General features: G+C 34.9%; 4 protein-coding genes across 11 annotated transcripts; 3 read left to right on the top strand and 1 right to left on the bottom strand.

Moving 5' to 3' along the window:
* Window positions 1-648: 648 nt before the first annotated feature.
* LOC125664158 (atrial natriuretic peptide receptor 2-like) lies at window positions 649-35,470 on the bottom strand. 8 transcript variants are annotated; one of them, XM_048896722.2, is made up of 19 exons: window positions 34,987-35,470; window positions 32,940-33,107; window positions 25,577-25,787; window positions 21,512-21,649; window positions 21,061-21,332; window positions 20,187-20,708; window positions 19,436-19,600; window positions 19,188-19,341; window positions 18,746-18,926; window positions 17,507-17,602; window positions 8,062-8,316; window positions 7,175-7,302; window positions 6,833-7,068; window positions 6,195-6,333; window positions 5,220-5,463; window positions 4,790-4,910; window positions 4,274-4,424; window positions 2,744-2,856; window positions 649-2,577 (listed from the first exon to the last, which is right to left on the bottom strand). In XM_048896722.2, exons 2-19 carry the CDS (start codon window positions 33,025-33,027, stop codon window positions 1,757-1,759), a joined length of 4,035 nt encoding a protein of 1,344 aa, XP_048752679.2. In that variant the 5' UTR covers window positions 33,028-33,107; window positions 34,987-35,470; the 3' UTR covers window positions 649-1,756. The 8 variants fall into 8 exon arrangements, with proteins under 8 accessions (XP_048752679.2, XP_048752681.2, XP_048752682.2 ...); XM_048896724.2 differs by having other exon boundaries at window positions 34,983-35,373; XM_048896725.2 differs by lacking the exon at window positions 34,987-35,470 and adding an exon at window positions 34,002-34,153.
* An 11,452-nt stretch (window positions 35,471-46,922) lies between these two features.
* On the top strand, window positions 46,923-48,336 carry LOC130047376 (uncharacterized). The gene is made up of 3 exons (XM_056142180.1): window positions 46,923-47,064; window positions 47,213-47,328; window positions 47,659-48,336. The coding sequence occupies exons 1-3, from the start codon at window positions 46,923-46,925 to the stop codon at window positions 48,334-48,336; spliced, it is 936 nt and encodes a 311-aa protein (XP_055998155.1).
* A 3,181-nt stretch (window positions 48,337-51,517) lies between these two features.
* Window positions 51,518-52,261, top strand: LOC125664163 (tripartite motif-containing protein 45-like). Its single transcript, XM_056142173.1, has one exon. It carries the CDS (start codon window positions 51,518-51,520, stop codon window positions 52,259-52,261), a length of 744 nt encoding a protein of 247 aa, XP_055998148.1.
* On the top strand, window positions 52,031-56,070 carry LOC130051195 (uncharacterized). Its single transcript, XM_056152605.1, has one exon. The coding sequence runs from the start codon at window positions 52,261-52,263 to the stop codon at window positions 53,224-53,226; it is 966 nt and encodes a 321-aa protein (XP_056008580.1). The 5' UTR covers window positions 52,031-52,260; the 3' UTR covers window positions 53,227-56,070.
* The last annotated feature ends 3,011 nt before the right edge of the window (window positions 56,071-59,081 follow it).

Genomic DNA, 59,081 nt, shown 5'->3' with positions numbered 1-59,081 from the left:
AAATAAATCCCTTGTCATGTATCATTATAAAGAAATAAATCCCTTGTCATGTATCATTATAAAGAAAGAAATCCCTTGTCATGTATCCAAATAAGAAATAAATCCCTTGTCATGTATCATTATAAAGAAATAAATCCCTTGTCATGTATCCAAATAAGAAATAAATCCCTTGTAACCTATCATTATAAAGAAATAAATCCCTTGTAACCTATCATTATAAAGAAATAAATCCCTTGTAACCAATCATTATAAAGAAATAAATCCCCAAGCTTGTAACTTATCTTGACAAGAAATGAATCCCTTGTCATCTATCATAAGAAATGAATTGGAGGTTTAGGTGCATGCAAAAATTGATCAGAAGCCATAACTAGTTGCAAAATTTTATTTAACACATTTTCAAATTTTTGGGAAAATAACATGATGTCACGACACACAAGTTCATAACGAGGGACGGGTAGTAGACATCTTTTTCATGATTTGTGGGAAATTCTAGAAAATTTACACAGCTGATTGATACCTAAGGAATGTGCCTCCACTTTGCTTATAACTTTAACATGCACCACTGTTAATTACTGGCAGTGTTAATTAAGAGTCTGTAAAAATTACCAACAAAATTATCTGATGGAGAAAATATTTCCAAAGACAAAACACACAAAAACAGTTTATTGTAGGTATTAATAGGATGATAAATGTACACACAGTGACAATGATGGAATAAATCAGACTTATTGCTTGTCATGATGAGAAATTGTGAAGTTAACTGGTCCATGTACATCAGAACAAAGAATCAAAACAACAAAAGTCCCTGACACATTAAGTATCTTTAGTAAAGCTTACTGTATAAAACTTACAATAAATCAGGAAATCACCTAGGGGACTGCAATACTCGGAGATTCTGAAACCAAACATACATTTGTATACTGTCATTCTCATCATTACATGAAAGCATTGTCTTTTCACGACATCATCATTGCAATCATTTTGATGTAAATGAATTCATGCCATATGAGTATGAGAAATGTTTGTACATTTACATAAGTCATCCCTGCATATTACTAAATGTATAGTTTAAGGCTTGGATAATTTATCTTTTGATTCTTCAGCTAAAATTTTAATGTGAAGTTTATTTTTATTCATTTTCACCCCCCTGAAGCATTTTGGACTTCCATCAACTGTCAAAATTCTAAAAAAAAAAAAAAAAAAAAAAAAAAAAATCGGTAGAAATATTCTATATCATTCATTATATTCTAATATTATTTATGATCAATGTTTTCTTTCCATTTATTAAAGAGTATGCATACATACATTATTTTAGCAACTTTTAACATCCTTAAACTTTGTGTCTAAAATTGAATTTCAAGTTACCTCCCTTATCAGAATATCTGGAACTGATATGATAGAGCTTAAGAATCAAAGATTTTTTTTCTTAGCCTTAGTATGTACACGTAAGATTTCATCAAATGTTGTATCCCTGACAAATACAATCAATTCAAATGACATGACGTAAAACTGGTCATGAACGTCCCGCTGTCGAGACGACGGAATTATCACAGGTTTTGGAGACAATGTCCTCTGAGGGAGGAGATTAAGCACCATTTATTTCTTCAGTCTAAGGCTGATAGGCACATGATAAATTAATGTGGGCAAGCTGCTATGTTATGTAGGAACACTGAATGCTATGTACAAAATGGAATATCGGGGGAAAGGGGGGGGGGACTTGAATGCAGTTCTTTTTGAGACAAATTTTGATTGACAATCATAGTGACGTAATTGTTTGACAAAACTCGAATGTCAGGTTTTGAACAATCTCTTTGGAATTGTCACTGAAATAATCACTTGTGGTGTCTGTTCGTTCCCCGGCGGTGGGATATGTATCCCCCAGTGAAATGCTAGGCTCCATTTGAATGAGTTCCCTCTGGAGTTCCAGAGAATGACGATGAGATTTCACCAAGGTATTAGAGGGACTTTCGTCATGGATTTCAAAATATTCATGATTTTTCTGACTAGGTTGAGGGGAGCTAATGCTGTTGCTTCTGGGGCGACCCAGAATGGCGGGCACAAACGTCTTGATGGTGTACTTGGAGGGGGTCTTGCCCCCTTGGCTGGCTCCACTGAGTCTCTTGCCATCATTGGAGGCAGTAGATAAGCGATTTAACAGAGTTGTGAGGTTCAAGGAATGGGATTTGGTGATAGTATTATGCTGTGATGATGTCAGAAGCTCTGTGTCTTCCGTGTCCTCCACACTTGTTGTGGGGGCATCTAAGCAGGGGAGGAGGAAGTCGGGGTGCTTCAGCAGCTGGTCAATGACCTCACAGGTGTTAGGTCTGTCGCAGGGCTCGTAGGCTAGACAACTGTAAATAAATGTACACAGGTCCTCTGAACACTGTCGAGGTAGCATCAGACGGGATCCAGAGCGGACAAACTCCACTACTTGGCTGTTGGACAGACCTTGATAAGGAAAACTTCCAAATGTCACAATCTCATACAGTAACACTCCATAACTCCACATATCTGATTTAGCCGTGAAGAGGCCGTCCGATAAACTCTCTGGGGACATCCATCTGACTGGGAGCATGCCTACAGCGAAGGACAGAGAAAGTCAGGTTCACATATACAAACAAAACACCACACAATGTTTTCTTCCCTTTATAATAATGTAAAAAAAATAAAACAATTTTGAATTCCCAATAGGGAATACATCATTCTGTGGGTCATTCTAAATCTAGGATAAGTGTAGGGGTACCTTTCTTTGTAAATCTGTAGTAATCGGATTCGATGATTGGACGAGTCATTCCAAAGTCTCCAATCTTCACTCGACCGCTGGAGTGAATCAAACAATTCCTACAGGCCAGATCTCTACGAAACAGATCAAAACCATAAAAAAATCTGTACAGCCATAGCAACAACATTATACAACATATAGAAATCTGTACAGCCATAGCAACAACATAAAGAAATCTGTACAGCCATAGCAACAACATTATACAACAAAGAAATCTGTACAGCCATAGCAACAGCATTATACAACATATAGAAATCTGTACAGCCATAGCAACAACATTATACAACATAAAGAAATCTGTACAGCCATAGCAACAGCATTATACAACAAAGAAATCTGTACAGCCATAGCAACAACATTATACAACATACAGAAATCTGTACAGCCATAGCAACAACATTATACAACAAAAAGAAATCTGTACAGCCATAGCAACAACATTATACAACATATAGAAATCTGTACAGCCATAGCAACAACATAAAGAAATCTGTACAGCCATAGCAACAACATTATACAACAAAGAAATCTGTACAGCCATAGCAACAGCATTATACAACATATAGAAATCTGTACAGCCATAGCAACAACATTATACAACATAAAGAAATCTGTACAGCCATAGCAACAGCATTATACAACAAAGAAATCTGTACAGCCATAGCAACAACATTATACAACATACAGAAATCTGTACAGCCATAGCAACAACATTATACAACAAAAAGAAATCTGTACAGCCATAGCAACAACATTATACAACAAAAAGAAATCTGTACAGCCATAGCAACAACATTATACAACAGAGAGAAATCTGTACAGCCATAGCAACAGCATTATACAACAAAAAGAAATCTGTACAGCCATAGCAACAACATTATACAACAAAAAGAAATCTGTACAGCCATAGCAACAACATTATACAACAAAAAGAAATCTGTACAGCCATAGCAACAACATCATACAACATATAGAAATCTGTACAGCCATAGCAACAACATTATACAACAAAAAGAAATCTGTACAGCCATAGCAACAACATTATACAACATATAGAAATCTGTACAGCCATAGCAACAACATTATATAACACAAAGAAATCTGTACAGCCATAGCAACAACATTATACAGCACAAAGAAATATGTGAGGAAAAAAATATTACACCTTTAAAATATGAAGTACGTTTTTTTTCTGTATAATTTCAGTATTCTTGCATAATAAAACCATGGCGATACATATATAATCATATGTTTGTAATTATTTTACACCATGGCGTCTCAGAAATACATGGAAAGCATTCTATTGAAATATGCCCCTTTATCTTTTTATGTGTGTGTGTGTTGATTTTTTTTTTTTACCCATTTTTGAAAGTTTTAATTCGACCTTACATTCTCTTTACATATAACTTACAAAGTATGCAAATAAGACCCCCACCCCTGCGAAGTATAAGTATGTGGAAGAGTTGTAAAGAGTTCAGAAGATTGCTTTACCTGTGCACGTATTTTAAGTCATGGATATAGCGGAGGCCACAGGAGATATCTAAAGCCATCATGGTCAGTCTCTCCGGCCGGATTTCGTCCGCTTCCTTACACTCCAGGCCCACTAGGTTTCGACGGGACAGCAGGTAAGTCTTCAAATCACCTGTAAAAACATAGCCGAGTTCATCACACTCACTACATCAGAAAAGTTCATATACAAAACATAGCCGAGTTCATCACACTCACTACATCAGAAAAGTTCATATACAAAACATAGCCGAGTTCATCACACTCACTACATCAGAAAAGTTCATATACAAAACATAGCCGAGTTCATCACACTCGCTACATCAGAAAAGTTCATATACAAAACATAGCCGAGTTCATCACACTCACTACATCAGAAAAGTTCATATACAATTGTGAAAAGACTGCAATTGTTAATTACTCTAATACATGTAAAAATAATATAGAAAACACCTGTACATTCATGTATTTACCGAAATCTCTAGACAGAGCCGACCTTACCGTACAGGTGAAATTCCATGATGGCCATGAACGGCTCCCCTCGAGTGCACACTCCCAGTAGTTGTACGATGTTTGGATGGTGAAATCTCTTCATAATCTCTGCTTCACTCAGGAAGTCAATCTGTTATTGAGGTCAAACGTCCAGTTAATATCAATCTGTTATTTTGGTCATACGTCCAGTTAAAATCAATCTGTTATTTTGGTCACAAGTCCAGTTAATATCAATCTATTATTGAGGTCATACTTCCAGTTTAAATTATATCTTTCTTAAAACTGTTGGATATATACTGTATTTTCAAATTTACTTAAATTCATTGTCACATAATTCAAAAATATTCATTAAAACATATCTCTTTTAAAATAGGACAAATTAACTGTCAATAGGTTACTTAACCAGTCTGAGAGTATTTTATAAGTTTTGCTAGCTGACCTTTTCCTCCACCCTTGATCCAATCTTCAGTGTTTTCACCGCGACAGCTACCCACAATTCGTTGTCCTGATAGGCTTCCCCACCATACACGGTACCAAACGCCCCCTCCCCAAGCTTCCTGTTCAGAACCACTTTGTCCCTGGGCATCTCCCACTCATCTAGAGTAAAACATTTGGCAAAGTCATTGGGCAGCAGACCTAGCTCCTTCATACGGTCATGTGTGCTGCGCATCTTTACATCATACCTAAAAATAAACATAGGGAGGGGTCCGTTACTTGTAATCAATTTCTAAAATCAGGGTCATTCATAGTCAATTGATAAAATCGGGGTCATTCATAATCAATTGATAAATCGGGGTCACTTGTAATCAATTGATAAAATCAGGGTCATTCGTAATTAATTGATAAAATCAGGGTCACTCGTAATCAATTGATAAAATCGGGGTCATAATCAATTGATAAAATTGGGGTAATTTGTAATCAATTGATAAAATCAGGGTCACTCGTAATCAATTGATAAAATTGGGGTCACTTGCCTGTGTGTTGACTCTATGACTATAAACTGAGCAAATAGATTTCTAATCCACAGAATGCTGATATTTGAAAGTCAATAAAATTCATGATGAAATTAGATTTTAAATATGATTCCAAATATTGATAATTAGTTTTAGAAGTCAGGAATATATATATATATCTAATTTTTATATTTATTTGAGTCTATATCATAGAGACGGACGTTGATGTAATACAATATACACTGAAAAGGCCATGGCACTGCTGGTTATTTAAAACTCAGATTTTCGACACAGCATGCGACTTTATCAAAAGACATATATTACATAACAAATTACTTGCATAAATTTCTTATTGGTTTTGTATCTTTTCAGATCCGACACTTTCAGAAAGTAGGGTTGGATTTTGTGCTTTCATATAGATAAATCTACAGTCTACAGGTACAAATAGGAACAAGTCTGACCTGTATTTAATGAAGACGATGACAACCAGCACCAGGACAATGAGGAAAGCGAACCCGATGATATTAGCGATGATGATAGCCATCTCACAGGTCACTCCAAAAAACTGCCGCAGGTTCTCAATCACACAATGCTCACTCCCTGGAATAGAAAACAAGTCCCACCTTACAGATCAATCAAATTAGGAAGAGAAAACAAGCCCCGCCTTTACAGATCAATCAAATATTAGCTCCGCCTTACAGATCAATCAAACACTAGATATACCTTAATCCATGGTAATGTTGAAGTCTGTGGATTTTTTTCTCTGTTTACAAAACTTGAGCAGTTTTATTACAAATATTTAATTTACTTTTATTTAGATGAGAAAAAAAAGTCTGATTCATTGATCACCATGATTAAACAAAAATACTGTAGTATTCTTTTGTATTGCAGAGTATTTTGAGTGACCAATATAAACTTCATTTTATCAAGTGAAAAAAATTTCAGATTGCAGGCCTTGCAAATGTTGGGGTACCTTAGACAGGTACTGGTATATTAGATGCAGATTGTAAATTATTAAGGGTACGCAGACATTCGGAGGGTACATTTAACTTCTCAATGGCTATAAATGCATGTGTCTCTTGGACTTTATTTTACAAACCTCTCTGCCCATCAGTGGGAGCTTCTCCAGTAGAAGTCAGCCATTTAATTTTGGACACGTCAAGGTGGAGTTTTCCCCCTTTGAGTGCAGTTCCTGGTTTGTAAGAACCAATCACACAGGTTCCATTGTGGAAGAACTGCATCAAATTAATGTCACTGGGACGATCACTCCCCTCAAAACGCATCTCCCCTGAGGCTCCCCGGAAGTTTGTCCTTGCAATATTGGCCACTAGACGCCTGTAAGTACAGATAGATAGGGTATGTAGACTCACTCAGTGATTCTCCGGTTTACAGGAACGTAAAGCAATGTTGCATGCGATCGAAATTTTTCTGATACACAAACCTTGTGTTTCTTTCTGAATGAAAATGTTTGACGGCACTCGGATCAGACTCCAGCAAGGAATGCAATGCCAGGGCATAAACCCACACCGCGTCGTACACAAAGCTTGCAAACGAACTCGATGTTACACCCTGAAAAAGATACAACCATTCTGTAAGTTATCAGATCTATATTCCAACATTATTTGGTTTTGAAATACATGTAACTTGATAGATATGCTTTGGTTCATTTGATAATAATTTAATTCACAATGACATCAAATCACACTAAACCACTATAGTTAATGTGTGACAATGAAGCCTCCACAGTTATTCTACTTTGTTAATTGTTGGGAAAACCAAAGAGAGTTCTAGGAAATGGGACATTACTGATTACAGTCCACTCCACTTATATTGAAGTCGGTGATATTGAACTATCTGTTATATTGAAGTTAAAATAAATCCCCCAGTAGCAATATTTGTGTAGTTCAGCATTGGTTATATTGGACTTTGGATATAATGAACACTTCAGGTCGATCCCCTGAATTTCATTATATCCGGAGTAGACTGTACATGGAACCCATAAAGAATTCACATCTAAATATAACATGAAAATAAAGATTAGGTGTTTATTTTTTGACATTTATTGTACAGCTGTTTGTGCCAGTTCTGACCGGTGTATACCTGTTTACTGATCTGTTCTGTACACAGCTGTTTGTACCAGTTCTGACCGGTGTATACCTGTTTACTGATCTGTTCTGTACACAGCTGTTTGTACCAGTTCTGACCGGTGTATACCTGTTTACTGATCTGTTCTGTGTACAGCTGTTTGTACCAGTTCTGACCGGTGTATACCTGTTTACTGATCTGTTCTGTGTACAGCTGTTTGTACCAGTTCTGACCGGTGTATACCTGTTTACTGATCTGTTCGGTGTACAGCTGTTTGTACCGTCCCACTGTCAGGTTTCCAATCACTAATGATTTAATGGAGCCAGAAAACACTTTGGACAGCATGAAATGTCCGTCCACAGCGTATCTCATCATTCCCGTGTCGCAGGGCACGGCGTCCTGGGGGTGGACTTGTTTGTTGTGGTAATCCACGTCCCACCAGTCATGTTCATACCAACCAGGGAGAAACCAAACATACCCCTCATGCCCAGTCATTCTCTGAAATAACATTCATTTCTGTAATTTTTAAAATATGTCATGAGATTTAACATAAAACAAAGACCAAATTCCAAATGGTGAAGAAAATTCCAGTTTCTTTCTTTTATGTTTTGACTGGAATAAGTAACTTGTGCATTAGGCTGGCAACCAAAGGCTCAATAGTGTCACTGTGATCCCACCTTTGTTTCCAGTTTGGCTTAAGTACCTATGTATAGTAACTGTCACATGTACCTATGTATAGTAACTATCACATGTACCTATGTATAGTAACTGTCACACATATCTATGTATAGTAACTATCACATGTATCTATGTATAGTAACTGTCACATGTACCTATGTATAGTAACTGTCACATGTATCTATGTATAGTAACTATCACATGTATCTATGTATAGTAACTGTCACATGTATATATGTATAGTAACTGTCACACATACCTATGTATAGTAACTGTCACATGTATCTATGTATAGTAACTATCACATGTATCTATGTATAGTAACTGTCACATGTATCTATGTATAGTAACTGTCACATGTATCTATGTATAGTAACTATCATATGTACCTATGTATAGTAACTGTCACATGTATCTATGTATAGTAACTGTCACATGTATCTATGTATAGTAACTGTCACATGTATCTATGTATAGTAACTGTCACATGTATCTATGTATAGTAACTATCACATGTATATATGTATAGTAACTGTCACATGTATCTATGTATAGTAACTATCACATGTACCTATGTATAGTAACTGTCACATGTATCTATATATAGTAACTATCACATGTATATATGTATAGTAACTGTCACATATATCTATGTATAGTAACTATCACACATATCTATGTATAGTAACTGTCACATGTATCTATGTATAGTAACTGTCACATGTACCTATGTATAGTAACTATCACACATATCTATGTATAGTAACTGTCACATGTATCTATGTATAGTAACTGTCACATGTATATATGTATAGTAACTGTCATGTGTATATATGTATAGTAACTGTCATGTGTATCTATGTATAGTAACTGTCACATGTATCTATGTATAGTAACTATCACATGTATCTATGTATAGTAACTGTCACATGTATATATGTATAGTAACTATCACATGTATCTATGTATAGTAACTATCACATGTATATATGTATAGTAACTATCACATGTATCTATGTATAGTAACTATCACATGTATCTATGTATAGTAACTGTCACATGTATCTATGTATAGTAACTATCACATGTATATATGTATAGTAACTGTCACATGTATCTATGTATAGTAACTATCACATGTACCTATGTATAGTAACTGTCACATGTATCTATATATAGTAACTATCACACATACCTATGTATAGTAACTGTCACATGTATCTATGTATAGTAACTGTCACATGTATCTATGTATAGTAACTATCACATGTACCTATGTATAGTAACTGTCACATGTATATATGTATAGAAACTGTCACATGTACCTATGTATAGTAACTATCACATGTATCTATGTATAGTAACTGTCACATGTATCTATGTATAGTAACTGTCACATGTATCTATGTATAGTAACTGTCACATGTATCTATGTATAGTAACTATCACATGTACCTATGTATAGTAACTATCACATGTGTCTATGTATAGTAACTGTCACATGTATCTATGTATAGTAACTATCACATGTATCTATGTATAGTAACTGTCACATGTATCTATGTATAGTAACTATCACATGTATCTATGTATAGTAACTATCACATGTATCTATGTATAGTAACTATCACATGTACCTATGTATAGTAACTGTCACATGTATCTATATATAGTAACTATCACATGTATCTATGTATAGTAACTATCACATGTACCTATGTATAGTAACTGTCACATGTATCTATATATAGTAACTATCACATGTATCTATGTATAGTAACTATCACATGTATCTATGTATAGTAACTGTCACATGTATCTATGTATAGTAACTATCACATGTATATATGTATAGTAACTATCACATGTATATATGTATAGTAACTATCACATGTATCTATGTATAGTAACTATCACATGTATCTATGTATAGTAACTGTCACATGTATCTATGTATAGTAACTATCACATGTATCTATGTATAGTAACTATCACATGTATCTATGTATAGTAACTATCACATGTACCTATGTATAGTAACTGTCACATGTATCTATGTATAGTAACTGTCACATGTATCTATGTATAGTAACTATCACATGTATATATGTATAGTAACTGTCACATGTATCTATGTATAGTAACTATCACATGTATCTATGTATAGTAACTATCACACATACCTATGTATAGTAACTATCACATGTATCTATGTATAGTAACTATCACATGTATCTATGTATAGTAACTGTCACATGTATCTATATATAGTAACTGTCACATGTATCTATGTATAGTAACTATCACATGTATATATGTATAGTAACTATCACATGTATATATGTATAGTAACTATCACACATATCTATGTATAGTAACTATCACATGTATCTATGTATAGTAACTGTCACATGTATATATGTATAGTAACTATCACACATATCTATGTATAGTAACTATCACACATATCTATGTATAGTAACTGTCATATGTATCTATGTATAGTAACTGTCACATGTATATATGTATAGTAACTGTCACATGTATCTATGTATAGTAACTATCACATGTATATATGTATAGTAACTATCACATGTATCTATGTATAGTAACTGTCACATGTATCTATGTATAGTAACTATCACACATATCTATGTATAGTAACTATCACATGTACCTATGTATAGTAACTATCACATGTGTCTATGTATAGTAACTGTCACATGTATCTATGTATAGTAACTGTCACATGTATCTATGTATAGTAACTGTCACATGTATCTATGTATAGTAACTATCACATGTATCTATGTATAGTAACTGTCATGTGTATCTATGTATAGTAACTGTCACATGTACCTATGTATAGTAACTGTCACATGTATCTATGTATAGTAACTGTCACATGTATATATGTATAGTAACTATCACATGTATCTATGTATAGTAACTATCACATGTATCTATGTATAGTAACTGTCACATGTGTCTATGTATAGTAACTATCACATGTATCTATGTATAGTAACTGTCACATGTATCTATGTATAGTAACTGTCACATGTATCTATGTATAGTAACTGTCACATGTATCTATATATAGTAACTGTCACATGTACCTATGTATAGTAACTGTCACATGTACCTATGTATAGTAACTGTCACATGTATCTATGTATAGTAACTGTCACATGTATATATGTATAGTAACTATCACATGTATCTATGTATAGTAACTGTCACATGTATCTATGTATAGTAACTGTCACATGTATCTATGTATAGTAACTGTCACATGTATCTATATATAGAAACTGTCACATGTATCTATGTATAGTAACTATCACATGTATCTATGTATAGTAACTGTCACATGTATCTATATATAGTAACTGTCACATGTACCTATGTATAGTAACTGTCACATGTACCTATGTATAGTAACTGTCACATGTATCTATGTATAGTAACTGTCACATGTATATATGTATAGTAACTATCACATGTATCTATGTATAGTAACTGTCACATGTATCTATGTATAGTAACTGTCACATGTATCTATGTATAGTAACTATCACATGTATCTATGTATAGTAACTATCACACATACCTATGTATAGTAACTATCACATGTATCTATGTATAGTAACTATCACATGTATCTATGTATAGTAACTATCACATGTATATATGTATAGTAACTGTCATATGTATCTATGTATAGTAACTGTCACATGTATCTATGTATAGTAACTATCACATGTATATATGTATAGTAACTGTCATATGTACCTATGTATAGTAACTGTCATATGTATCTATGTATAGTAACTGTCACATGTGTCTATGTATAGTAACTGTCACATGTATCTATGTATAGTAACTGTCATATGTACCTATGTATAGTAACTGTCACAGGTGTATATGTATAGTAACTATCACATGTATCTATGTATAGTAACTATCACATGTATCTATGTATAGTAACTGTCACATGTATCTATGTATAGTAACTGTCACATGTATCTATGTATAGTAACTGTCACATGTACCTATGTATAGTAACTATCACATGTATCTATGTATAGTAACTGTCACATGTATCTATGTATAGTAACTGTCACATGTATCTATGTATAGTAACTATCACATGTATATATGTATAGTAACTGTCACATGTATCTATGTATAGTAACTATCACATGTATCTATGTATAGTAACTATCACACATATCTATGTATAGTAACTGTCACATGTATATATGTATAGTAACTGTCACATGTGTCTATGTATAGTAACTATCACATGTATATATGTATAGTAACTATCACATGTATCTATGTATAGTAACTATCACATGTATCTATGTATAGTAACTGTCACATGTATCTATGTATAGTAACTGTCACATGTATCTATGTATAGTAACTGTCATGTGTATCTATGTATAGTAACTGTCACATGTATCTATGTATAGTAACTGTCACATGTATCTATGTATAGTAACTGTCACATGTATCTATGTATAGTAACTGTCACATGTATCTATGTATAGTAACTGTCACATGTATCTATGTATAGTAACTGTCACATGTATCTATGTATAGTAACTGTCATGTGTATCTATGTATAGTAACTGTCACATGTATCTATGTATAGTAACTGTCACACATATCTATGTATAGTAACTATCACATGTGTCTATGTATAGTAACTGTCACATGTATCTATGTATAGTAACTGTCACATGTACCTATGTATAGTAACTGTCACATGTATCTATGTATAGTAACTGTCACATGTACCTATGTATAGTAACTATCACACATATCTATGTATAGTAACTGTCACATGTATCTATGTATAGTAACTATCACATGTATCTATGTATAGTAACTGTCACATGTATCTATGTATAGTAACTGTCACATGTATCTATGTATAGTAACTGTCACATGTATATATGTATAGTAACTGTCATGTGTATCTATGTATAGTAACTGTCACATGTATCTATGTATAGTAACTATCACATGTATCTATGTATAGTAACTATCACATGTATATATGTATAGTAACTGTCACATGTATCTATGTATAGTAACTGTCACATGTACCTATGTATAGTAACTATCACACATATCTATGTATAGTAACTGTCACACATATCTATGTATAGTAACTGTCACATGTATCTATGTATAGTAACTGTCACACATATCTATGTATAGTAACTGTCACACATATCTATGTATAGTAACTGTCACACATATCTATATATAGTAACTGTCACATGTACCTATATATAGTAACTGTCACATGTATCTATGTATAGTAACTGTCACATGTATCTATATATAGTAACTGTCACATGTATCTATGTATAGTAACTGTCACATGTATCATGTATCTATATATAGTAACTGTCACATGTACCTATGTATAGTAACTATCACATGTATCTATGTATAGTAACTGTCACATGTATCTATGTATAGTAACTATCACATGTATATATGTATAGTAACTGTCATATGTATCTATGTATAGTAACTGTCACATGTATCTATGTATAGTAACTATCACATGTATATATGTATAGTAACTGTCATATGTATATATGTATAGTAACTGTCATGTGTATCTATGTATAGTAACTGTCACATGTATCTATGTATAGTAACTGTCACATGTATCTATGTATAGTAACTATCACATGTATCTATGTATAGTAACTATCACACATACCTATGTATAGTAACTATCACATGTATCTATGTATAGTAACTATCACATGTATATATGTATAGTAACTATCACATGTATATATGTATAGTAACTGTCATATGTATCTATGTATAGTAACTATCACATGTATATATGTATAGTAACTGTCATGTGTATCTATGTATAGTAACTATCACATGTATATATGTATAGTAACTATCACATGTATCTATGTATAGTAACTATCACATGTATATATGTATAGTAACTATCACATGTATATATGTATAGTAACTGTCATGTGTATCTATGTATAGTAACTATCACATGTATATATGTATAGTAACTATCACATGTATCTATGTATAGTAACTATCACATGTATCTATGTATAGTAACTATCACATGTATATATGTATAGTAACTATCACATGTATATATGTATAGTAACTGTCATGTGTATATATGTATAGTAACTATCACATGTATATATGTATAGTAACTATCACATGTATCTATGTATAGTAACTATCACATGTATATATGTATAGTAACTATCACATGTATATATGTATAGTAACTGTCATATGTATCTATGTATAGTAACTATCACATGTATATATGTATAGTAACTGTCACATGTATCTATGTATAGTAACTGTCACATGTACCTATGTATAGTAACTATCACACATATCTATGTATAGTAACTGTCACACATATCTATGTATAGTAACTGTCACATGTATCTATGTATAGTAACTGTCACACATATCTATGTATAGTAACTGTCACACATATCTATGTATAGTAACTGTCACACATATCTATATATAGTAACTGTCACATGTACCTATATATAGTAACTGTCACATGTATCTATGTATAGTAACTGTCACATGTATCTATATATAGTAACTGTCACATGTATCTATGTATAGTAACTGTCACATGTATCATGTATCTATATATAGTAACTGTCACATGTACCTATGTATAGTAACTATCACATGTATCTATGTATAGTAACTGTCACATGTGTCTATGTATAGTAACTGTCACATGTACCTATGTATAGTAACTGTCACATGTATATATGTATAGTAACTGTCACATGTATCTATGTATAGTAACTGTCACACATATCTATGTATAGTAACTATCACACATATCTATGTATAGTAACTGTCACATGTATCTATGTATAGTAACTATCACATGTATCTATGTATAGTAACTATCACATGTACCTATGTATAGTAACTGTCATATGTATCTATATATAGTAACTGTCACATGTATCTATGTATAGTAACTGTCACATGTACCTATGTATAGTAACTGTCACATGTATCTATGTATAGTAACTGTCACATGTACCTATGTATAGTAACTGTCACATGTATATATGTATAGTAACTGTCACATGTATCTATGTATAGTAACTGTCACACATATCTATGTATAGTAACTATCACACATATCTATGTATAGTAACTGTCACATGTATCTATGTATAGTAACTATCACATGTATCTATGTATAGTAACTATCACATGTATATATGTATAGTAACTGTCACATGTATCTATGTATAGTAACTATCACATGTATATATGTATAGTAACTATCACATGTATATATGTATAGTAACTATCACATGTATATATGTATAGTAACTGTCATATGTATCTATATATAGTAACTGTCACATGTATCTATGTATAGTAACTGTCACATGTACCTATGTATAGTAACTGTCACATGTACCTATGTATAGTAACTGTCACATGTATCTATGTATAGTAACTGTCACATGTATCTATGTATAGTAACTATCACATGTACCTATGTATAGTAACTGTCACATGTATCTATGTATAGTAACTGTCACATGTATCTATGTATAGTAACTATCACATGTACCTATGTATAGTAACTGTCATATGTATCTATATATAGTAACTGTCACATGTATCTATATATAGTAACTGTCACATGTATCTATGTATAGTAACTATCACATGTATCTATGTATAGTAACTGTCACATGTATCTATGTATAGTAACTGTCACATGTATCTATGTATAGTAACTGTCACATGTGTCTATGTATAATAACTGTCACATGTATCTATGTATAGTAACTATCACATGTATCTATGTATAGTAACTATCACATGTATCTATGTATAGTAACTATCACATGTATATATGTATAGTAACTGTCACATGTATCTATGTATAGTAACTATCACATGTATATATGTATAGTAACTGTCATGTGTATCTATGTATAGTAACTATCACATGTATCTATGTATAGTAACTATCACATGTATCTATATATAGTAACTGTCACATGTATCTATGTATAGTAACTATCACATGTATCTATGTATAGTAACTATCACATGTATATATGTATAGTAACTGTCATATGTATCTATGTATAGTAACTGTCATATGTATCTATATATAGTAACTGTCACATGTATCTATGTATAGTAACTGTCACATGTATCTATGTATAGTAACTGTCACATGTATCTATGTATAGTAACTATCACATGTATCTATGTATAGTAACTATCACATGTATCTATGTATAGTAACTGTCACATGTATCTATGTATAGTAACTGTCACATGTATCTATGTATAGTAACTATCACATGTATATATGTATAGTAACTGTCACATGTATCTATGTATAGTAACTGTCACATGTATCTATGTATAGTAACTATCACATGTATCTATGTATAGTAACTGTCACATGTATCTATGTATAGTAACTATCACATGTATCTATGTATAGTAACTGTCACATGTATATATGTATAGTAACTGTCACATGTATATATGTATAGTAACTGTCACATGTATCTATGTATAGTAACTGTCACATGTATCTATGTATAGTAACTGTCACATGTATATATGTATAGTAACTGTCACATGTATCTATGTATAGTAACTATCACATGTATCTATGTATAGTAACTATCACATGTACCTATGTATAGTAACTATCACACATATCTATGTATAGTAACTGTCACATGTATCTATGTATAGTAACTATCACATGTATATATGTATAGTAACTGTCACATGGGCGAGAACTTGTGGGGGCCATTAAAATCAAACCTTCATTAATTTCGGTTGTACTACTCCATGGAGATTGAAAGTCACACCTTATTCTATCATGAGAGAGAGAGAGAGAGAGAGAGAGAGAGAGAGAGAGAGAGAGAGAGAGAGAGAGAGAGATTGTTACCTGTTTGTAAGCTTCACACATGACAAGTCTGGCTGTGGATGGGAAGAAGTCAGCGATGATAATTCTGGCATTGGCTGATCTTAAGTCAGCAAACACCTGAGAAAGTAAACTCGTACAAAAAACTGCTCTTGGTTAGGTTACAAAATGCCATTAACAGAGTACAGCGTATACCTGGCAAATCAATGTTTATTCTTCTCTATATAGTGAAGAAGTATGTAAACATAAGATAGATGCTTGTCTGACATTAAAAAAATTCTAACAACCTGGGAGAAGACAGTGTTGTAACAACCTGAGAGAAGACAGTGTTGTAACAACCTGAGAGAAGACAGTGTTGTAACAACCTGAGAGAAGACAGTGTTGTAACAACCTGAGAGAAGTCAGTGTTGTAACAACCTGAGAGAAGTCAGTGTTGTAACAACCTGAGAGAAGACAGTGTTGTAACAACCTGAGAGAAGACAGTGTCGTAACAACCTGAGAGAAGACAGTGTCGTAACAACCTGAGAGAAGACAGTGTTGTAACAACCTGAGAGAAGACAGTGTTAGAGTTGATGCACCTCTAACATTGGTGGAGTTCGATTGCAAATAGTCACAAAAGTGAAACTATAGTTCACCCGAATGTGCTTCAGTTTGCCGGAAGTGAACGAGTCTAGTCGAAAATTACTAATTATTCTATCACGTACTAGCGGTCTAGTTCAAAGATGGCGGACAAAGTGTGAAAAGTAGTTTGAGCACGTTAGCAGAGATTAAATTTTGAGGAATATATGACAGAAACCACAAAGAGGTGCATGTTTTTAGTTATTTTAGTCAATTTTACTCATTTAGGCCCATGTTTTACATTTTATGCTTGCCCAAAGCATGGTAAAATGAAACAATTGATATCGAAGTCAGTCGTTCTCCATTTGGAAAGCGAGCTTAATAAATGCAATTAAAAAACTATTCTAAATTCAATGATTCATAATAATGGGAAAATTTTCGATCCCGAAAAACATGGTTATCGAGAAACAAGCTGTAGCTAGTAGATTTATGCTGGTACATCTATGATTCTTCAATACCATTACTGAAAACTACTTTGCAAAATTGACAATTCCACAATTGATTTGTTGCAGACAGCCATATTTTTATTTCTGAACTAAACCAAACTTCGTTCGTGTGCACTAGTTGACTAGACATGCATAAACTAAACTTCCGCGCTAGACTATAGTTAACACGCGAACTCCACCATTATAAAGTTGTAACAACCTGAGTGAAGTCAGTGTTGGGGTTGATGGCTCTGATGTTCCGTTTGACCACCATGTTGATTCCATGCTGCTTCAGGAAGTCCTGTAGAGCTACATGGTATTCTGGGAAATCCTGGGTCCTCTCCGCCAGGGCACCCACTTGCCCCCAGCCCATCTGGGAGAACATTTGCTGGTAGATGTATCTGTGACACAAACAAAACAAACCTTCAACTGCAGGTGTTCACAATCGTGGCTTTTATTAATTTCAGCAAATTGTTGCAAATAAGGATTTTAACTTGAATTAGTTTTTGCTTGATTGAACTAGATTGAAATGAGCTCTGTAATACAGGTAGGTATAAGCTACACGCATTTGATGAGATTTAAAATAGATAATTATATATGTTAGAAATAATATAACTTGTTGGAATGATTTCACAATCTGTCCTTAATTCAGCACTCCTTACTTGTGGTGACCGGCGTGAGGAATTGTCCTGTAGAAATAAGGGTAAGTAACTCTGTCAGACAGGGAGGAAGACTCAGCACCGTAGCTGACCGTCAGCATGTGGAAATGTTTAGAAAGGGAAGCGATGGGTTCTGCTTCATCCGAACAGGCAGGACCTAAAACACATATAGTATACACATAGTAATGAACAGTTCAAATGGCATTTCTAATACGAAACATAGAGTTTTAACAACAGTTTCTAATTCCTACCTAAAACTCCAGCGATGGGACCGAAGTGGTTGTTCTGGACGTACTTGATGAACTCTTTCATGGCTACGTCAGCCTTACATTGACTGTCGATGTAGAGAACCTGGAGGTCGTACTTAGGAAGAACTGCCTTATCTAGATTTACTCGACGGACAGCCAGCTCCGCGGCTACAAACATCAGAAACATTACATTGTATAAATATCAGTATACTTCTTGTTAGGACCACTCTGGAAATCATTGCTCTATTATAAACAACTTTTTCTTTTGATTACATTTTTGCACAGGATTTATTAATGTGTAACAGTGCCCGTTTTGGCCATCATAACACAAAGAATACCAGTGTCAAACATTAAATTTTGTCAGTATTGTGGGTGTCAAGCCCAATACTTTTGATGTGTATAAACTCACAACTCGGAGTGTTGATTTACTGTAACACATATATCTTAAGTACAATATACAGTACAAAAGACAATTTGTGGATTTTTTTTTCTAAGACTGGGACTTTTCACTAAAACAGCAATTTTTCACTTACTACACTAAATTTCCAATTTCAAAATATCATTGTGTTTATCTTTTAACAGACTGTTCATCAATTAAATTTTTCTGGAGTGCTATACCTCCTTAAAAGTTTGTCACAAGAATTATTGCCTTAAAATATCCATGTCATGCACAGTCATAACAAACAACACATAGACTGACTGATTTACTGTACCTCCCTCAGACTAGACACAGAATCTGAAGAAATAGACTTGCCTGCTTTTAGACCCGGTTGTTGCCACAGGCTACCACTTAGAGGAAACATTCCCAAGAGGAAAATGCGGGGCTTATGGGATAGATCAGGTGGTATCCACGACCTCCAGGTCACTTCATTGTCCTTCAACCAATCACAAGCCACTTTTTCTGTAGACAACGTTTTAGAATAAGCCTGTAGGAGTGCCTGATACTGTTGCGGAGGAAACTTTAATTTTGAGATCACATGAGCTGCCTCAGGAATGTTTACTTGAATTTTATTCCACACAAACTTCTCTAGATTATTCCACCGGAATTCACAGGCCGCCATTAACTGGTTTTCTGTCGGAACACATGAAGGAAGGTGAACACTTGTAACATTGTATGTTGCTGTCAATGGATTGGGCTCAAAATCAAAGAACAGAACCGGGAGCTGCTTCTGTAGACGCTCAGAAATAAAGGGGATAAAATTGTCCCCTATCCAGGCCACAATAAGTGGGAGGTCCAGCTTCGTAATCAGGGACTTCAGAATGTCTGCATCATATTCTGAAAGGAAACCAAGTCAGGCATGAGAGATCAAATCGAGAATTTGTTATAATACACACGATTACTAAAGATGTTCTATTTACTATTTTGAAAGTCTCTGATTTCAATATATTGCATAAGTGGAATTTTAGCAGGACACAAATTTAGTGATTTTCCCATAAAAATTGGTATTTATAAATATTTTGTGAGAGCTAATTTTATTATCATTTCAAGAAAGATAACCATTTAACCTCCAGAACAGAATGAATTGTTAATTAGCTATATTCAGTTTTAGCGATCTCAACACCCTCGCTAATAATGCCAAAATTAAATCCTCATTAAAAGTTCTGCTTATTTGATATATGTTTTTTACCAGGGTAGGTTGAAAACAGCACTGAACAGTTCTGGTGTTGGTTGTTACAGGACGGGCCGTAGTACAATCCTCCGTCACAGCCGGACTCACAGAAATGTTTGGTATTATCGCTACTGTCACTCGACATTGTCAGGTTTATAAGAGAGGAGAACTTTGACCTGTACGAGAATTTGTCCTTGACCTCTGGCAGGAATAGGGACCTCCAGTGATTAGCAATCACCCCCTGTCTCCACAGCTCCTCCGACGAGTATCCAGGAAGGAACATTCCAAGTCTAGCAGATTATCAGATTTTATTAGAAGAACATTTCAAATGTAAATCAAGAGTTATCTCCCTTATGTAATACTCCTTGTTGTAAACTCTCGTGAAATCAGGATTTTACATCTCAAATTGAAAAGCTGTAAATGCTTGTTATTTTTATTATAAAGAAAAGTTGAATTAAGGAATGACAACCTAGCATATGGTCCCAGCTGTCCCAAATCCACTACATGACCAGAAGACGTCCATTTTTCTGTGTTTAGCTCTGGGGTGACTGGTATCTCGATGTTCACCATTGACTTGGGTACCATTTGATTCCTACTACTTGAGCAGCTGTTAAGAAAATAAACAATGATTAACAATGATACTTTTATTTCCTAGAGACAATGTTTCATTCTATTGGCCGTTATGTGTAATACTGTTTAGTGACCATCAGTTCTGCAAGTTTATAAACACTAGTAAGACCTGCATGCTTACACTAGGCAGACCAACATATAAACACTAGAAAGATCAACATACAAACACTAGAAAGACCAACATATAAACACTAGAAAGACCAACATACAAACACTAGGAAGATCAACATACAAACACTAGAAAGATCAACATACAAACACTAGAAAGACCAACATACAAACACTAGAAAGATCAACATACAAACACTAGAAAGACCAACATACAAACACTAGAAAGACCAACATATAAACACTAGAAAGACCAACATATAAAAGCTAGAAAGACCAACATACAAACACTAGAAAGACCAACATACAAACACTAGAAAGATCAACATACAAACACTAGAAAGACCAACATATAAACACTAGAAAGACCAACATACAAACACTAGGAAGATCAACATACAAACACTAGAAAGATCAACATACAAACACTAGAAAGACCAACATATAAACACTAGAAAGATCAACATACAAACACTAGAAAGACCAACATACAAACACTAGAAAGACCAACATATAAACACTAGAAAGACCAACATATAAAAGCTAGAAAGACCAACATATAAACACTAGAAAGATCAACATATAAACACTAGAAAGATCAACATACAAACACTAGGAAGACACACATTATATGCACACAGCATTTAAAGTTATCCTTCCTTGTTTAGGTTGGTTGGACTCATGATAATCCACTCTCTACACACACTGTATCTCACATAGCTGATATCTAACATGATAATCCACTCTCTACACACACTGTATCTCACATAGCTGATATCTAACATGATAATCCACTCTCTACACACACTGTATCTCACATAGCTGATATCTAACATGATAATCCACTCTCTACACACACTGTATCTCACATAGCTGATATCTAACATGATAATCCACTCTCTACACACACTGTATCTCACATAGCTGATATCTAACATGATAATTCACTCTCTACACACACTGTATCTCACATAGCTGATATCTAACAACATGATAATCCACTCTCTACACACACTGTATCTCACATAGCTGATATCTAACATGATAATCCACTCTCTACACACACTGTATCTCACATAGCTGATATCTAACATTATAATCCACTCTCTACACACACTGTATCTCACATAGCTGATATCTAACAGGATAATCCACTCTCTACACACACTGTATCTCACATAGCTGATATCTAACAGGATAATCCACTCTCTACACACACTGTATCTCACATAGCTGATATCAAACATGATAATCCACTCTCTACACACACTGTATCTCACATAGCTGATATCTAACATGATAATTCACTCTCTACACACACTGTATCTCACATAGCTGATATCTAACAACATGATAATCCACTCTCTACACACACTGTATCTCACATAGCTGATATCTAACATGATAATCCACTCTCTACACACACTGTATCTCACATAGCTGATATCTAACATGATAATCCACTCTCTACACACACTGTATCTCACATAGCTGATATCTAACAGGATAATCCACTCTCTACACACACTGTATCTCACATAGCTGATATCTAACATGATAATCCACTCTCTACACACACTGTATCTCACATAGCTGATATCTAACAGGATAATCCACTCTCTACACACACTGTATCTCACATAGCTGATATCTAACAGGATAATCCACTCTCTATACACACTGTATCTCACATAGCTGATATCTAACATGATAATTCACTCTCTACACACACTGTATCTCACATAGCTGATATCTAACAACATGATAATCCACTCTCTATACACACTGTATCTCACATAGCTGATATCTAACATGATAATTCACTCTCTACACACACTGTATCTCACATAGCTGATATTTAACATGATAATCCACTCTCTACACACACTGTATCTCACATAGCTGATATCTAACAACATGATAATCCACTCTCTACACACACTGTATCTCACATAGCTGATATCTAACAACATGATAATCCACTCTCTACACACACTGTATCTCACATAACTGATATCTAACATGATAATCCACTCTCTACACACACTGTATCTCACATAGCTGATATCTAACATGATAATCCACTCTCTACATACACTGTATCTCACATAGCTGATATCTAACAACATGATAATCCACTCTCTACACACACTGTATCTCACATAGCTGATATCTAACATGATAATCCACTCTCTACACACACTGTATCTCGCATAGCCGATATCTAACATCATGATAAACCACTCTCTACACACACTGTATCTCACATAGCTGATATCAAACATGATAATCCACTCTCTACACACACTGTATCTCACATAGCTGATATCTAACATGATAATCCACTCTCTACACACACTGTATCTCACATAGCCGATATCTAACATCATGATAAACCACTCTCTACACACACTGTATCTCACATAGCTGATATCTAACATGATAATCCACTCTCTACACACACTGTATCTCACATAGCTGATATCTAACATGATAATCCACTCTCTACACACACTGTATCTCACATAGCTGATATCTAACATGATAATCCACTCTCTACACACACTGTATCTCACATAGCTGATATCTAACATGATAATCCACTCTCTACACACACTGTATCTCACATAGCTTATATCTAACATGATAATCCACTCTCTACACACACTGTATCTCACATAGCTGATATCTAACATGATAATCCACTCTCTACTCACACTGCATCTCACATAGCTGATATCTAACAACATGATAATCCACTCTCTATACACACTGTATCTCACATAGCCGATATCTAACATGATAATCCACTCTCTACACACTCTGTATCTCACATAGCTGATATCTAACATCACATACATCATTAATGAGCATTAAGTGTAAGACATACATTTATCTGTTATATTAAGATTGTCTACCACTAGAGAGATTTTGTTTCTTCACGTATGTTGTAAAGTTTGTAGAACTTGCACTCAGTGACTCCATGTGTAATAAATAGTTATAGAGATCCCTTACTCTGTACATCCCTGTGGCCTGTTGAGGACCACAGTGGTATTGTATGTGTGTGTGTCCCGTTATTGAGGTGACCACTTACTCTGTACATCCCTGTAGCCTGTTGAGGACCACAGTGGTATTGTATGTGTGTGTCCTGTTATTGAGATGACCACTTACTCTGTACATCCCTGTGGCCTGTTGAGAACCACAGTGGTATTGTATGTGTGTGTGTCCTGTTATTGAGATGACCACTTACTCTGTACATCCCTGTAGTCTGTTGAGGACCACAGTGGTATTGTATGTGTGTGTCCTGTTATTGAGATGACCACTTACTCTGTACATCCCTGTGGCCTGTTGAGAACCACAGTGGTATTGTATGTGTGTGTGTCCTGTTATTGAGATGACCACTTACTCTGTACATCCCTGTAGTCTGTTGAGGACCACAGTGGTATTGTATGTGTGTGTCCTGTTATTGAGATGACCACTTACTCTGTACATCCCTGTAGTCTGTTGAGGATCACAGTGGTATTGTATGTGTGTGTGTCCCGTTACTGAGATGACCACTTACTCTGTACATCCTGTAGTCTGTTGAGGACCACAGTGGTATTGTATGTGTGTGTGTCCCGTTATTGAGGTGACCACTTACTCTGTACATCCCTGTAGTCTGTTGAGGACCACAGTGGTATTGTATGTGTGTGTCCTGTTATTGAGATGACCACTTACTCTGTACATCCCTGTAGTCTGTTGAGGACCACAGTGGTATTGTATGTGTGTGTGTCCCGTTATTGAGATGACCACTTACTCTGTACATCCCTGTAGTCTGTTGAGGACCACAGTGGTATTGTATGTGTGACCATGCTCCTGTTGGACCTCCACGCGACTGTACCCCACCACCTCCTCCAGAAGAATCTTCAGTATGTTGTTAATGATGTCATGAGAGACCCGCCCACTGCTCTCCAGCATGATGGTCAAGCTCTGAGCATTGTAGTAGAACTGGCGTTTCTCTGTCACTTCTGGAATAATCAAACAGACACTAATGTAGTATTGAAAAGGTGAGCAAACTCTCGGAGACAAATTAGGAAATATACCTTCAAAACTACCATCCACAAAAAACGAAGGGTTTTGATGGCATGTCACAGTTTTCTCCCCTGACACAACTTTATATAATCTAAACTCAATAACCCCTGACACAACTTTATACAATCTAAACTCAATAACCCCTGACACAACTTTACATAATATAAACTCAATAACCCCTGACACAACTTTATACAATATAAACTCAATAACCCCTGACACAACTTTATACAATATAAACTCAATAACCCCTGACACAACTTTATACAATATAAACTCAATAACCCCTGACACAACTTTATACAATCTAAACTCAATAACCCCTGACACAACTTTATACAATATAAACTCAACAACCCCTGACACAACTTTATACAATCTAAACTCAATAACCCCTGACACAACTTTACATAATATAAACTCAATAACCCCTGACACAACTTTATACAATATAAACTCAATAACCCCTGACACAACTTTATACAATATAAACTCAATAACCCCTGACACAACTTTATACAATATAAACTCAATAACCCCTGACACAACTTTATACAATCTAAACTCAATAACCCCTGACACAACTTTATACAATATAAACTCAACAACCCCTGACACAACTTTATACAATCTAAACTCAATAACCCCTGACACAACTTTACACAATATAAACTCAATAACTCCTGACACAACTTTATTCAATCTAAACACAATAATCCCTGACACAACTTTAAATCATCTAAACTCAATTCCTTTCACAAACATTTCAGTCTTTTGAACACCTAACTTGACATGCTAATAACAATTGTAGAAAGCAGTATAGCACATTCTATAGGTACAGACACAATATAAATACATAGCTGTCATATATAACTACACAACGACACAATATAAATACATAACTGTCATATATAACTACACAACAACACAATATAAATACATAGCTGTCATATATAACTACACAACAACACAATATAAATACATAGCTGTCATATATAACTACACAACAACACAATATAAATACATAGCTGTCATATATAACTACACAACGACACAATATAAATACATAGCTGTCATATATAACTACACAACGACACAATATAAATACATAGCTGTCATATAGAACTACACAACGACACAATATAAATACATAACTGTCATATATATAACTACACAACAACACAATATAAATACATATATAGCTGTCATATATAACTACACAACAACACAATATAAATACATATATAGCTGTCATATATAACTACACAACAACACAATATAAATACATATATAGCTGTCATATATAACTACACAACGACACAATATAAATACATAGCTGTCATATACAACTACACAACGACACAATATAAATACATAACTGTCATATATAACTACACAACAACACAATATAAATATATAGCTGTCATATACAACTACACAACAACACAATATAAATATATAGCTGTCATATATAACTACACAACAACACAATATAAATATATATATAGCTGTCATATATAACTACACAACAACACAATATAAATATATAGCTGTCATATATAACTACACAACAACACAATATAAATACATAGCTGTCATATATAACTACACAACGACACAATATAAATATATATATAGCTGTCATATACAACTACACAACGACACAATATAAATACATAGCTGTCATATATAACTACACAACAACACAATATAAATATATATATAGCTGTCATATATAACTACACAACAACACAATATAACTACATAGCTGTCATATATAACTACACAACAACACAATATAAATATATATATAGCTGTCATATATAACTACACAACGACACAATATAAATACATAGCTGTCATATATAACTACACAACGACACAATATAAATACATAACTGTCATATATAACTACACAACAACACAATATAAATACATATATATAGCTGTCATATATAACTACACAACAACACAATATAAATACATAACTGTCATATACAACTACACAACAACACAATATAAATACATAGCTGTCATATATAACTACACAACGACACAATATAAATACATAGCTGTCATATATAACTACACAACAACACAATATAAATACATATATATAGCTGTCATATATAACTACACAACAACACAATATAAATACATAACTGTCATATACAACTACACAACAACACAATATAAATACATAGCTGTCATATATAACTACACAACGACACAATATAAATACATAGCTGTCATATATAACTACACAACAACACAATATAAATACATAGCTGTCATATATAACTACACAACGACACAATATAAATACATAACTGTCATATATAACTACACAACAACACAATATAAATACATAGCTGTCATATATAACTACACAACAACACAATATAAATACATAGCTGTCATATATAACTACACAACGACACAATATAAATACATAGCTGTCATATACAACTACACAACGACACAATATAAATACATAGCTGTCATATATAACTACACAACAACACAATATAAATACATAGCTGTCATATATAACTACACAACAACACAATATAAATACATAGCTGTCATATACAACTACACAACAACACAATATAAATATATAGCTGTCATATATAACTACACAACAACACAATATAAATATATAGCTGTCATATATAACTACACAACAACACAATATAAATACATAGCTGTCATATATAACTACACAACGACACAATATAAATATATATATAGCTGTCATATACAACTACACAACGACACAATATAAATACATAGCTGTCATATATAACTACACAACAACACAATATAAATACATAGCTGTCATATATAACTACACAACGACACAATATAAATACATAGCTGTCATATATATCTACACAACGACACAATATAAATATATATATAGCTGTCATATACAACTACACAACGACACAATATAAATACATAGCTGTCATATATAACTACACAACGACACAATATAAATACATATATAGCTGTCATATATAACTACACAACAACACAATATAAATACATAGCTGTCATATATAACTACACAACAACACAATATAAATACATAGCTGTCATATATAACTACACAACAACACAATATAAATACATACATATAGCTGTCATATATATCTACACAACGACACAATATAAATACATAACTGTCATATATAACTACACAACAACACAATATAAATACATAGCTGTCATATACAACTACACAACGACACAATATAAATACATAGCTGTCATATATATCTACACAACAACACAATATAAATACATAGCTGTCATATATAACTACACAACAACACAATATAAATACATAGCTGTCATATATAACTACACAACAACACAATATAAATACATACATATAGCTGTCATATATATCTACACAACGACACAATATAAATACATAACTGTCATATATAACTACACAACAACACAATATAAATACATAGCTGTCATATACAACTACACAACGACACAATATAAATACATAGCTGTCATATATATCTACACAACAACACAATATAAATACATAGCTGTCATATATAACTACACAACAACACAATATAAATACATAGCTGTCATATATAACTACACAACAACACAATATAAATACATAGCTGTCATATATAACTACACAACGACACAATATAAATACATAGCTGTCATATACAACTACACAACGACACAATATAAATACATAGCTGTCATATATAACTACACAACGACACAATATAAATACATATATAGCTGTCATATATAACTACACAACGACACAATATAAATACATAGCTGTCATATATAACTACACAACGACACAATATAAATATATATATAGCTGTCATATATAACTACACAACCCTCTCTACTTATATGGTAGTACATACACATTTTATGTGTATATCTCTCTCATTACCATATAGCACCTCTCACAAGCAATGATTATTTTGCATTAAATGTCTGATTTATGACCTTGACCCTGATTCACAAGCTTGACAACTACTACATGTTTGTGTCATATGATTTGTATCCAATTCCAGACCTATACTTAATACAACCTGCCAATGATTCTCACTCCATAGCAAACCTATACTTAATACAACCTGCCAATGATTCTCACTCCATAGCCTACCTATACTTAATACAACCTGCCAATGATTCTCACTCCATAGCCTACCTATACTTAATACAACCTGCCAATGATTCTCACTCCATAGCCTACCTATACTTAATACAACCTGCCAATGATTCTCACTCCATAGCCTACCTATACTTAATACAACCTGCCAATGATTCTCACTCCATAGCCTACCTATACTTAATACAACCTGCCAATGATTCTCACTCCATAGCCTACCTATACTTAATACAACCTGCCAATGATTCTCACTCCATAGCAAACCTATACTTAATACAACCTGCCAATGATTCTCACTCCATAGCAAACCTATACTTAATACAACCTGCCAATGATTCTCACTCCATAGCCTACCTGTACATATATCATATGATTTGTATCCAATTCCAAACCTATACTTAATACAACCAGCCAAGGATTCTCACTCCATAGCCTACCTGTACATATATCATATGATTTGTATCCAATTCCAAACCTATACTTAATACAACCTGCCAAGGATTCTCACTCCATAGCAAACCTATACTTAATACAACCTGCCAATGATTCTCACTCCATAGCCTACCTGTACATATATCATATGATTTGTATCCAATTCCAAACCTATACTTAATACAACCTCCCAAGGATTCTCACTCCATAGCAAACCTATACTTAATACAACCTCCCAAGGATTCTCACTCCATAGCCTACCTGTACATATATCATATGATTTGTATCCAATTCCAAACCTATACTTAATACAACCTGCCAAGGATTCTCACTCATTAGCCTACCTGTACGTATATTATATGATTTAACATTCCAATATAACATGCACAAATAAGTTTCATTTCCAATCATTATAATATAGGAAAGGAGAAAATTGATGATCGACTGCAGGGACCAGGAATTGAACCCGGAACCCCTGCATTACTAGTCAAGTGCTGTAACCACAGAGCTGTCCAGAGTGATGTCCACGGTTCATAATAGCCCTTCTACTTCACATAATTAAACCACATGTACAGCGTCAGTTGCTCTGCTGTATATACATGCTTAACAAATGGTCAATATGTTTATATCATTTTACAATCAACTTGAATTCCTTTGTATTGCTTTATAAAATGAATTATTGCCAGAAAACATGTCTACATTCATCATAAAAATCATTTAATTAGAAAGAATAATTCAAATATTTTGCTTCAATGCTTTACACTTTTTTTCATTTTCATGAAGGATAATTGTGAGTTTGTTTGTAGAATGTTTGGTTTACCAGTAACAGAAATGTCAGTTTAATGAAGCCATTAAAAAAAGTTTGCATACCAAAGTGAAACTAGAAGAAATGTATTGATACCATGAGTCAGAGGTACTTATCAGCAGGGTGATCGTTCTACACCAGATAACCATAACCAATCTATATCAAGATCAGCCCCTCTATACAACCTTCACCTTTGTAGCACGTTTTGAAATCTGAGTAACTTCATTAAACTCTAGTCCACAAAATGTTACTCCTTAAAAGCCTATTCACCAACCTGAACTGCCCAGCTGCTGACTTAAACTGTAACCTTTCCTTTCAGAGTCTACATATAAACTCTAGGATTTTAAAGAAATGTATAGATTTCATCATTATCTTATATTTCATTTTTTCTTATCCTTTGAAGTAAAACAGCTGGGATTGATAATTGATCTAGTAAGCACTTGATTGGGACCACCAGCATATCAGAGCCCAGTCTCCTCTGGAAACAGGTGAAATGGGAATAAGTGAATGTCCCCACCCTAACTGAAAATCAATAAAACTTACGAATCCATTAATTTTAGTGTGTCTATATTCAAATTTCAATAGAACAATGGCTTGAAAACCTCTTCAATACTCCCTGTCTGAATTTACCATAGCATGCTTATACTGCATGTGCTAGCCATCCTTTTATGACTCATGTACAAAGAATATTCAATTAAATCAAACCAGATATAAACCAGACAGAAACCAGATATCAAACCAGATAGAAATTTAACCAGATACACATGTAACAAGTTACACATTTAACCAGACAAACCAGATACAGATGTAACCAGATACAAACCAGATACACGAGTAACAAGTTACACATTTAACCAGACAAACCAGATATGCATGTAACCAGATACAAATTAGATATGCATGTAACCAGATATGCATGTAACCAGATACAAACCAGATACATATGTAACCAGATACAAACCAGATACACATGTAACCAGATACAAATCAGATACACATTCAACCAGACAAACCAGATACATGTGTAACCAGATACAAACCAGATACACATTCAACCAGACAAACCAGATACATGTGTAACCAGATACAAATCAGATACACATTCAACCAGACAAACCAGATACAAATGTAACCAGATACAAACCAGATACAAATGTAACCAGATACATGTGTAACCAGATACAAATCAGATACACATTTAACCAGACAAACCAGATACAAATGTAACCAGATCTATGTGTAACCAGATACAAATGTAACCAGATCTATGTGTAACCAGATACAAACCAGATACACATGTAACCAGATACAAATGTAACCAGATCTATGTGTAACCAGATACATACCAGATACATGTGTAACCAGATACACATTTAACCAGACAAACCAGATACAAATGTAACCAGATACAAATTAACCAGATCTATGTGTAACCAGATACAAACCAGATACATGTGTAACCAGATATGCATGTAACCAGATCTATGTGTAACCAGATACAAACCAGACACATGTGTAACCAGATATGCATGTAACCAGATCTATGTGTAACCAGATACAAACCAGATACAAATGTAACCAGATACACATGTAACCAGATATAACTCAAAACACAAAATAGATAAAAACCAGACATCAGAATGATACAAACGTAACCTGACAGAAATTAGATTTTACCTGAATTGTTGAGACATTTTGGATTCACTGGTGATGGGAGTAGACAGACATAGAGAACCACACACAAACACACAGACAAGGTGGCCATCGGTCATCTGAGAGTCTTCATCCTGCTGACGACCTCCCTCCCTCTACAAGGGAATTCTGGGATACACACACACACATAGACTGGAAAATAAAATAGATTCAGTTATAATCTCTATTCTGTCACTAAGCCTGACATTAAACTCAAACAGCACACACTAAAATGTCATGTGGTCGTGCACTGTGTACCCCAACAACTAACTGCACTCGGAGAAAAACCGGGGGCTCGATCTAATTCTACTGCAACAGTTGAACATGCTATGTTTCACTAAACAGATCAATGACTGCATTGAAAACTCTACCTGACACAGCCTATTTTAATTTGCCAGACGTCAGCCTGAGCTTAACAAAAAATGCCCATAAAAATGTTCCTACGATCTAGATAAGGATTATTTTGTGCATTTTCACAGGTGTGGCGAACCTCCCGTCTTTGTGCCTTATAACGAAGCACGGAGACTTCATTGATTTGTCACCAAGTCCTGACTTGGAGAAAATGAAATGCACAGCCGATTTCCCCCCAAAGTAAAACAGTTAATGCAGACTCTCTTAAAGTGTTACAACTTATCGTATCCAATATTCACAAAGAAAGCCTGCATATCTGTGTAGTAATCAGAAAATCACTCGATTTTACCGTTAACCTGTCAGTTCGGATTTGGCAGTGGGTGTGTTTACACTACGTGTCCCTATTGATGACACACCACGACATATTAAACACATTTAACCGCCTGATTACTTCATCTGATATGTTTGTTTAAAAACAATGTACGTATTTGCACAAAGGAAAAGAAATCTCAACAGCCCTTCAGAACCGCAATGTGAAACGCATGTGTCGTGGCAGCAAATATCCATAATAAAAAAAAAAATTCAAATAAAACTCTTTACAGATTTTACACCGAGTTTTCCAAAAATAAACACAAAGACATTCAGAGGCCGTTTCTTTTTCTGACTGCAATTTAACCTATACGAACAAATTCTTACCAGCTCTTTGGAAACGTAGTCGTGTTTTGACAACTTAGCTAATGACAATTTCCCCCATTTTTAGAAATCTGTGAGAAAAACATCTTTAGAAATGACAGAAGTGTTGTATATAGCGTGGTGTCTTTTCAACATAAAAGATGACAATATGTATTCCAATGTGACTGGTATTCCCTTTCTTGTCAGTTGTACATGGCCACTGCTCCGTGGAACACCTAGAGAAGCGAGGGGGCTTTTATGTAACATACCATTGGCATTTGATACAGTTTGTAAAACATGGCTTTGAATGTACAATTAGACCAACAAAAAAAAAACATATCAGAAACACCTGTTGCACAAGGTAATAAAACGGTGTCACCGACAACCGCCTCTACCAACCAGCACTGAACGGACATCGGCGAGACCTCGGCCCCACTGGTCAGCTCAGGCTATATTTGTCCAGTCTGGACTTTAGGTGACGACCTCGATCATGTGTCATTGTGTGATTTAATATTTATCTAATAAACAACTCATGTCGATACGTCAAGTCAAGGAATCTCCACCTATTCACGCCGTCACATTCCGCGGGTTCTGAATCCCCCCAGGAATGTGTAGTCCGAACTCTACACTAACAACTAACAAATCCACTGTAATACTGAACCTCAATTAGCGATTTAACGGTATTATATACTTGTACGCACATTGTCGTATATTTAAATCTCCAATAATATTTCATTTACACCTGTTTATAAAATACGCCATCCCCACACAATGAGGCATTGTGATTGATCTTCGTTTGAAATCAAATTCTTAATAAAAAGGTGTACGCACGGTACTGAATTCTAGTACACGTAGGTACACCTGAACAGGTATACAGCGTGCGTAGTATATTAGTCACGTGCAGCGGATTCAAGTACAACCCCTATCCCACTATCAATCTGCAGCGTTATTTTCTAACGAAATTAATCCAGTACAATAAAGTCAAATGACAGAAAAATTCTTCACCTACCTGAGGTCGTCCGATGACAATTGTTTCAAAGCAATACTTCAATGTCGTATAAAAAGCTGCTACTGAATGTAACAGGTAGAAATTCCTACAGAGATAAAGACTAGCGATATCTAGGATTTAAAAGTCCCCTTGCATTCTCTTCTCAGCCAAACACTGCAATCTTAAATCCATCTTCCCACCTCAGTTTTCACATAAAATTCTCCCAAACACTACCATAAATGTACAGCGATCTGGTCTGACCTTCCCCCTCGCGTGAACCGCTCTAGAACCATATAACTATTTAGCGCGGCACCGTCCGCGAGAATGCTGACAATTTTTATTTCCCTCTTCTCTTTTCAGAACTGAAATATTCCCACCGGTACACATCAAAGCATTTTACTCAAATAATAAATGTATGGAATAAAAGCGGAATACGTGTGTGGGTTAACGGGAGAGCGAGCGCCCGCCTAGAAGGTCCCCATTGTTGCTTGTTTGGACGGCCTCCAAACCTAGGTTTAAATCTTTCTGTCTCAATCACAAATACCCAATTGTAACAATCACGCCCAAGTCTGGCTATCCATGAACATCGCACAGATTCTGAATTCCAATTTAAATTTTATAGATTGAACATTATATATACAGATTTAATTGAAGAAAAACCCTTAATACCCAGTATAAATGGTGTCCTCTGATTTCTGTGAAAATTGTGAAAGGGGACTCATTGAAAAATTGATTTACGTACTTCGGATGCCGTTACTTAAACCAAGCAATTTAGAATTTATATTGTGTAGTCAAGATCAAATATAAATCAGACTCGAATAAAATAGATATGTACTAGTACCTTTGAAAATAGAATGATTCATAAAGTGCGATAGGAAACAGGTTTGTAAACAAGCAGTGCATGTGCTTTATATGGACAATGCTTATCTGACATTCATTACCTAAGAAAATTAGGGTTTCTGCTAACAATTACTTTTATTTCAGATTTTTGAAAATGTCATTTTCCATTATCTCTTCCTGACAAGTCTTGAACAAGTAAAAGATGGATGACTGTAAAGAGAAAATTAATCAATGCACAAATAAACGAGAGAAAAAATATCAACTTGATTTATTGCAGTGTATATAGATTGTATGACGAAATAAAACTGAAACAATCAGAGGAGCATGGGTCGCCAGCCTTCGTTAATTACCACGATAATGATGTATGTAAATTTGGTATTAATGATTGACCCCTACACAAGGATGCAATATGTATATAGTTGTCACTATATTACTGTATGCAAAAATCAGTTTGTTAAATTAATGTGAAATAACTAGGTCGGAAATGTTCTCTGTATTACCGGTTTCGTCTGCCGACACCGAAAAAACAACACCCTAAACATTTTTTTTTTTTTTTTTGCACTCTCAGAGAACACCAATACCCTCCTTCAAGTGTATGTAAACAGCCTGAGTGCACCTCTGAAAGTAGTATCCACTACCAACATCAAATAGTTCCTTAAGTAAACAATTGATTATTTCTACAAATTACACACAATTTCCTAATTAAGGGTACAAAGGTGAAGGAGAAAGGGGGGGGGGGATTACAGTACTGAAAGGAGGTGACGAAAGATACAAAATGTCACAAACGTTGTATGACGAAAAAACCGGAGCAACCCGTGGGACACCTGTCGCCAGCTATCGTTACTTACCACGATAATGATGTATGTACATTTTGTTTTAATGATTGACCCCTACACAAGGATGTTCTGTTATATAGTTTTCACCATTTTACTGTTTATAAAGAAAGCATTAAAATCAGTTTGTTAAATTGATGCGAAATAAATAGATCAAAAATCAGGCGCGTAGCCAGAAAGAAAATGAAGTGTACGCAAAGTATGGCAAGGGGTCCGGGACCACCTTGAGGTCCCAGTGGGTCCAGGACAAAATCCTATTGGGGTGAAGCATTCTAAAGCATCTGTGTTTTATCAATGAAATCTCAAAATATATCCTCATTCGTCTACTACACTTCATGTGTTTATAATGTGCATTTAAGTTATATTCGATATGATGTTAGTGATTTGAAATTCAAAAAGGATTTTAGATTTGATTGAATGGACATTATAATGCTGATTGAATTAAAAACCAAGAATATTTATTTTTGAGGCGCAAATATTTAAACAGCAAAGATCTCTCTCTCTCTCTCTCTCTCTCTCTCTCTCTCTCTCTCTCTCTCTCTCAAATGATGTGTACGCAATTGCGTACTTGCATATAGGCAGCTACGCGCCTGGAAATGTTCTGTGTTACACCCTACACAGCAGTACAAACCATGTAGTGATTTTACGCCCATACAAAATAGACTTTTTAGTAATATGCAACTCAATGCATGGACTTTTTACAAATATTGACAACCATCTTATCATACAATATTTACAAGAAAGCGATTTTTACAGGAAAATTTGAATACTTTTATGATATAACTGTTTATATACAAAAAGGATATGTATTTTTACCTGTTTACGCAGTTTTTATGTTTGTCGGATGGGTCGTTTTTAATGAGGGCAACATGTAAAGGATCACAAACCCCTTGGCACGCAAAAGAACGTTTCCCTGATTTTCGAAAAAGAGTAGGCTCACTGGGGGCCGTCAGGGAAACTCCAATACTCACAAACACATTTCAGTTAGTTAACCATTGTAAAATGACTGAGATAATGCCAAAGCGGTGTAGAGCCCTAATCAATCAATCAATCAATCAAAGTAAACCACCCTCCAATCCTGTATGTACCTCTGAAAGTAGTCTCAGCTATCAACATCAAATAGTTTCAGGGTTATTTCTACAAATTACACAAAATTTCCTAATAAGGGGTACAAAAATCAAGGTGATGGGGAAATGCAAAAATCAAAGTACCAAAAGTACTGAAAGGAGGTGACGAAAGATACAAAATGTCACAAAGATAATGCTGTTACATGTATATTGTATAGTTTAATTCATATGCTGCTCCATTTATAATGTATATCTAATTTAATTCCTATGCTGTTACATTTATACTGTATATCTAATTTAATTCCTATGCTGCTACATTTATACTGTATATCTAATTTAATTCCTATGCTGCTACATTTATACTGTATATCTAGTTTAATTCCTATGCTGTTACATTTATACTGTATATCTAGTTTAATTCCTATGCTGTTACATTTATACTGTATATCTAGTTTAATTCCCATGCTGCTAGGACTGACTGACTGATTGAATATAGTTTAACGTCCCACTCGAGAATTTTTCACTCATATGGAGACGTCACCAATGCCGGTGAAGGGATGCAAAATTTACGCCTATTCTCGGCACTTACGGCCTTTGAACAGGGAGGGATCTTTATCGTGCCACACCTGCTGTGACACAGGACTTCGGTTTGTGCGGTCTCATCCGAAGGACCGCCCCCTTTAGTCGCCTCTTACGACAAGTAAGGGGGTACTGAGGACCTATTCTAACCCGGATCCCCACGGGAATGAATTGGGGCCTTGAAGATGAAAAGGGTCGAAACAAAAGGAAGCAGATCAAAATCTGTTTGAATATTTACATATACTGTCAATAAAACAGCATTGCAATCTGGATTAGCATTTAGCTTCACAGCGACGTGCATGACGATCAAATACACAGAATTTTAGATTCACTACAGCAAATGAACTGCAGGCACAAATCGCACCCAATCCGTTAGACTGCTTTGCAAAAGAGGAATTCAAGAGGTAGGAAAGGGTCATTGTCTTCAAAAACATGAATCATTTAACTCTTGTAAACATTCATTATTGATATAATGCGTTAATGAATCCTGAGGAAATAAATTATTAGACAAATCATGACGATGAATATATTACATGAGACTCTTACATGTCAGTACATGTACAACAAATCATATTCTTGGAGCAAAAAAAACCCAAACAATTGTATCTCCTAAAGTCTACTGTCCTATTGATTTTTCCTTAACCACTTTATGAATAATACATGTACAAACAAGTTTAGGATTATCTCCCCTGACTTTACACAAGCAGCACAACTCGAACTTTCTGAATATGAAGGGTTTTGCTGGTATCGCTACCATTTCACGGCTAATTGCTGAAGTCAACCATTTAAAAGTAAGTAACAATCACGAAAACGCTTTGCATGAGTTTATCTCATATTGATCAGGGCCCGGTTTTTCGAAAGCTGATTAACTTTAACACAGTGTTAACTCGGTGTTAACTTCTGTGTTAAAGTTAACCATGTGATTAACTGTTTTTCAAAATGCGAGTTTGCGTTAACACTGTGTTAACGTTGTGTTAACTTTAATCCACCTCCAGTACCTGTGTTAAGTCTTAACACAGTGGTTAAAAATGGCCGTCTACTTCATTTTCTGTCCGCCTTAGACCAAAAATCATGAAAATTTCAAAGGCTTAGACATTCTGAGGTGTGTATTGATGCTGAACTATGACGGTGTGTTGTTTATGTTGTCATAAATTGATATATTCGTCAAATCTCATGAAATTTACCTAAGGGGAACAGCTAATGGAAAAAACTAGTACAGTTGGATGATGGTGTTACACTTTTCTGTCAGTGGCAATATCTTGCACGCATCTATAGATACTTTTGGCAGAAACTTTCAAAAAGGGGGGAGGGGGGTGTCAATAAAACTCGTATTATATTCACTTATATGAAATCCTGCAACAGGACCCATGCTTAAGATATAATTTTACCTAATTTTGGCTTCCAAATGCCAAAATGTATGCAGGCCCTTAGTTCATGATGATAATCTCCATTGAAATACCAACTTCGAAAACACTATCGTCTGCACTGGCCTTGACCTTTTGAAAATCCCTTGTATCATTTACAACTGATTCAAATGAAGATTTGCATGCATGAAACGTACATACATGTATTTTCTTTTTGAAGGCTATCTAATATGAACAGTATTCAATTCAGGCTAATACAGAATAGTTGTTAACACAAACTTAGGAAGAAGAGTTTTTCATTGTTGATATTCCAGATTAATCTCCCTTAGTAGAAATGGAGTGGTGGATCAAGTGTTATGTTTAAAATAAAAAGAATAGTAAAATAAATAAATGTATAAAAAGAACATAGATATAAAATGCTATAGATATGTATGTGAACAGACAATCATAAGCTAAATTTATTTATCATTTTCTTCATGAATATCTTTAACTGTTTTGGGGAAAATAAGACTTTTAAAGAGTATTAAAAAAAAGAAAGTTAGATATTCTTAGAAATTTAGAATTTTTTATAGGCTAGCATCGTTGTTAAACCCCTCCTATAAATTTTGTCCAATTATGAATCAAACAATATAGAAAACCACATGTTTTATTTTCTAGTCCAGAACATGTAGCACATCACCCCCTTATTTCTGACAACATACGTTTACTGTTATTTTTACATGCAAAGTCTGACACCCCCTTCCCCGTTTTTTCATATCATAGCACCAGTGATTGGTAGTTGAAATGTAAGCTTGAACTGAACCCGTATATTTGTGAAGTCAACTTGTTCGACTCCCTATAAACCCCCACTTTGATAAACTATGCAATGAGCCTGCTTTCTACAACATAAGCACCGTTTTTCTCAACTAGGCTTCTAAAGGCCTAGTATATATCATTATATCCAATACCTCTATGATTATTCAAATTGAATAGACTAATAAATGCATTTATACAAGTATAAGTGCATGGCTCACAGTCACTGTCATGTATTTCGAAACTAAACAATACATGAACATTTCATCAGCTATCTCCCACAAACAAGACTTTTATTTACTCCTGCATTCTTATTGTTTACATAGGAAGTATATGTGCATTATGGGTAATCAAATGATTAGCAAGTGGTTAACTCGGTTAACACAGTGTTAACTAATCAATGTGTTAAATTGCTTTCAAAAAACAGAATTTAACCATTGTGTTAGCTAATCACTTGGTTAGGAGTTAACACTGCGTTAAACTTAACCACTGTGTTAATGAATGCCCAAAAATTCTATCATTTGACCTTTACATGAAAGGTTAAGGTCAAAGGTAATCAAAAATGGTACGCGACACACTGTTTTATCATGGTATCTTCACATACCAAATATAAAAACCTATGTCAAAACACAAAAAAGAAAGAATATAAACAATATGATAGGAGAGAGAGAGAGAGAGAGAGAGAGAGAGAGAGAGAGAGAGAGAGAGAGATTCCGTAAATGTTTATTTGTAGTTAGCTTTTTATAAAGTATTCAATCTGCTTTGAGAGTTATTGGATGCGTAAATTATTATTATTACTACACAATATCGCAAATCAATCGTGCGACTTATTTTTGGGAGATGGGGGATATTCAGCTTTGTCTAAAAAGTATCCCAGCCCCCTCCCCCTAGTGAACATGATCTGTACAATCATCATTGTATGAGCACAGTGACAGACCTATAGGGAGTTGTGCCGTTGTTACCCTCCCACCCTTTAGTTAGAGAGCTTTAACAAAAATATGAAACCATTTTGGAGGTCTTCACCACCCCCTCTCTCTTTGGGAAAAGTAGTACAAACTTGGGTCTTTGAAAATTTTCTGGATCCGTCCTCGTTGTAGCATACGTGTATAGCTGGTCATAAGATTCTTCAACAGATTACGCTGCAAAATTCTAACAACTCTTAACACAAATCTACGAAAGCCTAATTAGGATCTAACAAACGGATGTACTTTGTACGAATTAATATGTTTTTATTAAAAAAACACAAAGTCGTTATTACGACTTTTATAAGAGATGCATGCGTTAATTTAGTTATTCATATCATTAACTCTTTTATTGAGCACAATAATTCAATAAATACTCTCATCAATAGAATAAGTAACTTATAAGTTACATCATTAATTCAATTATATCGTGTAATAATTTATTAATTGTTATGACATCAATAATTCAAAGGTTTAATTTTTTTAATGTTTAGCTAATTTTCCAGCTATATTGTATACGGATATAGGTATATAGGGAGGGAGTCCTACTCTAGAGTAAGCCACCCTCCCCCCTATTTGGTTGAACATGGTTTGTTTTTTGCCAATTTGGTCACTTCAACCTTCACACCCCCTTTTTTAGGGTTGGAGGGGTGGGGTGGGGGTGGGGCGGGGGTGTGTGTGTCAAACTTGGCTCCTCTCTTTGAACATTTTCTGAATCCTCGTCAAACTTCCGTCGTACCAGTAGGCAGGTCTAGTGACTGTCAAGCACTCGACATTTGGAAATAAGAGTCGCGGAATTTCAGATAAGACTTCAAAGGAAGGAGGTCCCGTGTCAAAGCAGGAGTTCAAATGATCAAGAGTCTCCATTGTTATGGTCACACGGGTCATTGTTTGTTTGATAATAACTATTAATTGTTTGTTTGATAATAATAATTAATTGTTTGTTTGTTTGATAATAATTATTGTTTGTTTGTTTGATAATAACTATTAATTGTTTGTTTGATAATAATAATTAATCGTTTGTTTGTCTGATAATAATTATTGTTTGTTTGTTTGATAATAATTATTGCTTGTTTGTTTGATAATAGGGGGGGGGGGGGTAATTATTGTTTGTTTGTTTGTTAGATAATAATTTTTGTTTGCAAGATAATAATTATTCTTTGCTTGCATGATAATAATTATTGTTTGTTTGATAATAATTATTGGGGTTTTTTTTTGGACAATAATTATTGTTTGTTTGTGTGATAATTTATAAATTATGCATGTAGTTGAGGGTAAAATTGACAATTTTCACCTTGAGAAAACCATTGTCAACCGAGGCGTAGCCGAGGTTGACAATGGTTTCTCGAGGGGTGAAAATTTTCAATGTTACTCTCAACTGCATGCAATATTTGTTTTATTATACTGAATGTTATAAAAACAACAAAGCAGAAAAACTTACGTCTGTCGACATTTGATCAATCACTGTCATGCAAAATTTCGTATATCGATGTGGGTATTGGCGTTTATTACAAACGCTCAAACGACGTCGTCTTACAATCTACGACGAACCGTACGCGCATAAATTTGACGCATGCGATGATTTTTATAATATCACCCGTTGCCAAGTACTGTTACCCGTTGCTAGATATTATCACCCTGGATTGCGTGCTTTCTGTTCTCAGAGGGTAACCACACGTTTTTTATAAATGCTTCTCGACCAATCAGATTCAAGTATTTTACATGAAAGTATAATATAAATAATTATTGTTTGTCCTACGCCGTAAGTGAAGTGTCACAAAAGTTCATCTATGTAGTTCTAACATATAATTTTCTCTTTTACAAGCACTTTATGAAATTACAATAGTTTAATACAAATTTAGGTATTTTTGTGAAGAAGATGAAACAATTTATAATCTATAACTTAGGAATTGAGGGAATTAAATATTTTTTTTATCGTTCTTTGTAAGCCAAAAGATATTGAAATGAATTTCTAAATGCCAAATCTGTCATTTTTTATTTTGGTTAAAATAATATACATGTGCATGTCTGATGAAATGACAGAATTAATCAATACTCTGCTAATGTTAATAAAACAGTACACTTACAAAGACTGTTGTCACAGTACGTAAAATATCAAAACCGGTTTTCTCTTTATTCATCGTACTTGTCTTATTGTTTGCTTACATAAAAAGATAAATATATGATTTGTTTTTGGTCTATGCATCGTCGATAAACGAGCGTTTATGAGACGCAGCGACATCCCACAGGACGTTTTTATATTACCCCCATAACGCCAACAAGCTACAGTTTAGACAGTTATTCCTTATATCAACTATCAAGCAGCGACGGTTTCATACTGAGAAAGAATTCATCTAGACTTGTGAATCCTTAACGACTCAACATTTTGTTCGCTCTACGTGACATAGGTGTGATATTCCGGTACATTATATAACAAGTATACACGTGCTTTATAGTGTCAATAAATATTCTCTCTCGTCTACACGGTGCAGGGGGTGAAGAACATTTAATTGGCTCAATATTTGTTTCCCGTTTTTATATTTTAAAAAGCATATATCACGGAAGCATCAAACGATCAGTTCTTACTGTGGGTATTATTTAACAGTGTTGTAGAAAAATGAACTTTCAGAGAATCTAACGTGTAAAGTATAGGATATTATCGACACTGAAAACATTATTAGTCACAGACTTTCAGATAAAAATAAATAAATAATCAAGTGGGGAGTAAGAAATATCATTAACCAAAACTTTCACCGAATATAAATTTACTCCATGGAGTAGAACGACGTTCATCTGGCGGGTCAGCTTCATTAAAGTCCGACAGAGATCAATGCGGGGTTTATCAATACCCTCTCCACGTGTCCCCGTTGTACAGACCCGGTCGGCGTTCCCTAATCTTAACGTTATTTACCTCCATTACACAACACTAATCTAATCCCCCGAGTTCAGCACCACAGGTTGCACAACACTCACAAAGGAAGGATTAATCCTAAAACGCCGTCTCTTATTATGATATGGTATTTAGCCCTCACCTATGTGATTAATTTCTAATCCTTCTCAACAAAATATTTTTTATATGCATTGTAATACACATTTGGTGTAAAACATATCAGAGTTATCTATCTTGTGTCAGAATTGGTCTTGAATTCCTCACCACCAATTTCGCACATTCGAAGTGTACCCATCTCATGGAATAAAGTTCTAGGGCTTGATACCTGAAACAAAGGAGAAAATCTATATAACAGAGTTTGGAATTAGGGAATATGTAAGCGGGTTAATTGAATTCAGGGAACGTCGAATTTATATTGTTACAGAGGATTATAAAATGATGATAATTTCTCACGTGTTTTATAAGTCAAAATGGCCTTATATATCCTGGATACGAACAGTCAACGTTATATCTGTCGTAAGCAAAGATTGGTGATTCATGTATAGATCTGTTATATTGGTTCAATTTGAAAGAGATAGCGAATGAATATTTTTACAGTAGCAATTGTCGTCGTTGGGAACTTAAACGACGATGTAATTTGATAACAGTAAAAAAAAATTCAAAATACACCATGGTCATGTTGGAAATGCCTGAGAATCTAATAAGCTACATTAATCAAACTAAAATATGATAAAGTGAAGTCGAGATTCGAAAATATAAAGGATTTTGAAAATAAAGATAAAAAGAGAGTCCAATCCTGAACCAAAATCGAGGTCCAATCCGGCACGTTTATCGTGGAAACGACCACAGTCCAATCCTGCACATTAGCAAATGTTCAAGTCAAGATATCTATCTAACCAAGGCAATTGAAGGGACAAATCGCATACACTGGTTCAAGTTTTCATCAAAAGATATGTGCAGAGTCTATTTTACCGAAAGTATCTTTCTTAAAATGCATGAAAACATGATTAGAAACATCTTCGCCCGCTTCGGATTCTATCGAGGCAACATCGTCAACTTCGATCAATGAATTTAGAGTTGTACGTGTACATGAGTAAGAATTCCAACAACCAATCAACTTAATGATGCCTCCCTGGCCAGACAGTGTTTTAAATTCATAAATTCGTCGTCTAATAAGTCGGTAAAATGAAGAGTTTTAAGAGCCTACCTTTGTTTGGAAATGCCGTCTGCCATCTTGTTTTGTCCAATCCTGCACACGATCATGACAGTGGTTTTAGTATTAGTTGACATTTATATTATATGTGTTTAGTTTTGTAGTTTAGGTTTAGTGCTAGTTAACATTTATATTACATGTATATGTGTTTAGTTTTGTAGTTTAATTTTAGTCTTAGTTTACATTTGTATTATATGTATTTAGTTTTGTAGTTTTGGTTTAGTGCTAGTTTGCATTTATATTATATGTGTTTAGTTTTGTAGTTTAGTTTTAGTGTTAGTTGATATTTATATTATATGTGTTTAGTTTTGTAGTTTAATTTTAGTCTTAGTTTACATTTGTATTATATCTATTTAGTTTTGTAGTTTAGTTTTAGTGCTAGTTTACATTTGTATTATATGTATTTAGTTTTGGTTTAGTGCTAGTTTGCATTTATATTATATCTACTTAGTTTTGTAGTTTAGTTTTACTGCTAGTTTGCATTCATATTATATCTATTTAGTTATATTTCTTTGTAAATATTCTGAAGAAGGGAAAGGTCGTCTTAAAATTTTAAAACTCGATCATTGATCGTGTTGTTAGTCATTTTAGTGCACCCCCCCCCCCTCTCTCTCTTTATTAGGGGGACCCCGCCTGAATCCGCATCTGGTCATACTGAAAATCAATAACGATATATCTAGTACTAACTGTCTAACCTCCAAAGAAACGAAACTTAACATGCAGATGATATTTTTTAATGATAGGACAAATATTTACATTTCCAATGTTTGCACGTTTGATATCGCTAACTTGTTTATTCATATAGTAAACTTATTTTCATTTATATAATTATTCTAATCTTCCTGATTTAGACTTGAAACATTCAAAACATGTACATGTGAAGTTATGCTGGCATACTTTTCTTGAAACATTCAACTAAGATATGGGGGCGTCCAGTTCTTCATAGAACTTGTCCTTGATGTCTTCTGGGTTTGACATTGTTGGACCATAGACACTAATCAGTGTTGAATACATCGTATTTCCGATCGTCAGATGGAGAGTCTTGAGACTCATATTAGCATTCCCACAGTCTGAGAAACTATTTGTTCTCGTGGACTTCAACGCCAGAGTAGAGACAGACCACCAAATCTGGAAAGGAATCATTGGCAAGCACGGAATCGGCAAGTGCAACAGCAACGGTTTACTGGTGCTCAAGATGTCCGATTTGCATAACCTTGTCATCACAAACACTACATTCCGCCTACCTACGTGTAACAAGGCATCGTGGATGCACCCTCGCTCTAAGCATTGACATATCATTGATTATGTTATTACCAGGAAAAGGATAGCTGGGATGTCAGAGTGACCAAGGTTATGTGTGGTGCTGGATGTTGGACTGACCACCGTCTCATTCAAGCTAAAACTCGGTATACTGCCAATGAGAAGACCTCAAGGTCAACAGACTGTCAAGAGACTGAACGTCTCCAAGCTGAAGAGCAGTAAAGTTGCAGAAGACTTCTTCAAAGTTCTCGAGAGTAAGCTGAAGGATACAGTGGAAGATGATGGGACAAGCATAGAAGGTCAGTGGTAAGCCGTCTGTCTTCAGAGACACCGTCTACTCAACCGCCTATGAAAGCCCCAGATCCACCAACCGCCGTAGCCAAGACTGGTTCGATGAAGATGAGGAAGAGATAAGGTACTGCTTGCAGAGAAACAACGGCTCTTCAGAGCACACCAGAATGACCCCCCCCCCCCCACAAGTCAAGAAAGATGCCCTTGTCAATGTCAGACAAAAAGTCCAGAAGAAGCTGCGTGAGATGCAGGACACCTGGTTTAGCAACAAGGTAGATACAATCCAGGGCTATGCTGATAAACATGACTCCAAACGCGTTTATGACGCACTGAGAGTGATGTAGGGACCCCAGCCCTTCGCCTGCCTCAAGTGAAAACCAACCAAGAACTGGAGAATATTAACAGTGAAGAAGAAGTCACAAAGGCTGTCAAATAACTCTCCTGTGACAAAGCACTAGGATCAGATGCTACATATGTATCCCCGCAGAAGTATTCAAAGCAGGATGTTCCACTACGGTACAGAAACTGATGAAGCTCTTTCATGCCATGTGGCACGAGTCCCATAACAGTTAAAAGATGCCAGTATTGTCCACATCTAAAAGAGGAAAGGCAACCGTCAGTCTTGTGACGACCACAGAGGCATCTCCCTCCTGTTCATTGCTGAAAAGATTCTGGCTCGTCTCCTTCAACACCTTCAACAAGAACACTTCCCAGAATTTCAGTGCGGCTTCCGCACTGAACGTTGTACAGCTGACATGATATTTGCGACACGCCAACTCCAGGAAAAATGCCAGGAGCAGGACTGCGACCTCTACATGACCTTTTTCGATCTAACAAAGGCTTTCGACACGGTCAGTAGGGACGGTTTGTGGAAGATCATGGAGAAGTTTGGCTGTCCCAGCAAGTTTGTCACATTTGTCCGCCAGTTTCACGATGGCATGATAGTGAAGGTACTGGGTGACGGAGACGAGTCAGAAGCCTCCCCTGTGACAAACAGCGTGAAACAAGGCTGTATTCTCGCTCCAACCCTCTTCAACAGGATGTTCTCGGCCATGCTGAATGATGCCTTCCAAGACTGTGAGGATGGAACGGACCGAAGGATATTCAACCTCCTACGCCTGCAGGCTGTTACGAAGGGGGGAAAACTGTTATCAGGGATCTTTTGTTTGCTGATGATTGTGCCCTCAATGCAAGCACAGCAGATGATGCAGCATGAAATGGACTGCTTCTCACGTGCCTGTGACAGCTTTGGTCTTACCATCAGCACCAAAAAAGACTGAAGTGATGTACTAGCCTGTCCCAGCCAAGCCATACCAGGAGCCTCACATCACAGTCAAAGGGCAAAACTTGCAGGCAGTAGATAGCTTCACCTATCTGGACAGCACTCTTACACGAGCAGCGAATATCGATATCAACGACAGGATTTCCAAAGCCAGTTCTGCATTTGGGAGATGGCGCTAGAACGTATGGGAGCGAGGACGACTCAGCCTTACCACCAAGCTGAAAATCTATCATGCAGTGGTAATCACCACCCTCCTATATGCAAGCGAGACATGGACTGTCTATAGCAGACACGCCAGACAACTCAACCACTTTCATCTCAGCTGTCTTCGATGACTCCTTCGCATCAAATTGCAGGATAAAATCCCTGAGCGTGCCGGAATGTCCAGTGTCTTCACCATACTATAGAAAGCACTAGCCATGTGGGCTGGACATGTCGTCTGGATGTTTGTTTGTCAGCTGCCGAAACTATTGTTCTACGGCGAGTTGTGCCAGGGCAAGCGAACAGTTGGGGGACAGACGAAACAGTTCAAAGACAGCCTAAAAGTATCCTTCAAAGACCTCAACATTGATGTCAACACATGGGAAATATTTACACTGGATCGTTTATGCTGGCGAAGCAAGCTCACTGCTGGAGCTTTTTTTAAAGCTCGACGCACCACAGAGGCTCAGAAAAAACTTGCCGCAAGCAAGGCCCGAGCTGCTTCCACATCTACTGCAGTACCCACCCACATGTGTCCTACATGTGGCAGAGCCTTCAGGGCCCGGATAGGACTCATTTTGTTTTGATCGTTTTTATACTTTAATTGGTTTTCATCTTCACAAAATAGACAATGTGTGAATACTTCTATACAGAATGTATGTTCAGTGATAATAGTGATAAAGTTCGATATGAACTGTAGGTAAATGTGCGAGCGTTCAGATGTTGCAATTTTTAACTCAATCGTTATGAACACATAATCACAGAAAATAGTCCTGTTTTCTTGCAAAACTACGGGGGAAAACAGTTTTAGATAATACTGGGAAATACCAGCTTTCTTTAAAAAACCTATCCAAAATTGAAAGTTTTACTCAAAGCTATTTTGGTCAGCTTGATAAAAATCTTTGAGAATTTTGCTTGCCAGTATTGTACGTGGTTGGTTCCGAGCAAACCCCAAGTACCATAACACGGAAGCAATGTGAGCACACCAACCGACAGTGATCCCTATATGTTGATCACGTAAACGGAGTAATACATAGTCAAAATCAGTGTGTAACAATTGGTGTCATACAGCATTCGACCCAATGATAGTTTGTGTTTGCAAAATAGATCATTACAACGACAATAGAATTTGCGAAATGCTGACTTTAAAAGTCTGTTAAAATCCATGTAACATCCATGTAACATCAACTTGTTTGTCAGTAGGCTGAATCAATTAAAAAATCTTAATCATCTGCAGAACATTCTCTTGCTTATCGAATCAGCTGGGAGACATAAAGGCCAAATGCAGCAGATGGTGGAATGTTTCTACATAAATATGGGAAGTTGACAATGGAGATGGTGAAGTAATCTCGTTTCTCCAGAAGTCTTATTGTTAGTTTGCCGTTGACATATATGTTCAATAAATTATCCAAATACTGGATATGAAGCAGATTGGAGGAGGTTACTGAGATATATCAAACCGACCTATGAATGAAAATGAGTATTGAATATCTAAATGTCGAGTTGAAGGCCACAGCTTGAGATTTCCTTCCTCTAAAAACTTTTGAACACGTTCTGCCACATAAGAATACAAAACCAGGTCAGCTAATAATGGAGCACAATTTGTATCCACGGGAATTCCAACAATCTGTCCGTGTTCCGTTTCTAATGAAAAAGCCGTCTATAATGTCAAAAAGCCTGGATCTGGATTTTTCTTTTTGGTGAGGAATGGTCCTGTAAAGTGTTGAAAAATCGTCCACGTTAATGCTGTTGATTTGGGAAAAGTTTTCAAATCATCTAAACGTTCTTTGTTCAGATCTCATGAGGTTCACTATACAAGTGTGGACAGTGAGCGAGTGGTTCTGGAATTTTAATAGAATTAGATTGGCCTGAGCTCTGAGTAGCTAGGAATAAATCGCATTTTAGTAGTAATAAATACATTTGTACAAAACACAAACTTTTACACGACTTTTTTTTTTTTTTTAAATAAAAAACGAAATATCACGAACTGGACCAGAGTAAACTTTAAAACTATTAAAACTTGTGAACACATAATGGTGTTATCAAATCACATGACTGCACAATGAACAGGTGTAGGGCTAGTCTGCCATATCGAAGGACGAACTATCACGGAGGCTATGTTCGATTTTACAGGTGAGAAATGAATGATATACATATTGTAGTGTCATTGATTTGGGGGAAATGCATCACTTAGATCAGAATCATTAATGAGATATACTTTGTTTACATTGAACATCTAGTTTAATGTAACTAAATTAACCCAAGTCTGAACGGATGATCGATGGCAGATCCACATTTTTCTGGAAAACGCAATCTGGGTTTGTCCTGAGGCCCCTAGTTTGTTCAGGTCAAAGCCCTAGTGGGGGCCAGGGCGTGTGACCCCTAAAACTACTGCGATCTGACAAAATCAGACGTATAAAGTTACATATATCTTAGTGCTTTTTGGACGCGTTTTTATACAAAATAGATCATGTATGTTAGGGGGTGGGGGTGAGCATGCGCCTGGCGCTTAATCCGCCACTGGTAATGTTGCGATTAGTACTATGATAAACGTTTTTACATGACTTTGGTTAAAATGGTTCATGCTTATAGGTTCTGGCGATCAGAAATGAAATTTCATCTACTTCGAGATGAAAACACTTGGCTTGCAAAGATAATGATTATATACAATATTTATATTTAATGATTATATACAATATTCATATTTAATGATTATATACAATATTCATATTTAATGATTATATACAATATTTATATTTAATGATTATATACAATATTCATATTTAATGATTATATACAATATTCATATTTAATGATTATATACAATATTTATATTTAATGATTATATACAATATTTATATTTAATGATTCTATACAATATTTATATTTAATTATTGCCTGATATATGAAAACAATTGAAAAATAACTGTTCATTTCTTTATCACCAGTGAATTGCTCCTGTGACACCAACACCGGAAATGCACCCTCGGCGCAGTGCCCAGCACGTCCTACTGTGTGACTTGTGTACAACTGTCTCCCCACAGCGTCACTGTGAACTTTGTCATGTAGATCTCTGTACTAACTGTGTAGGTACACACATTTCTGATTCGTCTAGAAGACACAATGTCGTGCCCTATAAACACAGAAAGTCTACTAGCTACCCAAAATGTCCAAAGCATGCCGACAAACACTGTGAACTTTACTGTGAGGAATGTAGCATTCCTGTCTGTTCTACCTGTGTCTCCTCTGGTAAACACAAAGGTCACAATATATCTGATGTTCTGAAAACATTCAGCTTTAAATCACATGGTTTGCAAAATGATTTGAAAGAACTCGAGAGCAGAATTTATCCCCGATATGAAGAAATGGCGTCCGATGTCCAAACTGAGAAAGACAAGTTACAAACGAATTACGAGGAACTGACAACAGCCACCGACCAACAAGGAGAAGTCTTGCATCAAGAGATCACCGCCATCGTCAACCAACAGAAATTCAACATCGAGGAGATGAAAAACAAACACCTTGCTGTGTTAAATAAACACAAGGATGAAATCACGCAAAGCATTAAAGAACTCAAAAGGATAATTCAGGACCTGAAGAAAATACTGCATAATAATGATGTTTCATTAGCATTTACTTACAAATCTAAAAATGCCGAGTTTAGAAAACTACCCTCTACAGTCCGAATATTACATTACCAAGTTTTTCTCCATCCGCAATAATGAAAGACCAGCTCAATGAAATGTTTGGTTCTCTGTCGCCATTATCCATCAACACAAAACAAGCCTACAGAATGGAGTCACCAGAAGTTGTATTGTCTCCTCCAGTAAGACCACTGCTTGATGAACCGCGAATTACCGCCACCATAGACACTGGGCATAGTCCACTATTCAGTGTTAGCTGTCTCGGTGAAGAACAAGTCTGGACATGTGGGAAGAACAAAATAATAAAGCTCCTCAACCTCCAGGACAAACTACTAACATCAATACAAACCGAGTCAGGGAACGATCCACGGGACATAACAGTTTCATGGGACGGAGATCTTCTTTATACTGACCCTGGTAATAAAACTGTAAATCTAGTGAAGAATAAACAGGTACAGACCGTGATCAGATTACAGGGGTGGAAACCTCTCTATGTCTGCACTACCATCTCTGATGATCTCCTGGTTACCATGATAAGTGATGGTTACAAACAATACAAAGTTGTGCGTTACTTTGGCTCCACAGAGACGCACATTATTCAGTTTGATGATCAGGGTCAACCTCTCTATTCATCTGATGACATGAAATATATCAGTGAGAACAGAAACTTGGACATATGTGTGGCTGACTGGGCAGCCAAAGCAGTAGTTGTGGTCAATCAGTCAGGAAAACTCCGATTTAGATACACTGGTCATCCCTCTAATATCGAGGAACTATTCTATCCATGTGGCATCACTACAGACAGCCAGAGTCATATCCTGACAGCAGACTGTAACAATGACCGTATCCACATCCTAGATCAGAACGGACAGTTCCTCCGTTACATTGATACTTATTATAAAAGCAGTCTTTGGGGGCTCCTCCGTTACATTGATAATAAATGTAACATACGCCATCAATGGGGTTTATGTGTGGACATCAGAGACAATCTCTTTGTGGCTGAGTGTGACACCGGTCAAGTAAAACAAATCCAATATCTATGAACACAGAGTTAAAGACATATTTAATATGGAGTGTCAAATTAACACAAGCTATCTTTATCTATAAATGTATATATCAGTAAATTAATTAGAGATGCGAATGAGCCAAGGTGAACTTCATTCTCATAACTTCATATCAGTGTTGAGAAGATAGATATATATTTACAGAAATGTACAAAATCTATAATAGATAGAAAATATCAGAGGCATTAAGAAGCGTTAAGCAGGTAGTCTGAATCATCCCGACGATTATGTATACGCTAACACCTCACTAGTGTGGGGAGTTGGCGTATACACAAACGTCGGGATGATCCAGACTATGTTGTTAACCAAGAGAGCTAACTCTCACACGTAGGTCATACGCGACGTCTTTAGCATGTCAGCATTTAGCTGGTGACGTCTCCGCGATTGAATTGTTTTGTTTTTTTCCAAATCGTTTCCTTCTTCTTTACAACGAACCCATCAAAATGTTTAGCTCGAGACAAATTTTTTTCCTGAGAATTCAATGAATAATACATGTAATTTGCCTACATTTTACGATCCTAAGGTTTAAAAAACGTGTCAAGTAAAAATATATTATACCTATATATACATGTAAATAAGTGATACATAGAGGATATCTATATTGCGTGTTTTGATATTTAGTTTATTCAACTCGTTGGATAAACCAAAATATCAAAATACGCAATTATAAATGTCCTATTTATCTCATACGTCTTCTTTTCGCTTAATTTTGAGATGATCCCCAGTATAGTAGAAACAACTGATTGTATTTGATTTGAATCCGTGGCTTAGACATCTTACTTATTAATCTTCCTTACGCGGGAAAAAACAGTGCGCTTATAGCCTAATCCATTCATGCATATTACAAAGGGCATTTTTATAAAAGAAACCATGGATGAAAATTGTTTCAGAAGGAATTATAGGTTATAATTAATAATGGTTTTGCCATTTCAACAAAATAACAACTATTGACCGAGCATTTATATTTTGACGTAGGTTTGACCTTCTGATAAAAATTTGATGTCGCCGTCTGTTTGATTGTATATCAACGATCAATGAAAATGAAATTTTAATGCAGTGTTATCAGAATGTTCAACAGTTTACAATGAAAAGTAGAAGTTTTTGTGTATTTGAATTTTATTCATGTGGTTTCATTGGATCTGAGGGCGAGAGGAAATCCTGAAGGATGAAAATTGTTTTATAAGGGATGATAGTAAAGATGTTGAAAATTACATTCAATATGGCTCCAAAGAAAAGAGACTGTGAATGCTTGGTACCGCAGCATGTCGAGGTACTGTCGATTAGGCCTGTCCAGGAGGCGGTTGATTCCTTGTTGATAATTATAGTGTGGACATTTCTTTGTTTTTTTATCGCAAATGTTTGAGTAGTTATTGATGGAGTTGACATTTTTGTGGCCGGTAACTTGCATTATATGTCAGTGGGGGAATATCATTTTAATTTTGCAATAAAAGAAATTCTACATAAATACAGAATAACAAGTTATACGCTTTATTCCATGCATCGATATGCATAAACACAGAAAATATGTCATCCAAGCGGGGATAGTGTCAAAAGTAGTTCGGACCGGAAGTGCTTTATCAAACGGGCGTGTGATAAAGCTAATGCTTTATCTCACTCGCAATATACACCACACGTATGAGATAAACGATAATATCCAAGGTGATAAATCATTGTTAAAAGATAACGATACAGGGTCACTGTGACCTCTATCAGGAAGTGACGCTATCTTTATCTTGGGTCACCTTGATGATGTTATATGGGTATAGGTCAATCGGAGCGCTTCGCCCTTGACTCAGTAAAATATGTAAAGATGTATACCTTACAGAATAAAGGGTGAGGGGTTCCGATTTGGGTTTAGGTGTGAATGTATCAATAATACAGGTACATTGTATAGCTTTTTTTTTAAGTTTGCCAATTTTAAACTTTAAAGAGAGAACTTGAATTATCTCTTTGTTTTCATTATTGAAATGTGCTGAAATGGATATCCTAACAAAAACAGTATCCTGAGGCCCATTGAATAAGAGTTTCTTTGCAAGTATAGCCTTGAATATGAATGGTATTTGTACTGATCAAAAACCATTGTTCCCCATATTAACACTGATTAAAGCCTCTATATCAAATATGTAGTTGTTTTCTAAGATCAAGGGGGAGGGATGCAGGGTTGAGCCAATCAGGAATCCTCGGATGATTTCGTTACGCTTTAGCAACACTTCACAAATCTCGGTTGCGATTGATGTAGGGATATGCACCGATTTGTTACGTTTCTCCGCCGGAAGTACTTGTTTTCAATGTTTGGAACTTTTTCAAGCAAGAATTCGGGGAAATTAACTGTTTTTTAGCATTGGGAATGGGAATGGGACCTTATTTCTGCCCCCCTTACAAACCCTGAAAAAAAACCCACCCAGGAAAGGTTAACTGAATTGTAAATTACTTTTTAAATAAACTACATCGGTTATTATTTTTTTTAAAACGTAAAATAACTGTAAAGTTTAAGGTTCGATAATAAATGAAGATGAAACAGATTCTGAAATGGACAATTTCCTCATGTCCTGTGCCCCCTTACGTGAAGAGAAAGAGGGTAAATTTAGTTTGATTTATACCCATCCAGAGAGTTCAGTGGATAAGAAGGAAATTGGGAAGATGTTATAAGAAACAAAGTGTATAGAGAAAGAGTCTCTGTTGTTGTTATGGATGAAGTTCACTTGATTTCTGAATGGTATTTACAGGGGAATTTGAAAGTTCACCATTGTGCAATATTATCAGTGTTTGTTTGTTGTCTTGAGACTGACAGGTGATTGGGAGGATCAAAAAATTCAAAATATAGTTAGTTTCTTGTGCCAGTAAAAAAAGCAATTTTGGTGTACGAAAAACAAGACCCTCGCCCATATTAGACCTGTTACAAAACGTGAAAATTTGAATAAATAAGTATAGAAAAGACAGTCATTTCCGATTTCATTAGAAAGTTGTTATATGAATATATATATATATGCAGGCCTTCATCTCAGATGCCCACATTTTCCCCATGATGATATTTTAGATGAAGCTCAGTCTGATGTTACTGATGTTGTAAATAAAAGACAAACAACAATGAGGAAAGAAGTTTTCGTGGTGTTTCAACTTCTTCCATGGTTTGACAACTATTTTGTTTTGATCATGTAAAAACCAATATGGCGAAAATCCAATCACGTCAGAAGTTTGTCTATTGGTGTCAGCACAACATAAGCAACACAAGTCAATAAGCAACACAAGTCAATCAGCAACATAAGTTAATCAGCAACACAAGTCAATAAGCACACACATCAATCATTACATAAAAATATACATAACCATGTCTTCTAACACTACAGATATAAATAGATACATAACCATGTCCTCTAACACTACAGATATAAATAGATACATAACCATGTCCTCTAACACTGCAGATATAAATAGATACATGTCCTCTAACACTACAGATATAAATAGATACATAACCATGTCTTCTAACACTACAGATATAAATAGATACATAACCATGTCCTCTAACACTACAGATATAAATAGATACATAACCATGTCCTCTAACACTACAGATATAAATAGATACATAACCATGTCCTCTAACACTACAGATATAAATAGATACATGTCTTCTAACACTACAGATATAAATAGATACATAACCATGTCCTCTAACACTACAGATATAAATAGATACATGTCCTCTAACACTACAGATATAAATAGATACATGTCTTCTAACACTACAGATATAAATAGATACATAACCATGTCCTCTAACACTACAGATATAAATAGATACATAACCATGTCTTCTAACACTACAGATATAAATAGATACATAACCATGTCCTCTAACACTACAGATATAAATAGATACATGTCCTCTAACACTACAGATATAAATAGATACATAACCATGTCTTCTAACACTACAGATATAAATAGATACATAACCATGTCTTCTAACACTACAGATATAAATAGATACATAACCATGTCCTCTAACACTACAGATATAAATAGATACATGTCTTCTAACACTACAGATATAAATAGATACATGTCCTCTAACACTACAGATATAAATAGATACATAACCATGTCCTCTAACACTACAGATATAAATAGATACATGTCCTCTAACACTACAGATATAAATAGATACATAACCATGTCTTCTAACACTACAGATATAAATAGATACAAAACCATGTCCTCTAACACTACAGATATAAATAGATACATAACTATGTCCTCTAACACTACAGATATAAATAGATACATAACCATGTCTTCTAACACTACAGATATAAATAGATACATGTCCTCTAACACTACAGATATAAATAGATACATGTCTTCTAACACTACAGATATAAATAGATACATAACCATGTCCTCTAACACTACAGATATAAATAGATACATGTCTTCTAACACTACAGATATAAATAGATACATGTCCTCTAACACTACAGATATAAATAGATACATAACCATGTCCTCTAACACTACAGATATAAATAGATACATGTCTTCTAACACTACAGATATAAATAGATACATAACCATGTCCTCTAACACTACAGATATAAATAGATACATGTCTTCTAACACTACAGATATAAATAGATACATAACCATGTCCTCTAACACTACAGATATAAATAGATACATGTCCTCTAACACTACAGATATAAATAGATACATGTCTTCTAACACTACAGATATAAATAGATACATAACCATGTCTTCTAACACTACAGATATAAATAGATACATAGTCATGTCTTCTTACACTACAGATATAAATAGATACATGTCCTCTAACACTACAGATATAAATAGATACATGTCCTCTAACACTACAGATATAAATAGATACATAACCATGTCCTCTAACACTACAGATATAAATAGATACATAACCATGTCCTCTAACACTACAGATATAAATAGATACATGTCTTCTAACACTACAGATATAAATAGATACATAACCATGTCCTCTAACACTGCAGATATAAATAGATACATGTCCTCTAACACTACAGATATAAATAGATACATAACCATGTCCTCTAACACTACAGATATAAATAGATACATGTCCTCTAACACTACAGATATAAATAGATACATAACCATGTCCTCTAACACTACAGATATAAATAGATACATAACCATGTCCTCTAACACTACAGATATAAATAGATACATAACCATGTCTTCTAACACTACATATATAAATAGGTACATGTCCTCTAACACTACAGATATAAATAGATACATAACCATGTCCTCTAACACTACAGATATAAATAGATACATAACCATGTCTTCTAACACTACATATATAAATAGATACATGTCCTCTAGCACTACAGATATAAATAGATACATGTCCTCTAACACTACAGATATAAATAGATACATAACCATGTCCTCTAACACTACAGATATAAATAGATACATGTCCATGTCTTCTAACACTACAGATATAAATAGATACATAACCATGTCCTCTAACACTACAGATATAAATAGATACATAACCATGTCCTCTAACACTACAGATATAAATAGATACATAACCATGTCCTCTAACACTACAGATATAAATAGATACATAACCATGTCTTCTAACACTACAGATATAAATAGATACATGTCCTCTAACACTACAGATATAAATAGATACATGTCCTCTAACACTACAGATATAAATAGATACATGTCCATGTCTTCTAACACTACAGATATAAATAGATACATAACCATGTCCTCTAACACTACAGATATAAATAGATACATAACCATGTCCTCTA

The sequence above is a fragment of the Ostrea edulis genome, chromosome 1 (assembly GCF_947568905.1).
Source record: "Ostrea edulis chromosome 1, xbOstEdul1.1, whole genome shotgun sequence".
Lineage (NCBI taxonomy): Eukaryota > Metazoa > Mollusca > Bivalvia > Ostreida > Ostreidae > Ostrea > Ostrea edulis.
This window is presented reverse-complemented; position numbering and strand designations above follow the sequence as displayed.

What these genes read in the sequence shown, in the direction of transcription:
- LOC125664158 (XM_048896722.2), bottom strand. Translation starts at nt 33,027, where the DNA reads ATGGCCACCTTGTCTGTGTGTTTGTGTGTGGTTCTCTATGTCTGTCTA. An exon ending in AGACTACAGGGATGTACAGA is followed by an intron (nt 21,650 to 25,576) that starts GTAAGTGGTCAT and finishes TTTTCTTAACAG; the next exon opens with CTGCTCAAGTAGTAGGAATC. An exon ending in TCCCACTGATGGGCAGAGAG is followed by an intron (nt 6,334 to 6,832) that starts GTTTGTAAAATA and finishes TTTCTATTCCAG; the next exon opens with GGAGTGAGCATTGTGTGATT.
- LOC130047376 (XM_056142180.1), top strand. Translation starts at nt 46,923, where the DNA reads ATGAGAAGACCTCAAGGTCAACAGACTGTCAAGAGACTGAACGTCTCC. An exon ending in TGATGGGACAAGCATAGAAG is followed by an intron (nt 47,065 to 47,212) that starts GTCAGTGGTAAG and finishes ACGGCTCTTCAG; the next exon opens with AGCACACCAGAATGACCCCC. An exon ending in ACACCTGGTTTAGCAACAAG is followed by an intron (nt 47,329 to 47,658) that starts GTAGATACAATC and finishes CACATCTAAAAG; the next exon opens with AGGAAAGGCAACCGTCAGTC.
- LOC125664163 (XM_056142173.1), top strand. Translation starts at nt 51,518, where the DNA reads ATGCACCCTCGGCGCAGTGCCCAGCACGTCCTACTGTGTGACTTGTGT.
- LOC130051195 (XM_056152605.1), top strand. Translation starts at nt 52,261, where the DNA reads ATGAAAGACCAGCTCAATGAAATGTTTGGTTCTCTGTCGCCATTATCC.